Source organism: Bidens hawaiensis, unplaced genomic scaffold (genome assembly GCF_021521415.1).
Source record: "Bidens hawaiensis isolate Kalapana, Puna unplaced genomic scaffold, B.hawaiensis_p1.1 tig00045515_1, whole genome shotgun sequence".
Taxonomy (NCBI): Eukaryota; Viridiplantae; Streptophyta; class Magnoliopsida; order Asterales; family Asteraceae; genus Bidens; species Bidens hawaiensis.
The window spans coordinates 55,613-126,763 of record NW_027498111.1 but is presented as its reverse complement, the minus strand read 5'-3'; the positions used below and the strand labels follow the sequence as shown (position 1 = coordinate 126,763).

The 71,151-nt window shown below is 36.2% G+C and overlaps 7 protein-coding genes across 9 annotated transcripts; 2 read left to right on the top strand and 5 right to left on the bottom strand.

Moving 5' to 3' along the window:
• Nucleotides 1-3,427: 3,427 nt before the first annotated feature.
• LOC143595771 (autophagy-related protein 18f-like) lies at nt 3,428-10,390 on the top strand. Of its 2 annotated transcripts, none has more exons than XM_077074711.1 (8): nt 3,428-4,085; nt 5,083-5,535; nt 6,134-6,562; nt 7,072-7,287; nt 7,371-8,069; nt 8,669-8,835; nt 9,753-10,076; nt 10,236-10,390. In XM_077074711.1, exons 1-7 carry the CDS (start codon nt 3,897-3,899, stop codon nt 10,072-10,074), a joined length of 2,475 nt encoding a protein of 824 aa, XP_076930826.1. In that variant the 5' UTR covers nt 3,428-3,896; the 3' UTR covers nt 10,075-10,076; nt 10,236-10,390. The 2 variants fall into 2 exon arrangements, with proteins under 2 accessions (XP_076930826.1, XP_076930825.1); XM_077074710.1 differs by having other exon boundaries at nt 3,429-4,085; nt 10,215-10,390.
• A 1,240-nt stretch (nt 10,391-11,630) lies between these two features.
• On the bottom strand, nt 11,631-17,561 carry LOC143595770 (transcription factor ILR3-like). Its single transcript, XM_077074709.1, has 5 exons — nt 17,377-17,561; nt 12,744-12,806; nt 12,365-12,442; nt 12,128-12,290; nt 11,631-12,061 (listed from the first exon to the last, which is right to left on the bottom strand). Exons 1-5 carry the CDS (start codon nt 17,508-17,510, stop codon nt 11,798-11,800), a joined length of 702 nt encoding a protein of 233 aa, XP_076930824.1. The 5' UTR covers nt 17,511-17,561; the 3' UTR covers nt 11,631-11,797.
• Nucleotides 17,562-24,300: 6,739 nt separating this feature from the next.
• On the bottom strand, nt 24,301-25,532 carry LOC143595766 (uncharacterized). The gene is made up of 4 exons (XM_077074704.1): nt 25,452-25,532; nt 25,196-25,362; nt 24,921-25,032; nt 24,301-24,839 (listed from the first exon to the last, which is right to left on the bottom strand). The coding sequence occupies exons 2-4, from the start codon at nt 25,273-25,275 to the stop codon at nt 24,621-24,623; spliced, it is 411 nt and encodes a 136-aa protein (XP_076930819.1). The 5' UTR covers nt 25,276-25,362; nt 25,452-25,532; the 3' UTR covers nt 24,301-24,620.
• Nucleotides 25,533-29,458: 3,926 nt separating this feature from the next.
• LOC143595764 (uncharacterized) lies at nt 29,459-33,965 on the top strand. Its single transcript, XM_077074702.1, has 5 exons — nt 29,459-29,983; nt 30,499-30,889; nt 30,991-31,573; nt 32,233-32,449; nt 33,280-33,965. The coding sequence occupies exons 1-5, from the start codon at nt 29,813-29,815 to the stop codon at nt 33,952-33,954; spliced, it is 2,037 nt and encodes a 678-aa protein (XP_076930817.1). The 5' UTR covers nt 29,459-29,812; the 3' UTR covers nt 33,955-33,965.
• A 1,337-nt stretch (nt 33,966-35,302) lies between these two features.
• Nucleotides 35,303-35,899, bottom strand: LOC143595765 (putative histone H2A.3). The gene is made up of 2 exons (XM_077074703.1): nt 35,702-35,899; nt 35,303-35,588 (listed from the first exon to the last, which is right to left on the bottom strand). Exons 1-2 carry the CDS (start codon nt 35,891-35,893, stop codon nt 35,373-35,375), a joined length of 408 nt encoding a protein of 135 aa, XP_076930818.1. The 5' UTR covers nt 35,894-35,899; the 3' UTR covers nt 35,303-35,372.
• Nucleotides 35,900-45,492: 9,593 nt separating this feature from the next.
• On the bottom strand, nt 45,493-50,092 carry LOC143595769 (calcium/calmodulin-regulated receptor-like kinase 1). 2 transcript variants are annotated; one of them, XM_077074708.1, is made up of 7 exons: nt 49,918-50,092; nt 48,512-48,853; nt 48,286-48,439; nt 47,619-47,745; nt 47,462-47,547; nt 46,483-46,758; nt 45,493-46,381 (listed from the first exon to the last, which is right to left on the bottom strand). In XM_077074708.1, the coding sequence occupies exons 2-7, from the start codon at nt 48,826-48,828 to the stop codon at nt 46,055-46,057; spliced, it is 1,287 nt and encodes a 428-aa protein (XP_076930823.1). In that variant the 5' UTR covers nt 48,829-48,853; nt 49,918-50,092; the 3' UTR covers nt 45,493-46,054. The 2 variants fall into 2 exon arrangements, with proteins under 2 accessions (XP_076930823.1, XP_076930822.1); XM_077074707.1 differs by having other exon boundaries at nt 45,494-46,381; nt 48,512-48,882.
• Nucleotides 50,093-57,777: 7,685 nt separating this feature from the next.
• On the bottom strand, nt 57,778-61,296 carry LOC143595768 (large ribosomal subunit protein uL2-like). The gene is made up of 2 exons (XM_077074706.1): nt 60,847-61,296; nt 57,778-58,277 (listed from the first exon to the last, which is right to left on the bottom strand). Exons 1-2 carry the CDS (start codon nt 61,284-61,286, stop codon nt 57,938-57,940), a joined length of 780 nt encoding a protein of 259 aa, XP_076930821.1. The 5' UTR covers nt 61,287-61,296; the 3' UTR covers nt 57,778-57,937.
• Nucleotides 61,297-71,151: the final 9,855 nt, after the last annotated feature.

The following is a 71,151-nucleotide window of genomic DNA, read 5'->3' as shown; positions in this document are numbered from 1 at the left end:
CTATTCTAATGGTCTTGTTTTAGAATACAATTTACTTATAATATTTTACCCTTAAACACTAATGGAATACAATGTATTCCTTTCTTTCTTTAATGTATACAAGTATTTCAATGTATTCTAATATGCATATTGTATTCGGGCACACATTGCATTCAAATCCATATTGTAATCAAGACACTCGTTGTACTCGAGTCCTATGATGTAATTGAGTCTCATGATGTATTCGAGTTTCATATTGTAATCGAGTATCTTGATGTATTCGAGTTCCATATTGTAATCGAGTCTCATGATGTATTCAAGTTCTATATTATAATTGAGTCTCATGATGTATGTGACCATACCGATGTATTCGAATATGCCAATGTATTCAAATGGGCACTTTGTATTCGAATCATATAGTGTATTCGGACCATATAGTGTATTCGAATCATATAGTGTGTTCGAATCCTATGTATGTATTCGAATGTGGCATTTGTATGCGAGTTCTATATATGTATTCGGATTAATGTATTGTATGCGAATGTATATTGTATTCGAATTGTATATATGTAATCGAATTGTATATTGTAATCGAATATATATGTATTCGAATGAGGACCATGTAATGGAATTCTCCATTGTATTCGACGTTTTGTTGTAATCGAACGAGCTGTACGGTTTGGTCCTTTTTATCACTATTTATCATTACATTTTACAACCTTAACACCCTATTATGGTTAGGTATTATCCCATAAACATTTATCTAACCGTTTTCGGCCAAAACTTGACCCGTGCAACCATAAAGCTTGAACCTTTATGGCTAAAAAACGTACATAGGCTAGATTTAGGGTTCCTTTAAACGAACCGTATGTGTCTAGGAGTTCATTAAGTCCGTTTTAAACATCAAGTTTATAACTTTATGATTTATCTAGACCCGATCTACTCTAGGGTTGAGTTTTAGGGCACAAGGTTCATAAAAAAGTAACCTTTAAAAGTAAGAACATACCTTTAAGTGTTCGTTAGGTCACATCTAGCTTGGTATGCAATATTAATCTTGTATCTTGTTCGTTTATCCAAAATTTATCAAGAATCAAAGCTCGTTTGGTCTCTGACTCCCTTTTCTTCTTGCGGGCGGTGAAGATGTTAGTGTATGTGTGTGTTTTGAGTGTGTAGAGAACAAGATGGATAAGAATGAGGGTTTTAGGGTTTTAGGGAGGTTTAAATGAGTCCATACTCTCTTAAGCCCATGGAGCTAAGACCCATCTCATCCCTTATTCCATTTTTCCCCACCCGAGTCCATACTCCTTATTATATTTAATCTAAATTAAATATTAACACACGTTTAACAACATAACTTTCCTTTATTTATTATTATAAAACTTAGGATGTTACAACATGCCCCCTGTCATGTGGTATGTTATCTTTGCTGGCATAGGTCCATCACCAACTATTTCATTTAGGGGGTGTTTGGTACAGAGAAAAAGAATGGGAAGAAATGGAAATAGAAATGGGAGAGAAATGGAATTGGAGAGAAATAGAAATGGGTGGAGAATTGACAATCATTTCCTTTGTTTGGTACAATAGAGAAATGGGTGGAGAAACGGGAGCAGAGACGTGATTAGGGTTCCGCCTCGGCATCATCATGGTGGAGAAATGGTGGCTCAGAGACGCGTCGCAACACCGCGAACGGAGGTAGAGCGTCATCATCATCGCCGCGCAACATCAACACCGCGATTTAGGGTTCCGCATCGCAACACCGCCTCGCGATTTAGGGTTTCGTTTTGGCTCAGAGACGCGAACGGACGTGGCTGCGGCATCGGCCGCCGTGCCGGACGTCGGCATCATCATCACCATTGCCGGTCGGAGCATCATCATCATCATCATACGCGAACGGAGTAGAGCAGAGACGCGATTTAGAAGCAGAGAGAATTCCATTTCTCTTCCAAATGGAGAGAATTGGATTTCTCTACTTTTTGCCTACACCCAATTCTCAGAGAAAACCAATTCTCCGCCCAATTCTCCGCCTAATTCTCCCAAACAAGAGAAACCTAATTCTCCACCCTCAAATCTCTCTACCAAACACCCCCTTATAGAAAAATGTTGCCACGTGTCTGTATGTTGTTTATTAAATATAGTCTTTACATTCGGTCATTGACGTTCAAACTGCATGGGTAATATATACTATATATAATTATATTTTTTGTACTTTATTTTTCATAGAGAGATGATAGTTTGTTACTTGTTAGGAAACTTGTATATTTATACCCTTTTGTATTTTATGTGAAAATCATGAATAAAAAGTGATAGGAATAAAAGTTAATACATAGGTCACCAATGAAAGTTCAATACTCTATCCTTTAGACGAGCATGATTTAGTATGGTTATTCATTTAAACCAAACCTCTTCCATGAATCGATCGGTTTCACTTATAAAACACACTTAGCTCGGTTATTAGAAAAGATCATTCATGTAAACATTACTTAGCCCAACCTTTGACGTTTATGAATTCAAGCAAAATTCAATCAAATAATCTAAACGGTGAAATCAGTCATAAACATGGTATCTCGTGAAGTAATCGAATCATCCAGTGGAGCGTTCAAACTCTCATTAAAGCTTAACATTTTTATGTGGAGAGCGGTAGCAGAAAGACTCCCACCAAGAAGGCACTAAAAACACGCATTAATATCAGGGCGACAACCTGCTCCTTTTGTGGGAAGTCAACCGACACAATCGAGCATTTATTCACTTCATGTCACATTGCGTGTGTTGTTTGGTAGGAATGAGATCATTAGTGTGGAATTCCACCAATATTCAAGTTCTCACTAAAGTATCTACTAATGGGTCTTAATCATACACATTTCACACTTGAAGGAAAATACAAAGAAACCAGTACAAGCGATCATACTCCCTACGTGTTGCTATATATCTAGGGCAAGAAGCAAAAATCCAAGAACGTGGTTTCGGTGACAAGAATCTTGAGTGAAACAAAAATAATTGTCTTCTCTTAGATAAAAAAAAACCGTTCTCAAAAGATTTATGTTGTATTCAGTGGCTTAAATGTGTAACTTTAGTTTAGAAAATCTTGCTTTTAATATCGGTAGTAGAGTTAATCTTGCTTTTAAATTTTAATTAATACCGATACAGTACATTAAATTCGGTTAATTAAATACACAATAATTATCACCACCAAATCATAAAATCAAATCCAACACCTCTTTCATCAATTCTTGTGTCTCGAATAAATCTATTATGATTCGTATACTCGAAACCAAACAAACAAAGTAGAAGGAAGATAATAATATCAAAAGAAACCAATAACACAAGGGCCGAAAGTGTAATAGCCAGCTGACGAAAAACGATACGTGTGGGACGGTCTTTACTTTATTTCTTTCTTTCTTTCTTTCTTTGTTTCTTTTGTTTCCATAAATTTCTTCGATTCAGTTCGTTATCCATTTCACAACTTGTTCACTCAATTCGATTCTTTCTTCATCTTATTATTATTAATCATATTATTATTATTATTATCTATCCAGTTAGATTTAGATGTATATACATGTACACTTGTTTCAATTTCATCTTTATTAATTTACTTACATAAAAAACAAACCCTAACTATTTCTATTTCAATTCATTTCATAATCTATCATCACTTTCTGCTATTACTTTTAGTTTATCAGATTCTTTGCTTTGTAAATACATCAATCAATCAAATCCTTCCTTGTTTTTTTTACTGAAGGATTCGATTTTGTTTCTTTTCGTTTTGATCGGTTTTAACTGTTGATAGTACCGATCGGTTTATAATGTGTGGAGGTTTTGTGAATTAGGTTTTAGGTTTAGGTTATGATCAGTGCAGAAAGGAGGAGGCTAGGGTTTGTGGTATTGGTGTTGAATTTGTTGTGTTGTTTTGAGGTTTGGTGATGAGGAGGATTGATCAGAAGCAGAGGTATGGAGGTGGCGGTACCGGTGGATTTATTCCGAGTTCGTTTCGCTCGCTTTCGAGCTACTTGAGGATTGTGTCCTCTGGTGCGTCCACCGTTGCGTCGACTGTTAGGTCTGCAGCTTCGGCTGCGATTGTTGATCGTGATAGTGATGCAGTTCCTGATCAGGTGAGGGTAGTCTGTCATAAATAGAAGGTTGTTTGCGCATTTGGAAGTGGATCTTTGTTAATGCATAGTTTAAATGCATATCTTGTGTCTTCAATGTGCAAATAGTGAATCTGAGATATTTTTATGTTGATTGTGATCTTTGATTTGCAATGTGAAGTTACGAGTCCAAACGTGAAGTTACTTTATTCTTTAATAAATAAAGCGGGCCGGTGGAATGAGACATTCATTGCTATTTAAGTACTGTGATATACTACTTTTTAGCCTCTTTGAGATCTAAAAGTGTAAAGTTTTTGTTGTTAACTGAAACAAAATGAGAATCTGAACGTAGAGGAAAGATCCTGTCTAATTATATATGGGATTGAATTATGGTTGTTTTGATATTTGGAACTTAATGTATAGATTTTTCTTACAAGTTACGTCATTTCATTTTTATTACCTGCGCATAGTATTTTGCCATTGTTTACTGTTCACTTAAGGTTATTAGTTCTCATGCATTCGTTCAACTATCCTGACGTTAGAGTTGCTTCCTATAATAGGAGTTAATTATAGGTTTGTATGTAGTAGCTAGCTCACTTATTAGTGGTTCATCTTGGTATATATTTTACCATGTTACATGCCATAGCAGGTAAAACAATGGCGTGGCACCGGCTTTTTTTATCAACATCACGGCATGCCATGTCATTATTTTATATGCTATAGAAGGTAACTTACATAAGTGGTAAAAAAGTTGCAAGTATGTCAGATCAATTTATCAAATGTAAAAAAATATATATATTTTTCTTGCATACAACATTACAACGGAAAAAGTTGAAAGTAAGTTACATTTTGGTGTAGCAAACCTTAGCATACAATCATGACTTTCAAATAATAAATAGCTTTATTGGTTGTGTGGTATACAGATTGTTGCATATCTTTTCTACACACATGTAATAGATAGATTTATCGGTTTTTAATACTCGGGAACGAACCGTGACTTATCTAAATTTTTCAACAAAAGGTGCTATGGGCCGGGTTTGACAAGCTGGAATGTGAGGGTGGTATCTCACGCCGACTACTATTACTCGGGTATCAATACGGTTTCCAAGTGTGGGATGTTGAAGATGCAAACAATGTGCGCAACATAGTCTCTAGATATGATGGTGCTGTTTCCTTTATGCAAATACTGCCAAAACCAACTGTATCAAACCATTCTCAAGTTGAATATTCAGATGATCGCCCTCTGTTGGTTATATGCGCGGATGGGTCGTTTAATACTCAGGGTGGGCCCTCCGTTTCTATCAATGGTAATATAAAAAGTAATCATGATCAGATAAATGGTGGGTATGTGCCTACTGTCGTATGGTTCTATTCATTAAAATCTCAATCTTACATAAAAGAATTGAAGTTCAGATCGGTTGTTTACTCTGTAAGATGCAGTTCCCGCATTGTCGCTGTTTTACAAGCAGCACAGGTATAATTCTTAATCTGCAACATTTTCGTTAGGGTTGTAAATCGTGTCGAATCGTTATATGTTCATTTACAAATATGAGTAATATCTAGCGACTTAGTAACGATTTGAACAATTAATTACTCTGATTCGTATGAAACCTATATAGTAATTTGTGTTATATTAATTATTTTTATGTATTTATCTTTCATTTCAGTTAACACATTTGGGTTTATATATAACATATTTAGCTTGAGATTAGAATAAGCGAATGGGAATCGGAGAATGGGCGGTTAAAACTAATATAATAATTGTTGGATGTAAAGATTAGATAAAAAGTTTCAAAATGGAAATTAATTTCACTTTTAAAAGTCAATAGTTATATGAAAATAAAAAACCAAAGTATGTGACAAAAAATAATAACACTTTTATTTCTGAAATCAAAATATTAACATCTAAAATGCTCTTAAAATGGGTTTACAGGTCAACCCACTCTTTAACTGTTTGTGTTCGGGTTGACCCATTTTTAAAACGGGTCATGTCAGGATTTGCCGTCCTTAGTTTTGTGATACACGAACATACCAACTCATATGTATAATTCTTTACACGTTACAATCTACAGGTACATTGTTTTGATGTTGCAACGTTAGAAAGGGAGTACACGATTCTCACAAATCCTATTTTAGCAACCTCTTCACGGTTTGAAAACATAGGGTTGGGACCCCTTGCTGTGGGTCCCAGATGGATTGCTTACAGTGGTAGTATTGTGGCATTGCCAAATGCACGTGTTAGCCCACAACATCTTACTCACTCTAAAACTTTTACTTCCAATGGTTCAAACGGTAGCATTGTTGCACACTATGCAAAACAATCAAGCAAACAGCTTGCTGTAGGAATTGCTACACTTGGGGATATTGGTTACAAGAAGCTTTCTAGGTATTACTTTGAGATTTTACCGGATGACAACGTTTCTCAGCCGTTAGGTGACCCTGCACGGAAAGATCGTGGAAACCCTAATGGTTGGTTACCAGATTCCGAGAATGTTGGAATGGTATGGGTTTAAATGATGGAAAATTACCTTTTTAACCTTCTGTGTAATTTGATATTGAACTAGTTATGACTGATTTTACTTTTGATGGTGGTTTATTTTGGTGTATATAACTTTTCTTGATCTGTTTTAGTAACTATAAGCCTTTTTGAACTGCCTACTTGGGTAATGGAAGTCCTTTTTTGGTTCTTATTTGATAATTTAATAAGATTTTTGTTGTTATATATAAAAGGATCAAACTATTAAAAAATAAAAAAAATTATTAAACTTAATAAACAATTGTTATTTTGTAATTAGATAAGTTTTTTCGTCTTTAAGCTATAATCACCAAAGTGGGTGAGCGGGTTTTATAAAAAGCTTGTAATTTCCTAAAGAGATCAGTAGTTATATTACCATAAAGGACCACGTTCAAAAGCATATTGCAATTTATGAAATTTGCTCTTTATCAGTATCAATGCAGACATTTTAATTATGGATAATTGAATACTGAATGCACCTTTTATTTTGATCAGGTTATTGTTAGAGATGTTGTGAGCAAATCAGTGATTGCTCAGTTTAAGGCACACGATAGTCCAATCGCCTCATTATGTTTTGATCCCAGCGGTACATTATTGGTGACAGCTTCTGTTCATGGTCATAGTTTTAATGTATTTCGTATAATACCGGGAGCCACAAACGGTGCATCGTACATACATCTTTACAAGCTTCAACGTGGTTTTACAAACGCCGTATGATACTTTACTTTTTAATTTTTGTTTTATCTTTGGTTTTCCTATAATTCAAAACTAATACTTTACCCGAAAAAACTCAGGTTATACAGGACATAAGTTTCAGTATAGACAGCCGTTGGATCACCATAAGTTCATCAAGAGGCACCAGCCATCTATTTGCTATTTCTTCATCAGAAATCACAGTTAATAATAATAATATACAATCTCCTTATGATGCTGCCAATAAGCCGCTGGTTACATTATCTGCTGTCAGCAGAATAAGAAGTGGAAATAACGGGTGGAGAAACGTGGTGACCGGGGCGGCAGCAGTGGCGGCATCCAGTAAAATAAATTCATATTCAGGGGTTATTGCATCTACTTTCCATAAATGTGCAGTTTCCAGTCCCACATTGTCAAAGTACGACATGCTTGTGTTTTCTTCTGGTTGTGTGATACAATATGCATTAAGATTATCATCTGAAGTGGATAATGCTTATGAATCATTGTCACCTGATAATGATTCAAAGTTAAATGTTGAGCCTATTCAAAAGTGGAACATTTGTAGTAAACAAAACAGAAGGGATCGAGAAGAAAACGTTGATATTTATGGTGAAAATGGGCATACAGATAATAGAAAAGTATTTCCTGAAAGAACTGAAAATGGAAATAGTGATTATTTTGAAGTTATGAGTAAAATCAAGAAAGATAATGTCGGTCATGAGTTAAAAAACCATGGGTATATTTCTGAAGTTGAATTGCATACGCACCAATTGCAGACCCCATTATGGGCAAGAGTGCAGGTAAACACTTTCATTCATCTAACTTTAACCTAACAAACGATTGAACAAGAACAATCAAACGAACGGTGTTTTCTTATTCGTGTTCGTTTGTTAAGAAAATGAATGTGTTCGCGTTCGTATGTTCATTCATTAACGGTATAAATGAACGGTTCATGAGCGTAAACAACATACATGAATGAACATAATTGAGCTAAAACCATTTAAAAGCAATGCGAAGAACAGTGTGTTGAGCCTAAAAAATTATTAAAACTAAACTAAGTTTAATCGGCCAAAAAAATTTAAATAAATATATGTTGATGAACGTAAATGAATGAACATGAACAAACGTAAACTAGCGAGCAGAAACGAATTTAAATGAAGGAACGTTCACGAACACAGATTAACAAGTGAGGCACGTGTTCCTGTTCGTCTGTTTTACTAAATGCACTAAATGAACAAAGTTTTATGTTCATGTTCGGTCGTTTATTAAATAAACGAACTTCCCGCCGAACAGTTTACGGACTGTTCATTGGACGCTTGGTTCATTTACAGTCCTAGTTTTTTACTTGTTTTGGAAGCTACCAAGTGATTCTTTTTTCTGGTTTTGTTAATTCTTGCAGGTGAAGTTTCAATCTTTGATTGTGGATGATATTAGTGTGGACCGGGTAAACGATTCGCAGGGTGAATTTGAGATAGAGAAGATTCAAGCGCACACTGTTGAAGCAAGGTCTAGATATTTGGTTCCTGCTGTTGGTCATATTTGGGAACCCAAGGTGCAAACAACCAGGTATGGATATGTAGAAGCAATTCACCAAATTTTGATTCATGTGGTGAATTTATGGAGTTGGAAGCCATGGTGAATTTATGGAGTTGGAAGCCATGACAAAATGGGCGGGTTGGGCAGGTTTGGTAATTGATCAAAATGTACTTTTCTGTGTCGAGTCAAAACATGCTGGGATGACTACTTTTGAATATGTAGTCAAATATTTTTATATGTGTCAAATTATTTTTAATAAACTTTTGAATAAAATGATTTAGGAGGTTTATGCATTATATAAGTACAATTAGGCCTGTAAATGAACCGAATGTTCAGTGAACTGTTTGGCGAGAAGTTCATTTATTTAATAAAGAGCGAACATGAACAATTTTTTTTGTTTATTTAGTTAAATGAACAAACATGAATGAACACGAACATTCTCATGTTCTTAATGAACGAAAACGAACAAGAAAACCTTGTTTGTCTAATTGTTTGTGTCCGTTTGGTTTTAGTGAAACGAACGAAAGCGAACATGGCTTGTTCATGCTCGTTTGGTTCGTTTACAAGCTTAAGTAGAATTTATAAGACTTTTGATTACACCTGTTTTTGTTAAGCTAATTTTTATATATGCTTGTTAGAGATGCATAACCTGAATGACCTGTAAGCAAATGGGTTGAAATTACCACGTATAAACATTTGGGCTAAATATATATAATACACACACACGCATGCAAATCTGCGTATTTTGCAAACAAGTATATAAATTGACACCAATATGAAGTATTCTTTATCATCATGGATGATTGTCACACACTCCCATTGCTGGTAGGTAGGTGCTCTTAGTGAGTAAATGGTCGCTTATCATATCATCATATATGTTTTTTCCCAATTAGTGTTTATGTTTTATTTAATCGTCATCATATAATTTCAAAAGTTTTGTTATCCAGATTTCCTGATTTAGACTACAACAATAACGGGTGGTATGAACACGAAAAGCTTTTTAAAAATGGGAGCGGCTTTGATCATATAACAGATGGTGGAGTTGATAATAACAATGCAGAAACTGGGTCAGATGCTGCTGGTCAGATGCCAATAGATGATTCAAGTGGCTTTGTAAATAGTGACAGGTGTCCAATATCTCACACTCGACCTGAGACTGTAGATAATAGAGAGCACTCAGTGAGTGGGACCCAGTCCGAGCTTGTAAATAGTTACATAGATCAGAAACTCGAGAACCAATTTGAAGATCAAGGCAATGAGTTTGATTAAAGGTAAGAGTTTTTTTTAAAGCTTTAGCCCATCAAGGTTATAGGCTTATATGGGTGGTAAAAAAACGGGCTGGATGTGTCGGTTGGGGAGTTGAGTACATTATTTGTGTTTCTTTTTAATGGATTAGAATTGGCTTGTAGATTAAGGTTTTCATATTGCAGGCCTATATGGTGGTGAAGAATAATGAGAGCAGTGGAAGTTGAGGGCTCTTATCTTGTGAGGTGTGGGTTTGTTGTTTTCGCTACTGTCTTTTGTAAAATACACCTCAATAATTAGTTGTAAAATGATGTGGATAGTCATGTGCAACTTTTCATTCTGCTTCTCCTTTATGTTTTATGTGTATTGAGTTGTTTTTTGTTTCAAAAGTTTATGCTGCGATGGCAGAGCATCGAGTGCTCGCCTTGGAAGTTCGAATGGAACTAAATCTTACATGGGCCTATGTATCTAATTTATTGGCTTACTGTTGAGTTCGAAAAAATATTTCCATATATAAAACGAGCTTACAGTTTAGGTTTTCTACTCTATTTTGAATTCGGTCAGTAACTAATTATATTTTTAAGTTATAATTAGATGTAATTTGGATTTTTGATCATACGCCCTGCTTGCGGTGCGCGCATATAATGTATATATGTGTGAACCCTCGGTGGGCAAAAGTAAAATTGCACTAGTTTTGACGTTATTTTACTAATCTCGTGAAAATAACGTTAAAAGTGGCGGAAGGTTAATCAGGCATCATGTGGTGGCGTTGATAGCCGAAAGACAAGGGCACATGCACCAATCAGCCGGTGTCCCGATGATTGAGTGCTATGTGCCTTATGTCCAAGGCTTGATGCAAAACTACTATCGAGCCGGGGGTCTCACCGGAAGCAGCCTCTCTATCCCTATGGGATAGAGGTAAGGCTGTCTACATCTTACCCTCCTCAGACCCTACCATAGCATTGCTATTGGTGGGATATACTGAGTACGATGATGATGATGATGATTGGATTTTTGATCATTATGTTTTATTAGTTCTATAGATCTGTTCTTTAATGTCTAAAGAATTACAGTTCTTGAGATTTTAAAGATGAAAAGAATGACTTTTTTCCTAATTGTTCAAATCAGATTTAATTCAAATAGTTCAAGTTCTAACTGGTTTTTCCAAATCTGTTTTGATCAAGTTTCAAAAGCTCAAATAACACAAAATTCAGTTAACTTGAAAAACATGGAATTTCATTTGATGAGCACTCAAGTTCAATCATAATCAATCCACGCTCAACCTTTAGAGATCCAGATGATGAACCAAATGTTGCGCACAAAACCCAATGAAGAAACTCATCCAGCTTTCAAAACCATGTGTAACAAGTCTCCATTTTGCTAGTTTAAAATGTTAAAAACCAAACAGTTGGAAATGAGTACAGGTTTTTATATTGACCCGGGTTTCTAGAAGATACTAGTTTCAGTCATTAAAACTCGATTCATACTAAATCACTATCATCAAGATTTATTCTTTTAGCTGAACCAAGTAAGACTAATTTGCTAATGGAAACAACATTCCCACAACAGAAACCTTAAAGACCACACATAAACGGTAAACCTTAAATATTACTTGCCAAAGATGTCACAAGTATAATAACTTAGGAAGTATGATTATACCATATTTTGAACCATAAATTACATAGTGATACCTAACAGTCATCAAACAAACAACAAACGGGCCATGAACGTTTATACTGAAGCCAAATTAAGCAACTGGAGGGTGGAGCTCATGATCTTGTGAGGTGTCAACGGCAGCAGGCGGCATGAATGGCCACATGGCCATTCCAGGGTAACTTATGATAGGAACCAACTTATGTCCCGTTGCTTGGCCTGCAGGATATGGAGCAGGCATTACAGGTGGCGGGCCCATGAAACTAGGTTGAGTGTTCATTGTGTTAACTTGTTGTTCAAGTTTCTCTTTCTCAGCCTTTAGCCTCTGCTTCTCATCCCGGAGCTCGTTTTTCTCAGACTACAAAAGTTAAGTGAATTAGCATGGTTGAAAATAAAATAAGTACATGTGGGAGGATGGGATTACCTTGAGCTCTTTTATTTTCTCCTGGAGATCTGAATTTGATTCTTTTAGCTTTTGTGCTTCGTTTTTTAATCGAGTCACCATTCGCACAGCATCAACCAAAATAGCAGCTTTATCTGTTTTAGTGGGACCCTCGGGTTTAAGAATCGTAGCCAATTCAACAAACCTAATTGTTATGTCATATTGAACACTAAGATTAACAAAAAAGCATAAAGTATAAAAGTAAAGAATGTGGCATACTTGTCGTTTAGTTTATCCCTCCTCAATTTCTCTCTACATGCTTTGGAACTTGTACCATTGGACGGTTCAGCTCTTCCCCTGTTGTACATTAGGTGGTCACTTTTTTCACAACAAATGAAAATATAGTTTTCTAATATGTGAATCAAGTATTAAAGCTTTTTAGGTGACAAATTCATTTTATTTGTTTCTTTTGCTACTAGCATTGTCCCATGAAATGACGTCCAAAACTATAAGGGTAAGCATAACAAAAAGAATCCATATATAAAGAAATAAACAATGTAGTTGTTTCAGTAAAAAGAAACCCAAACTGTAGATACACAAGACTATAAAAAAAGTTTACTTAGCTTAAAAATCTTGTAAAGATGAGAGCAATAATTACCGTTTTTTTGAACCAGTTTCCTTATGGCCAGCTGAACTTGCAAGCGAGCCATCACATTCCACACTAAAAGCAAGATTAAGCAAGCAAGGTGAAGAGGTAAGTAAACGTACAAATGAACGAAGAAACGAACATAGATATGAACATAAAAACAATAACTGAAACTACGAGGAAGAAAGAACGCATAGTAAACCTTGAACGTTAATATAAGCTAAAATGATTCTCAGAAACAAAGGCATAGGGGCCCATGTTGATGGAATTCAGCTTTCATTTGCAAAAGATTAGAGCTACACACCTACGGAGTATTTTGGGATGGCTTATTTAAACAGTTTATTTGTTTATTGCATATATTAAATGCCGAAAAGCACCTACAAGTGTTGGGTGAAGAGAGGGGTCTATGCATATCTACTTATTTTGGGTGAAGTAAGTTTTTTCAGTAAATAGTTTGAAATTGCCCATTTCAAACCTATTATTATTGGTGGATTAAAAATTACAAGTTTATGTAAAAGCTGTTCAGATAAGCAATATTAATCACCCCTATAATCAATACATTTCACATACAAATCTACTCTTTTTGGTTTCCCGAGATATTTCTCTAATTTACACCAAGAGAATTAAACTGGGGAAGTGATTTGTACTTCTCTAATTTTAGGAATCGTGACTTACATCTAGTTTTACAGTACCAACTACCAAATAAAAGATAAAGCGCATGCCAACTACCCTTTAATAAAAACTAATAAACTGCAGACTAACTTAATAACGTGAAAAATCTATGACGAGTATATATCGAGATCACAGGGCTCTGTCGCCTCGTTTGTGTGCCAGCAGCTTGGCTGGTGGCTACTTTTCCTCTGTACCATCAAAAACAACAGCAGCCTTGATGCCTTCTTTCCTTCTGGATTTCATATAAGAAATGAGTGTGAAATTGATAGAACCCCAAAACTTAAACAAGAAATTAAAGGATAGCTGACCCGATTCGAGATGGGCTAGTCTCCGGTTAGCCGATTCGAGATGGCAATTCTCCAAACACAAGGTTATTAAACCCTAATATTTTTATATCATAAACATGGATGATCCATTAAGTAAAACACAAACATATAAATAGACTTAATTGTAGTAATTATCGAAGCGGTTACTTAGACCATTCAACTTCCTTTAGCTCTTCATTGTCCTTGGACCCGTCAACTCTCTTGGATCCGAACGGGTTCGTATCAATACTTCCGACCCGGAAAATCGACTTGTCCTCAAGTCGGAAATTTGATAATAGTTTTGCCAAGCGATCATCCATTCAATTGTAGCCGCATACGTTTCATTGACCCGCTTCATAGAACGTGGCATATTATTGTCACTCTCATTTCGATTTGATAGCCAAGCGATTAGCCATTCAGTTGTAGGTTTACCGGCTTTCTGGACTCCGCGACTGTTTAGAACTGAATGAAGTTGAAGATTGGTTTCCCAATCTTGAATAATCGGTGGGGAGGAACTTATAAATGTTGTTGGGACTCGAATCCATGCGTATTTCAACATGGCTACACGGTAAACCTGATGAATCCGAGACTGATCCGTCTTTGGAATGATGTGATTAGGACCGAAAAACCTGGATGACAGTTTTTCAAGACATCTATGGGGCTGAAGTGGAAAGTCCACATCCCCAACCTCAAAAGTGATCAGTTCATGATGTCTTCGGTAGGCCTGAATTTTTATCTGATTTTTTTTTTGTTTCCAAATCTTCTCTGACCTGCAATGGAATGCCACCTCCGATCTTCAATTTAACACCCAAAGACTGATATTCAATCTTCGATTGAACATCTGAAACATGTTTAGACAGATCTTCGGTCTTCGATTGAAGATCTAAAACTTGCTCAAATCGATCTTCGTCAATGCTAGGGTTGTTGTCTGGGATTTTTTCGTTGACCAGATCTTGATTGTTGCACGGGAGGCGTGTTCCAAACATCACGGATTTGATTTCTGCAACATCACCCCTCATTTGGGAGACTATGGCGTCGAGCTTGGTAGCGATGGCTGCCAATTGGGTGGCGATTTGATCGGATGTAATACTGCTACCATCATTACCTTCCTTCTGGTAATTCCGGGCATGCACCTTCGTGATTCCCGGCAATGGAACCAAATGATAGAACCCCAAAACTTAAACAAGAAATTAAAGGATAGCTGACCCGATTCGAGATGGGCTAGTCTCCGGTTAGCCGATTCGAGATGGCAGTTCTCCAAACACAAGGTTATTAAACCCTAATATTTTTATATCATAAACATGGATGATCCATTAACTAAAACACAAACATATAAATAGACTTAATTGTAGTAATTATCGAAGCGGTTACTTAGACCATTCAACTTCCTTTAGCTCTTCATTGTCCTTGGACCCGTCAACTCTCTTGGATCCGAACGGGTTCGTATCAGAAATGGGCTGGTGAGTGAATTGGCGTAAAAGGCTGTGAAGAGCTGAACTGGGTTAAGTGGGTTAATCCGATTTGGGTTAAAGTGTCTATGCATTCCTCAAGAGATGCATTATCCCCTTGGTTATGTGGATTGAACCGTTTACTATCTCACTCTCTCAGTGAGTCCGATTTGGGTTAAAAGTGTCTTAGGGGCTGCTTAGTAACTGCTAGTAAGAGTTGTAACTGGGTTATTCAATTGGTTTATTTCTAGACTTTTATTTATGGAGTCTTATTTTAGGTTAGATTGTTAGAATATGGAGTAGTCACTTTGTTCCTACCTGAGTTGGTTTAGGGTTTCATCTCTTTCAAATTTGGGTCTATATTGGTTATTTGTTTATCAATTTTAACAAAACAAAAGGGCCGATCAAGTTTGATCAACAGGGCAACAGGCCGTGTTTCTTCATCTTTTCTTGTGTTCCTTGTTCTTTGATCTGATCCAAGGCCATCACAACTTAAACACTTGCTACATCAGCAATCTCCTTATGCAACCACATATTCTTTGCAAATATTGGCTGTGCTTTTTGTTCCGGATTTTAAAATTAGGGTTGGTGCCTAACTTACAAACTTGTAACTACCAAGTAATACAAACTAATTGATTGCCTACTGACTGACAGATAAAACCTCTAATCATAGTTGTCAGTAAATAGTGACAAGCTACCTATATGCTACGTAGCGAACAGCGATCGCTATTTCGTGTTTAGCGATAAAAGAAACACCAAAACATGCCTAACAAAATGCATATACGTATCAGCAATTTTAGCATTATGCTAATATCCTAATACTCATGTATTCAACAGCAGATTGTAGTGTATGAATGTTTACAACAAATTAGTATTTTGGCATTCACATCAAACAACATATTAGCATCAGGTTGTAATTTATAAAACAACATAATAGCCTAATTTTCAAGTATTCAACATTATGCTAACAGAGTAACAAAAACTATAAAAGTAATATCATTTAACATCATCTACTTAGTACCAAAAATAAATATTATGAGAAATTACAAAAGAATTAATAATAGGCACAAACAATCACAAACACAAATAAGAACTAACAAAAAACAAACCCTTTTTTTCTCAATATTAAACTTACGAATATTTGGAATTGGAATTTCCTATTATTTAGGGTGCGCGCAGTTAAGATTAAATTGCAAAGAAAATACCCCCTTTAATAGGAATGACAACAGTTAATATCAAATTAAAAACAAAATTACTGCTTAATCAGATGCAAAGCTCGCCTGAGATTACAGCATTACAGCCTCTTAATAGCTAATCTGATTCTGGAATATTCAAAGTACTGAAATCGATATTCTTGATAGCATTCTCTGTTCTAGTGTTTTACACATTTAATAATCCCCAGGTCAGACCCAAAACTCAAAATTGGGAAAAAAAAACAAAACAAAACTGACCGCTATGTTCACGCTTTTTCACCGCTAAACATCATATAGCGGAGAACTACCGCTTCTTTACATAGCGCGCTATAGCGACCGCTACAGCCGCTATTGACAACTATGCCTCTAATACTCTTATCGGTTTCACTAGGTAAACGATATCTAAGCATAAAGTAGTTTACAGCGTTGTAGAACTCACTAAGCGCTAGTCGGCCAGTGGGGTTGAGACTAGCTATTAATTGTATTAGAATTTGTATTTGTAACTTTCAGTTACACACACACACACACATTTTCATATGTAGTTTTCAGTTTTATATATACATGTACACATTTTTATATGTAATTAACAAAGGTTAGCCGAAATTCACAGAGTTTGTCCCAAATTGTCCGGAAATTGTCCGATGATTTGATCTGACTAGGAGCGATTTAGCCGATTTGCTACTAATTTTGCCAATTAGCTAAAATTAATCAGTCACGGGCGGCTAGTCCAGATTTTTCCAACACCGGGCAGATAATGAAAAAGTTGTTTACGAAACTTGAATAGGAGCATTGTGCATAAAAGTCAGTTGTTCAAGCACTCTAATCTAATCTACAATCCCAAATGTATCCAATTTCACAAAATTAAACAAGAAAAACCCTAAATTTAAAGTATTACACCTACACAAGAATGGATACAACGATCGATCAATTAATCCGATTAGGTTGAACTGTGAACACCGTAATTAGGTCAATTGCAGAAATAATTAATAAATAAAATAGTTAAATAAGGAATAGAAAGGATACCTACCTAGGGTTAGATGAAGAAGCATTGAAGATGGGCCAGGTGGATCCAGAAGCTGCCGCCGGAGCAAGGAAGGTGCCACCAACATTATCGATCAAGCCGTAGTTAAAGATCCAGTCACTGTTCTCCGGTGAAACCATCGTTATCCACCGCTCGGTTTCAAGTTGTGGAGTCTAATTTTTCACCTTCTCAGTAATAATATTATTTGCTTGCTGATGTAAGTTTTGTTGTAACGCCGTCATCTATTCCGTTAGTTAACGTTCTCGTCGTTTTCGGCTCAACTGGCCCAAACGTCATTAATAACCCAAATAAATAGTAAGCTTCTTTTGTTTAGACGACTTAGCATCTGCAAAACCGGGTATTTTCAGGACCCGGAACTGGTTTTGATATGTCGGGTATTTTGTGCACCTTTAGGTAAGACTAGTCAACTCAGGTATGTTAAGCTTGGACACAAGTTTGTTTATTAAAGGAACTCTAATTTTGGCTTGAGTTCGAGATCAAACTCATTTATTAAATGAGCTTCATTTCAAGCACGGGCCCAAATAAACTCGGCTGAATTCAAAGTTTTTGTATGACAATTAGACATGTATAAAAAACCCGTTCTGGAACTAGTTAATCGGAAACCAAACCTGACTGGTTCATATCTAAAATCGGTTTCAACTAAACCGGTTCCCAAACCGAATACCGCCAGTTCATATGGCGGTTCGCTCATTTCACAATCAAACCTTATTTTGTTTTTGCCTCAAACCGGTTTTAAATCGAACCGAACCGGTTTTGATTAACTTGACGAGTTCTATGCTTAAACCAGTTTCTAACCCAAACCGGTTCGGGTCAACCCGGTTTTGACCATGCAAACCCAAACCGGTTCGGTTTGGGAAAAAACCCGTTTTTTACACCTCTGATGACAATCTTGAGTAACTCACGAGAGGCTCGACTCGTCTCGCTTATACCGATAGATTACACTAAAAATTTATATTTTTTTTCCTGTGTATTGTGTATTGTAAAAAGATATTAAAGATCACCAACTCTAGGCTTATATTCAAGAATACTCTATAGTTAAAGTCTCCAGAAACCCCTGCCTGCATTCAAACCCGATCCGCTTACTCATTGGTAGACGTGCACAAATCGGGTACCGGTAAAAACCCGAACCGGTTTGGAACCGGTTTTTTTTTAAGCCGGGTAGAAAATAGGACCGGTTCCAGTCAGGAACCGGGTCGGTTCTGGACCCGAACCGATGCCCAGAAATGCCAACTTTTAGGAATCGGGTAGGGTAGTAACCGGGACCGGGTATTACGTATAAACCGGTTCCACCGGTTTTTTTGAATTTAAATAAACTAGCCGTTAGAAACCGGTTCCAACGACTATATAGCCGTTTTTGACCGTTGGAACCGGTTTTTTTTACTATATAAAGCTTCAAAACATACTATAAATGGCATGTGTTGTGTGTTGTTAGTTAAACCACTTTCAAAACTATATAAGACACTCTAAATCACAATTAAGGTTAAACCGACAAAGAAATGGCAACTAATGATGACGTTGTTATGGTGATTGAAACAACATGATGCCCCGATGTTTGGGTTCATTACGATTTGTGTGTCATGACCGACGCACAAGAGATGGCTCGTTACAAATATTGCTCGAAGTTTCTTAAAGCAGGGTCCAACTCGACATTACGAAAACATACGAATAAGTATTGTCGTGAGAAAAGAAGTTTGGATGCCAAAAAAGCGGAAGTGGGAGAGTCTTCCGGCTCAACAACCCAAGCATCTACCGCCGGAAACAATGCTTAATCGTTGTAGAACGCCAGATTAAAACGACGGACGTTGTTTTTTAGTTGTAGTTGTTACTTTTTATGTTTAGTATCGTTATGTTTTAATAATGTTTGTAATAGTTCTTGTTTAAATAAATAAAATGTTCGTCGTTGTTTAAATGAATAAAATGTACTAGTTATAAACAAAACAAAAGTAGTTATTAAACAAATCAAAACTAAATATTAGTTGAACTTGATCGTGTTACAAAAGATTATACTAAAACAAATAAAAATTACAACTCTTCTAGTTCTTCGTCTTCACCCTCATCTTCTTCACCACCCGAATTATCGGAAGAAAGTCCGTCCTCCGCCTCCTCTTCATGAATAGGACGCTCTATTGCTATTTCGTCTTCAAAGTTTGCCTTGTGTTGTACACGATCCACCGCATCCAAATGGTCCTTTAGACAAATGCAAACCTCTAGAGACTCGGGAGTTAATTTTGTTCTTCGCATTGATAATACCTTCCCACTAAGAGAAAAAACCGACTCGGAAGCAACCGTTGAGGCTTGTACGGCAAGCAAATCACGAGCCATTGCGGATAGAATAGGAAATTCGTTTTGTTTTCCTTTCCACCAAGCCAACAAATCAATATTACGAACCTCGTCGACCGTTGCACCCTCAACATAGTTTGCTCCACTATATTGACCAAGTTCGCTAGTTGGTGTGTTTCCTCTTTGCCTCTTAGATGCCGATTCACGAATCCCATTCATCAAGTTTATAAGTAGGTCCTTGCTCGGCCTACTAGTCGTTTTTTAATAAAAAACGATCTCGTGCTTGGACCATAAAGTTGAAAATAATGGTCATAAAGGTCTTGAAGGTTTTTGTTAAACTTTTCACACGCTTCCGTCGACCACTTCGGGTCGATCTCGTGCATACCCATGTTGTCGAATATTTCTTCGATCGTTCTCTCAACCACATGAACATTCCAATATGGGTTTAAAGCGGCGACACAAGTGAAGACCGGCGGTATGTTTTCAAAATATTTTAAGAACTTTTCCTTCATAACCGCAACAATATTCTTGAATAGTTTGTTCTTCTCCTCAAACTCTTTAAAAGTACAAGACATGAAGTACAATTCTTGCAAAACCCAACAACTAGTAGGATAATAGACTCTCGATAACTTTGTTGTTGAGGTTTTGAATAAGTCAAGATATTTCAACAAAAAACCGACATTGACCCAAACACTTTCGGGAAGCATATCGGCCTCGCGTACGTCAACAAGATTGTTATGAAAACTTTATAGAGTTTGGCGTTGGCAAAAGCACACTTGAGCATATGACAAGTTGAGTTCCAACGGGTTGGAACGTCCCAATTCGGCCCCAAATACTTTCTTTCAACCGACTTGCAATAGTTCTTATATTCAAGATGTCTTTTTTTACCACTTTTGAAAACATCTTTTAACATAAGTCTAAAGAATTTTAAATCGTCACAAATGTTTTCCTTGTCGAGACCTTTTTGAACGACCAATTTGATGATATGTGCAACACATCGAACATGAAAAAAATCCCCGAAACAAAGTGTAACATCACGTAAAATTCGGGCAAAAAAAAACGTCAAGTTTCCAAAGTCAAGGGACCAATTCTGCCAATTTCTAAACTCAAAGGGCAAAAATAAAAATTTTGTTTACTTGTCCTTTCGCGGTACGCGACAGGACAAAAGACAATCCCATCGCGTACCGCGATGGAACTTGGTCAAAGCTTCTAGACAAAGTCAATAGCGGTACGCGACCGCCGTTGAGCCAACGTCATCGCGATACGCGATGACGTGGCCTGACACGTTGTGACACGTGTGCCACGTGGCAAGCGGTGGCACAACGTGTGCCACGTGCCGCCACATGGTGCCACGCGTCACAACGCCTGCCACGTGTTGACACGTGGCAGGTCTATACACTGCGTCATCAAGCCTATATCGCGGTACGTGATAGGCTTCTAAGTGACCCATCGCGTACCGCGATGAGATCCAAAAATTGCTATAAATAGGGCAGTCACGAACTCAGCCCTCTCACACCTCAAAACACACATTTACTCTCTCTCTCTCTTTCTCTCTCTACCTCGTAATACGTGCCAACGATCCGTCTCGATAAACGTGCCTCGAAACCTCGTTTTCCGTGCCCGTTACCTCGATTTACGTGCCACTCCCCGACATCCCGAACAAGAAGGAAGTACTGCCCGACGACCCGGTGAATTTCTCGAAGTGCGTGCCAAAGGTGTGGACATCTCGAAAGGCGTGCCAAGTGTGGAAGGAAGTATTGATCAAGTAAAAGTTGATAAGCGAGCGGCGTCGAAGTGCTGCCCAAGTATCTAGGGCACTTCTAAGCCTAAACAAGGTAGGCATAATGCCCGACCAAAATAATATTAAAATATTATAAAGGCTTAATGCCTAAGTCGGAATTATACTCGATGAATATAAAAGAGAAACGAAAATAACAAAGAAAAGAAAGAAAAGAATATATATATATATATGAGTATATATATAAATATATAACTATTCTTTGTTATAGACTATATTATTTAAGTATTATGAATATACTTAAATAAAAGAAATACGTTTCTTAAAGAAGAAGAAACGTCGGGTTTTGAAATATAAACTAAAGGTTTATAAAGATTACTTTTTAACTAAAGGTTTTAAAGTAAAAAGAAATAATGAACTAAAGGTTCATCGAGATGATAAGTCTAAAGGTCTTAAGCCGGATCGTGTATCCGACTAATGAATGTTATACTCGTACTATAGGTGCGAGATAGCGAAGAAAGACTAACGGACGGTGTTGGAAGCCGATCCCATTGAAAAGGTGAATACGCCCCACTTTACAAACATGTTTTCAAAAGAGTCAAACGTGTTATATGAAAAAGGGTTTACATGAGACTATGTGTCTCTAAAAACATTATAAATAAGAGTATAAGCCAGCCCTCAGGCTATGGTATACGTTTGTCTGGATCCTTACATATGTGGAACGCGGTGGGCACATCGCACCACGCATGGTCACGACCTCCAGCCACGATGGGCCGAACCTAAGTTACGTCCGAGTGGGGAATGACCATGTGTATATTTATGGTACCTAAGTTATGTCATAAACACTGCGGTGTTTCGCTGAGGTGATCTCAAGCAGAGACTCGAGTTTATAATGATTGTTTTAACTTGATTATTCCTAAGCTAAGATGGGCCGAGACTTATGTGGTCTCGAGGGATGATTAAGTAAAGAAAATATTTTTAGCGTCAGCATATTCACCAGCATTCGTTGTTGACGTATTTTATTAACATTTTGCAGGTAATCAGGAATAGAGCTTGAAAGACGAAGAAGCTCAAGAATCCGATGGCTCGGATAATTTTGTGTAAATATAAAATATGGTGGTTTTGTAAAAACATATAAACAAGTAAACTTAAAACGAGACTTTCGTCTCGTCTTTTGTATTTAAATATTTTAATAAACGATCATTTGCTTTTATAAAGTCTTCCGCTTAAACCCGCAACTCTAATTTATTTACAAACATGGTACCAACTATGGTTCACACTCCTAGGCCTAGAATGGGGGTGTGACACAAGGTGGTGAATATTTAATGATAAATTTTTCGGCCGCCTTAGTATTGTTTGATGCGTTGTCAAAAGAAATCGAAAATATTTTATTTTTCAAGTTGTAAGTCGTTATAACTTCATCAAGCAATTCAAACAATTTTCGGCGGTATGTGGGAACGGGAAGTTTTCAAAAGCGATGGTGCGTTTCATCAATTGCCATGTCACCGGATCAACCCAATGAGCGGTGACACATATGTATGATTTGGGTAACCCGTGTGGTGCCGACCAAACATCGGTAGTTAAACTAACCATCGATTGTAAAGAATTAAAAAACTCGATTAACTCTTTTTTAGCACACTCCCACAACTTGATACAATGACGTCTTAAGGTAATACGACTTACGTGTGTGTATCGCGGTTGTAGAGTTTCTCGAATCAACGACGTCAAATCCGGGTCGTCAAAGTGGTTAAACGGCAAACCTCGTTGAATAAAGAACTTTGTCATTCTATCTTGAACTTTATTCGTGTTGTAACGAAATAGTGTACCATCTTTACCCAAGTCGACTTGATCGGTTGCGCCAATGCCTTTCAAGGCCTTGCAATATGGCTTCTCAATGTGCTTTCTCAAAGTCGAGTTGGAATCGTGCTTTAATAGTGTTCCACATAGTTTGCAACGAGCCTTTTGATCACCATCGACATTGATAACCAAATCCCAATTCTTCCACACATCTTGGTTGCGGTTATGGGTGACGACCGCAATAACTTGTGGGTCCTCTATAGCAACAACCGGTTCAATTAAAACGCTCTTTTTAGCCTTGTTGCTAGTTTTTTTGGTGGGTGCCATAATATTATTGAGTTGGATGGTCGGGTTTGCTAAACGAGAAGTATTTTAGTGTGTTTTTGAGTTTGGTGTTGAAACAAGAAGTGGAAAACAATTTATATAGAGTTTTTGGACATCAAGAACCTGTTCCAACGGCTATATTACCGTTGGAACCGGTTTCAAAGGCTATATTTCTCTTACAAACCGGTTCCAACGGCTATATTACCGTTGGAACCGGTTTCAACGGCTATATTTCGCTTATAAACCGGTTTCAACGGCTATATTACCGTTGGAACCGGTTCCAACGGCTACTTTGACCAGCATTTGACTTTTTTATAAAAAACCCGCAGAACCGGTTATTTCTGGTAGGAACCGTAACCGGGTACATTTTGGAACCGGGTAGGAACCGATTGGAAATATAAAATGGGGAACCGGGTATGGATATTGGGTATAAAAATACCCAGACCGGGTATAAGGTTAATCAGGTAGGAACTAGAACCGGTTCCGGGTCGGTTCCGCCGGTTCGGTTCCGGAACCGGTTTTTTTTGTGCACGTCTACTCATTGGTAATCTTCCCACTACGTTGGTTTATACTAAGGTAAAATTTCAAAAGACCCAATATTGGTTTATAATTTGCGAATTTGTACTTATAAAGTAAGGCTTATGATGAAATGTTAGCGTTTACAAGCAGCATATTAATGTGCAGCAAAAGGGATGTCTTACCAATTTGTCCTTGACTAGTACATGTTCGCATGTGTTCACACGCTTTTGTAGATACGTTTTCATTTTCAAAAAGAACCCAACGAAGGCCATCTTTGCAAATATAAATCTTTAAACAAGGTACATGACAAAATGACCATGAGTCCATTAGTACACTGTGCATATCATGCGGACACGTGAGCCTGTTTACAAGTTCATCTAGCAACAAATTGTTCATGTTCATTTAAACAATCAACCATATCTAAACAAGAAGAAACGGCCTGTAGAATTCAAATTGCGGTGTCTACATTAAAACTTATAACAATTCAAAAGTACTACAAATCAAAGACAGAAGTTAAACCAACATCAGACTATGGTTCAAGTTTAACTTCCACATAAGCTGGTTAATAAACTCAGGTGGTCAACACTGTTTGTTCCTCTCTTTTCTTGCCTTTGTATGTAGCTTTACCATCTTCTTGTTGCTCAGCTTTCTTTTGAGCCCGAATCATCGCCCGTCTTGCACGTGGACGCAACTCACGAACTTGTCTAGGTGGCATCACATACGGCTCAAGTAACTTATCACCAAACGGGTGCTCATTGCCTGCAAATATCCTCAGTTTTCTATCTCTATCCTGTAACACGCAATAAAACATTATAAATAATAAAATGTTAAAACCATAACCAGAAAATGTTAAAGTTTGATATAAACTCACGTCACGCAGTTTATTTCTCGGAAGCATACGTAAAACAGCTTTCCTGATGACTTCTGTAGGATCCTTAGCCATTTGGTCTTTCAAACTCCTTTCCTTAAGGTGTCCAACATACCTGTAAACTAACAATATGTGGTATTAGTCGTGTTCAAGTAAGATCTTCAGGGTCAACCCTCGAACAAGACCCTTTTTAGTGCCACTGGATTTTAGACAAAGAACTGAAGGCAAAAGCTAAATGTTAAGACTAAGGGAAGAAAACAAAATAGACAGATACTTGCCCGGTATGCCATCGGTAAAACTTATTAGTGAGCTTTCTACCAGTGACACAAATATCTTTAGCATTAAGCACAATGCACATATCGCCATCATCACGATTAGGTGTATATGTAGGCTTATCTTTTCCTTGAACCACTGTGGATATTTGTGATGCTAATCTTCCCAGAACCTGCATAAAAAGTTAAGGAATCTTATAATGGTAAAATAATACGGATATACTCACTTGAAGATTACATATACCAAAAGATCAAAATATACCTGGCCTTTGGCATCAAAAACTCTCCATCTAAGTCCTTCCAAATTGATACGTCTTATACCCGCAACAGCTTTCTGCAACAAGTCATTCAAGGACGAAGCTTAGTTGGGGCCGGGGGTGGCCCCGGCCCCCTCCGTTTTTTCGCTCGATAGTGTAAATTTATCCTTTTACTGTTAAAATTTTTTATACATAGTGTAAATTGACCCGTTTATGACTGAAAATTTGAGTCCGGCCCCCTCCGTTTTTCGCTCGGTAGTGTAAATTTATCTTTTTTTTTCGAAAATTTGTATACATAGTGTAAATTTACCCGTTTTTCACAGAAATTTTGAGCCCGGCCCCTCCGTTTTTTCGCTCGGTAGTGTAAATGTTTCCTTTTCGGCCAAAAATTTTTACACATAGTGTAAATTTACCCGTTTCCGACCGAAATTTTGAGCCCACGCCCCTCTAGTTTATGAATTTTTTTATACATATTGAGTCCGGCCCCCTCGACATTTATGTCCAAGCTTCGCCACTGAAGTCATTCTCAGGTCAAATGCCATATATCCAACAGACCCAACTCTCGTTACTTTAAAACAAAACACTAATGTTTGTGTTTCTGTTAATTACGGTACGAAACAAACTGTAAAAACACTAATGTTTGTGATTCTGGCAACTTAAAAATCCTTTAAGTTGCTTTAAATTCTAAAAAGTAGGCCAAACAGATGCTACTTTGAAGTTTGATCGTATCTGCAAGTTTGTTTTTACCTACATAACACGCACGTAATTCTCAATGTCCAAATCAGTTAAACGTACAAAACTACAAACTAAAAGATGCAATTAAATTTTAGCTACTTCAGTCAACTCTGGTTCATTTTCTACCATTCATCTGCTAATGTAACCTCTTCTTTTGTGCTTTTAAACTGTAAAAAATAAAGCTAAAGTCTTTTCCCTCAGCACATATGCCCTAGAACAAACTTGTAATTACAGAATAAAAAGCATAATCCCATGGATCTTTTTTCCTATTTCTGCTGCAGTCAAAATCCTTCTAGATGAGTAAGGTGTTGGTTTGAAAGCATTTGACTTGGGTAATATAGTTAATTATATACCAGCTACATGGTATAGATTCATAGGAATGCACTTACGAACCTTCTAAGACTAGTAACTGCTGTGCCTCGATATGTTTATGGTTGAATTAATGTTTTAAATGCCTTAACTGTAGAAGTCTATCTAAACACCAATCACCAACAATATCTTCTACATATGGATCCCAAACAGGTATAAAGTTTCATAAAAAGTTAAAAACCTTGACGCTACAAATAAAAATTTTCCCACAAAATAAAGAAAAGCTGAAGAAGCTCGTGCATTTTCTTTAATTTTGTTAAACTGAAAAAACTGTTATCATTTATAATGCCATGACCATGACTTAAAAAGATTCTCTCCACAGAAACAAGGAAAGTCAAAGTCTCAAATTATGTTAATCAAACAGATACTGGTTTCGGGTTAACTCACTTAATAATGATCTTAATCATTCGTCACATGGCAAAATCCTCTTAGGGATAAGCAATAACCAAACCATTAACAAGAACGAAACCGAAAATCGCTGAACCCCAACCGAAAACCGGTTATCGTTTGTTTTGGTACCCTCGGTTGACCTAAATTTAGCGAACCGACCAATTCATACTTTCATATATTTCTTGCATTTATACCCCCATCTAATGTATTTCACGTTTATACCTCCATTTCCAAATATTTTAGCCCAAGTTTGGTTTTGGTTAGTAACTGAAATTAACCAAACCAAACGGAATGGTTAACAAAACAGATTAACCGATGGCATCCGTTTCCATTGAGGCTAATAACCGAACCGTGCACGAAGATGCCGGATATTAGATATAGTCATCATATGATAGTTGTTATTATATTGTAATCGTCAAATGAGGCGCTGATTACAATACAGACTACACCACAGTGGGCAATATTAATGATTAAAGATTGTGATTAGATTATCCTTAACAAGTCAAGGACCTGAAAAACCCTAATATATAAACAATCGGATAATATATTCAAACTCATCTGCACCTAGCTATAAAGAGTGTGATTATACATTTATACTTATACATCTACTTGAAATGATAATAAACAAACAAATTCAGAGTAAAATCGAGAAGGAACGATACCTTAAGATTGCCGCTGAACGCCGCCTGAGCTGCTCCAGACATCTTCCGTCACCGGATCTCCGATCAATCACCGGCAAACACCAAAAAAGTAGATATCGGAGACACGATGGCTAGTCCTAATCCTCTAAAACCCTGGAAAAGACAGTAAATGGGCTTGTCTGGGCTTTACCTGCATCCAATTGGGATTCCGCTCAGTCCAGCCCAACTAACTATTTGTTTTGTTTTAAAGGAAAATAAAAGAAAAATGGAGATGCGGATACGCTTTATTTCAACAAATAAATAACTATCAACTGAAACATTCAAATTTGGAATTTATATATCCTCTAAAAGGGTATGATGCTTTATGCTTAACAAGTGATTTATACGTGACTTGACAAAAGTACGAATCGCAAGCACTCGTGTTTACACATTTACTTAATAACAAACATGCTATTTCTTAATGTTATCAAGTAAATATTCTTAACAATTTCATTTTTGTTTATTAATAATTCTTATGCAATAATTGTAGCAGAACTAAATGAATTTTTCTATCTTCAAATTTAAATACGCTTACAGTTATATAAATCATGGATATCGGCAAAGGTTTTTTTTTTGTTTCTTTGTACTTCTATGCATTTTCATCTCTTTGAAGTTTGAACCAACAACATCTTCTTGTAACCTAGTGTCAAATAATGGTGTGCACAACATTGATATGAGAGGGTGAAACATCATTACATATTAATCTACCAACTATATCTAACATACGTGGTGTTAAATTGTTAGAGATTAAACACAATAACTGTAATCTTATTGAAATGACAACACTAGCGAATTTCACTTCCATTCTATTATAACATGAAGAACTTTATATTTACACCAACACGAGTTAAGAAAGTAAATCTTGTAATTATATATTTCCTAAATAGATAACAAAATGTTATTAAGACTTATAGATCATATATTATTAACTTAACTTATCAAAGGAATTTCACTTCCATTCTATTATAGCATGAAAGAATGTAACATGGTCAGCTATTGGGATTAGCTCGGTAGCGAATATAAAAAATTTGGAGAAATATCGTTATCATATCGATCCCGAAACTTTAAAACGTAATTCTTATAGTTAATTTATTTTTGTAGAGGTAGGGTATTAAACCCACCACCTAGCCAAGTATAACACTCAAGCCCAGCCTTATTAGAATGTTGGGCGGGTCAGACGGCGGATATAAATTCCTTACGTCAGGCGTAGTACAAGGCGCCAAAGTTATATCTCAATATAATATACATTTAGTGGCACAAAAGTTTCATAAACATGGGACAAAAAGATATTAATTACATAACCAATGGGGATTGGACAGCACATAAAGAACGGTACAAATAATACATTATGTCCTTGTCAAATGGCCATGATGTCCACTAACTTTCACCAACCTCCACGATCTCACGGGTGGAGAATATTATTGGTGGAAAAACCTGACAAGGTAGTGAACCATACTCTCTCTCTCCTCCGGCTATAAATACCAAAGGACCTCCAAATGGTAAAGGATATACATTCTCATACTATCACTATTAATACATTATATTTCGTACTACCAAGTACTGATTCTCATGCCAGATGGTGGTTACGAGAGAATCCCTCTCTTTCCTCGTAACGAGCTCATGGTGTTCTGTTTTGCAGGATATACTCATATGCGCCAAAAAGGTTTTATAACTCATCGTGGGAAATACTTACCCAAATCCCTCGAACTAACGTGTTAAACCTCGAAGGATTTGTGTTTCTTCAATTTCCTAAATGGATAATATAATAAAGTTTTCAAAAGTATATTTTGTTAACTTTAGCTTAACCGATTAATAATTTGTATACCCATGACCCATGTAGGAAGCATAAAGAAATGCACGGCAAAAAGGAAAACGGGAGAAAACGATCGACGGATTCCGACCGTTAATTTATGCTTTCCCCGTCAACGACCACCGTTGCCATAACCACGACCGCCGTGGGGTTTTACTTTTTTTTTTGGTAACATTGCGGACGTGAAGAAGAACGTAAATTGAGCGGGAAAGGCCGTTAATTGATCATTTTTATTGTTAAATTAGACAAATTGAGGTCCAATTTAGGTTTTTTCTTGCTGGACAACAAAGAATTTGAACCCTAGTTTTGGATTATTTCTTAACAAAACCTTAATTGGCGATGATCTGGGGTGATGTTCTTTTGGTTGAGATGATTCGAATTCATGTTTCAGGAAAGAATGCGCGCCAAAGGGCTGGTTTCAATCATGTCAGTAGTTATTATTATTCTATTTTCCCCTTTGGCAGAAGCTACAGCTGTAGTAGTAGTAGATTCAGACACAGATCACCAAAAACCAACTCTTGATTGGGATGATGAACCAATGGATCATGACACGGTATTACTCATACTTTGAGCTTCATTTATATTTTAGCATCTACATCATAATCAAATATTAGTGCCCACCATGTGTTTGTGAAAATGCCCGAATAGACAAACTTATTTGATACTCTACCAAACGACGTTACATGCAAATCAATTCGCATAAGAATTTGGTGCTGGTTTAATGATCTTAGTTTCTTTAGTAGTTTCAAACCAGTCTACTTTTATTCTACATTTGCATGTAACAAATAAAGGTTACGGATTAGAGATCTTTATGCATATGAATTTCAAAAAAATTACTAAACAACAATTATTCTAGAACTTTAATCAATGTCTCCATCTGAGATTCTCTTATGCATCTTATAAACTTTCTTAAATTGCCTTTTAATGATTATATACGGCCTGTATAGCAGGTTAATCATATTACTGTTTGTTTGCGTTTTAATTGCATGTAATGGCTACCATCTTAAACTCAAATCTTGTGCTGAAATTTGCCGGTTGTTAAGATCTGATGAAGTTGGTTACCTGCAGGCAGAACTCTTATGGGTGAACTGTGGAGTGGAAATGGGTTACTCCATGGAAGATTTCCAAGACCCTCATGTCAAGAAAACCATACTAGACTGCTTAAGAGATAAACGTGTCGTGTTAACAAAATCCAGAAAAGATAAACTTACTAGAAAGTGGTATGTAGAGTATTTGGTGTCTTTTATACACAAACCAAATGACCCTTCTGGAAGACGCAGGTTAGGTGAAACCGTTAGCCAAGGAACAGTTATTGTTGTTGTAGTCATTACTGCAGTTGTCACACTTTGTGTTGCTGGCCTTCTTTTTTACTGTTACATTAGGAATTTTGGTGTTGCTGGCACTCAAAATGACGAAAAGACCCTTCTCAGGTCAAGTATGGGCAAGAATTCAACTGGTGGTACATAATAACATAAACCATATGCTATTTAGCCTATATTCATTCATACGTGTTTCTATATTGGTTTCTTTTTCTAAGATGGGTCGGGTTAAAACGTTTAGGTGGTTCAAAGAAGTCGGAAGGTAAAGGTGGAAATATAGAGGAGCAGATGGATGCACAAGTCAATGTTGATACTGGGCCCCACGTGAAGGCGGCTCTGGATCCTAATATGCACCCGCAGGCTGGAAGGGTGCAATCGTCATTAAGACATACTTTGAAGCCGAGAGCTGCAAGGGCAGAATCGTCTTTACGCCCTACTCGAAAGATGGAAATTTCTGTTCGGCCTTCGGGTGGAAAGACCGACTCTCATGTCGAAGGGGCAGAATCGTCTCCACTGCAACCGCCAGTCAATGTCGGTGTTTCTCCCGTTTCTTCTCCCGCTGCCGCTGCTGCCACCACCACAGCGGCTCCTATTTCTCCTGCCATTGTTCCCCAAACTTTATCTCCGGTAGCCGCCGCCCCTTCCACCCCCAACCCACCGCCTCAAGTTGCAACTCCACCACCTCCAGCGCCACAAACAGCAACTCAACCACCTCCTGTGTCACAAACAGCAACTCAACCAACTCCAATGCCACAAACAGCAACTCAACCACCTCCTGTGTCACAAACAGCAGCTCAACCAACTCCAGTGCCACAAACAGCAACGCAACCACCATCAACACCTACTAGAGGAGCACCACCGCCACCGCCACCTACTGGAAGAGGAGCACCGCCTCCGCCACCACCAAAACCTGGAGGAAATATAAGTGGGCCCGGCCCCCCACCGCCACCTCGACAACTGGGTGCAAGCATCAGACCACCACGTCGTTGAGGTGCAGGTCCCGATCCAGCTGAGGCTTCTAAAGCTCGGTTAAAACCGTTCTTCTGGGATAAAGTTATGGCTAAACCCGATCAACAAATGGTTTGGGATAAGATTAAATCAGGATCATTTCAGTAAGTTGTTTTCTTCTCACTGTTTTAAAAATCTAATCATCTTTATGTAAACTTGGTTATATTAAGAAATCTCATAATAATCTCTAGGTTTAATGAAGAAATGATTGAAAGTTTATTTGGTTATCAAGCACCGGGAAAAGACAATCAAGACACAAAAACCGCTCCAGCAAAAGAACAACTAACACATTTTGTTAAAATAATCGATCCAAAGAAAGCACAAAACTTGTCTATACTTTTAAAAGCTTTAAATGTGACCACAGAAGAAGTTACTGCTGCACTTATAGAAGGTAATTATTTCTCTCTTTACAATACTGTTGGATAAAGATTTTAAATTTATTGCTAATTTTGATCAGGAAATGAGCTGCCTATAGAAATAGTTCAAACTTAGCTAAAAATGGCTCCAACCTTGAAGAAGAAATGAAACTAAGGCTGTATGGTGGGGATCTTAGTAGGCTTGGACCGGCGGAAAGATTTTTGAAAGCACTGGTTGAAATACCTTTTGCGTTTAAAAGGCTTGAATCTCTGTTGTTCATGTGCACACTTCAAGATGAGGAAGAAAATATTAAAGAATCATTTGAAACTTTAGAGGTTAGACTTCGATTATTATAGCTGTCCGAGTGTCGGTTTCAATCTGGTCAAACAGGTTGAGTCACCTGTCAATCATAATGGGTCGTGTAACTAAGTTTGACCAGTTACTTAAGTACTTAACCCAACTGAGCACTCCTTTCCACCTCTGTAGTGTAGGAGTCTTTCGTGTTGGGTTGATGAGTTGGCTGGTTGAATTCTTCAACCTGTGCCGGACCCAACACATATATTTATTTGTGTTGTATCAAACCTACCTAAACTCTTGTCATGTTCCAGGTTGACCGGTTTAATGTTCATATGTTAATTTGAGTAAACACCTAGTGACCTGGTAACAAATTATTAAGCAATCAATTCCTCCATATCAATGACACATTTTTTTCTAACTGGTGTCGTAATAATTGTGTTTTGTTTTTATATCTCTGATGAATAAAGTTTTTGTAAGTTAAGAGTTGATAAAGATTTCAAAATAGAAAAGTAAATTAAGTTTTGAAAATTAATAGTTGAACGGAAAAACTGAATTAAAAAATTAGATTTTAAATTTTAACTCTTTTAAATAATTCCATCTTAAATTCAACTATAATTCTGTCAAGAACACTTCAACGAGTTGACTCGCTTATGAAACCTGACGGGGGTGGTTGACCTATCTTATGGATTCCGAAGTCCAAATATAATTCTTTTTAGAAACCTTAAACAGGTTAAATCATTTATTAAACGTGTCGTGTGTGGGTTGACCCTTATGGGTTCTAAAATCCAGATATAATTCTTTTTAGAACCCTTAAACGGGTTAACTCAATTATTAAACGTGTTATGTGTGGGCTTATTTATCTTAAAAGTTGGTTGGCCCTACGCCCCTACTTTTAAGAGGCGAAGGCATACGCGCAGTCCAAGCCGCCAAAGAGGGAAACAAAACCATCCCCAACATAGAAACCAAAGATCTAGATCCTTCCAATCCAGAAACAGAAGAACATTATTGCAGACTCGGGCTTGAGGTGGTCTCAGGTTTAAGTGATGAGCTTGAGAATGTAACAAAAGCAGCCATTATCGATGCAGACTCGTTAACAAGTTCTGTTTCTAAACTTGGAAGCGGGCTCATTAAGGCCCGTGAATCATTAAACACGGATATGAAGAACCTTGAACTGCAATCAGATGATGCAGAAGGCGATGAGTTTTGGATGATTTTAACTGCTTTTGTGGAGACTGCTGAGAAGGATGTTACATGGATGCAAGAAGAAGAAAAGAGGATAATGGCTCTGATTAAAAGTACAGCAGATTACTTTCATGGAAACTGTGGGAAAGATGAAGGGTTGAGATTGTTTACAGTTGTAAGAGATTTTTTGATTATTTTAGAAAAGGTTGTTAAAGAGGTTCAAGCTGCCCCAATCAAGCCACCAAAGAAGAAAGATTTAAGCGGAATCGATCAGAAAGATGTTGATTTGCAACTGGATCAAGCAGCAAGTGGCGATACAATGCCGCCATTGCCGCCCATCCCAACACGGACAGCAGAGTAGGTTTGACTGAATCAAATTATGTAAACATCTATCTTGGATTCAACAGCGAGTTTTCATTGAATTTAATAGTTATAGACATATAATTTAGTTGAAACCCTGGACATAATTAACTACTAAAAACACAGATTCAATACCAAAAACTAAGATCAAAACAAACCCTAATTCAAAACATACGCCTTCCTCCAAATCTAATTTCAAATGAGCTCTCCGTGTCGTCGAACTTGAAATATATGTATACAGAACTGGCATAATAATCACTAGGTTTAATGAGAAGATGATTGAGAGTTTATTAGGCTATCAAGCACCTGGAAAAGACGAAGATCAAGACATAAAAACCGCTGCAGCAAGATAACAGCAAACACATTTTGTTAAAATAACTATGCAATGAAAGCATAAAACTTGACTTCTTTCAAAAGCTTTAAATGTTACCACATGAGAAGTTTCTGCTGCACTTATAGAAGGTAATTATTTCCCTCTTTACAATATTGTTGGATAAAGATATAAAATTTATTGCTGATTTTGAACAGGAATTGAGCTGCCAATAGAAATAGTTCAAGCTTTGCTGAAAATGGCGCCAATTAGTGAAGAACTGAAACTAAGGTTGTATGGTGGGAATCTTTGACCTTTTGTAGGCTTATGAAAGCTTTTGCAGAAATACCTCATGCGTTTAAAAGGCCTGAGTCGTCATTGTTCATGTGTAAAACTTCAAGATGAGGAAGGTATTAGCTACTTAAAGAATCATTTGAAACTCTAGGTTAGACTTCACAGTTACTATTGTTCTGTTTCAACCCGGTTAAACAAGTCGATTCACAGCTCAGTTGGGACGAGTCTTTTATAATACTTACATGTTACTTAATCCAACTGGCCCGACCTTCACGCCTTTGCAGTCTAGATGTGTCAAGTATTACAGGTCTGCGGGTTACCAACAAATATTTATCCGTGTCATGTGTAGTTCATGTCCTGTTTTGGAACTGCAATCAGATGATGCAGAAGGTGAAGAAAACAGGTTAACAGTTCTGATAAAAGCTCAGCGGAATATTTTCATGGGAAAGATTAAGGATTGAGAATACTTTGGTTGTGAGAGATTATCTTAGAAAAAATTCAGGCTGCTCCAATTAAGCCACCAAAGCAAAAATTACAAGAGGCGGTACAGATAAAAAAAGATGATAACTTGCAACTGGATCAAGTAGCAAACAACCGTTCAACAACATAAGTGGAGTAGGTTTGATTAAATAACATTATGTAAACTTCAATCTTGAATTCAACACAAAGATGATTTTCATAGAATTTAATAGTTATAGACATAATCTAGCCGAAACCCTAACTACAATAACTACTAAAAAACACAGACTCAGTGCCCAAAAACAAGATCACAACCACCCCTAAATTTCCAAACACAAGCCTTCTTCCAAATCCCTCTATTCATCATCAGCAGCAGCCGACTTCGAAGACCCAGCCGCCTTCTTCGGCAACAACAGGTTATGAATGTTCGGCATCACACCGCCATTAGCAATGGTGACATCACCAAGCAGCTTACTGAGCTCTTCATCATTTCTAACCGCCAATTGAATATGTCTCGGCACAATTCTAGTCTTCTTGTTATCCCTCGCAGCATTTCCAGCCAATTCAAGCACCTGAAAGAAATCAATTTCACAATTAATAAAAAAAACCTAATTTAACCAAACCCTAGAAACCCTAATTGAAAATTTTCAATTAACGAGATGTGGAGAGTGAAAATGAAGCTTACTTCGGCGGCAAGGTATTCAAGCACGGCGGCGAGGTAGACCGGCGCGCCGGCGCCGACACGCTCGGCGTACTTGCCGGCTTTCAAGAACCGAGCGATACGGCCGACGGGAAACTGAAGACCGGCTTTGCTACTCCGTGAAGTGGCCTTCTTGGCGACTCCTGAGGATGCTAGGGTTTTGCCTCTTCCAGCCATTGGTTGATTCCGAAACGGAGAAAATATGGTAATAATAAGAGATGGGTAAAAGGTGGATGTGGAGAATTAATAAAGGGTTTGGTTTGTATATATAGTAGTTTGAGGGAGGTGTTTTGGCCAATAGGAATGAAGTGGGCGGATCGTGGATTATGGCCGTTGGATGGAGTTAGATCTGCGTTGGAGATTGGTTTGCTTTTGTTGTCTTCTTTCTCCGTGAATATATAATATATAATTATTATTAAATTAAATATTAATTTCTTTGTCTGACAGTTAATTTAAATTATTTATTTATTAGTTGAAAATTCCATGATGAAATTTATCATAGACGAGAAAAGGTTGATCCAGAAGAAACTAAAATCAACTTAAGCTCGCAATTAAAATTAGTTCATCGAAAAAAAACCCTAATGTAGAGGAAAGTTGATTTAGAAGAAGCTCAAATGTTGATTCAAGAGTTTGTTAGATTTAAGGATTTGTTTATAACTAACTAGGTTATACGGGCCGAATATTTAAGACTTTTAATTTGGTTTCCAAGCATCCTTTAACCGCAATGCAAGTTTTTGATAAAAGTCAAATTTGGTTACTGAAATGGTTCATTTCTAGATGTGGGTCAAACGTGTTTTGTTGACCTACCAAGTGCAAACTCAAAGTTTTCTTGAACATCTACAATATAAGTTTTCTAAGACCTTTTTACAAAAAGAATATACGCAAACTGATCAAGAGCAACACCTGATCAAAATATAAAGTCTTATAATAAAATAAAGGCGGTGTCACCACCTCTTGGACCAAAACGCCCACGCTAACAGGCACATGAAGGGCACCTCCTTTCACTAGCTGCAGTTTTCAAAAACTTGTTGATGCTTAGGGACTGCAAACATGGAAACAAAATTAACATATGCACCAAAGGTGAGTACACAGGTTGAGCCATTTTAATTATATATGTCATAAGTTTTTAAAAGTATCGTGCATCACATAAACGAGGACAAAAAATAGCCTATAAATATTCAATAAAAACATAGTTTTTACATTAAAGTTTAATGCGCTATTTACATTAAAGTCAGTTTCAGCAATTAAGTAACATCATTAAAATTCAATCGTCACATGAAACAACACATCTGACATGATATTTGTAACATACCCAAAATTTCGATCCAAATTTTTACAACTTAGAAAAGTTGAGGGATCAAAAATAATCTCAAGATAAGTAATGAGAAAATATTAAATAAGGAATTATGAGAAAAATAAGGAAATAAAAATATTTCATAAGTTAAGTTTACTTACATGAAAAAAAATTCCATCCCACATTGGAAGATGTAAGAAAGTGGAAGCATTCCGCTGATGTATAAATATGAAATCCATCCCACATGGAAAATGGTAAAGAAATGGAAACTCTTTATAAGGAAGAGATTTTTCATTGTAATATTCTTTTATGAATACCATGCACTAAGTGGTCCTAGCGGAGGGTGTGTAGCACCCAACGCGCTCGGGCTTGGGCGACGGCGAGGGGCGTTGGGCGCAATGTGGCGATTTGATGGCGCACTTCGCACGCACGCATCGCCGCGAGCCGCTTTAAGAGCCGCCTTAGTATTTTTGGACAACGAGAATTAGACCAGAAGTGACAAGCTACAAAAGATAAAGGACTGAAAACGAAAATGTTTTGGACAAAAATCTACTAAGGATCAAGTATCCAAATCTGTTATGTGAGGTAAGGTGCTGACTTGATAATGACAATTGTATAAGCATGAGATTAATGAACACAAAGGTTTGATCACGAGGGAAAAAGCCCTTAACCAAGATAGTCTTACTTCGGTCAAAACTTATCGAGATAATCTTTGAAGAAATGACGTCGGTCAAGGATTAATAAGCTAATCTTTGGTCAAGTCACTTCACTCAAGGATCAACAAGGTAACCTTTGGTCGATGAGTATATGATTATCGTGGTCTCCGGCACAAAAAACCCCCGGACGGTGAAAACTATCACCGTTGACTATATTAATAAACAAAAGGTGGTTACAAATGCGGTGGAGTTGTTGATCAACGATTACAAACGAGCTAAGTGTGTGTGAGATTACAGAGAATTTGTGAGCTAAAATCTGCAGTAGTAAAGCTAGTGAACCGTGTGTGTCCTAGGGTTGATCACAACTCAAATATTTATAAAGGAAAAATAAAATAACTAACTAACAATAACTCCTAAAAATCCGCAAGTCCTCCACTAGCCACTCCCATCACTTTGACCACGTGCCATAGAAGTCCAGTAGCGAAATAAGTGGAAGAATAAGTCTAGGAGCCGTTAATGTTGATAAATATCAACATTCATATGAGAACCAACCGTTAACAGCACCAAATACCGAGGATCCATAATCCTGACATAGCTCTGAAACTCTTTAGAAGGATAATTGATCCAGACACGTCTTCAAGAATAACATATCCTCAGTACTCAGTTATTTGTGACACAACAAGAAGTCCTATAAATCCACCACTTCTCCCACTAAACGTGTTACAACCATTTGACCACGTGTTTGACAAGTTCAATAGCGAGATATCCGGTGGAATAAGTTTTGGAGCCGTTATACTTATTAAATAACAACCTACACACAAGAAACAATTGTTATTAATACCAAGTACTGAGGACCACTGATCCTGACAGGATCTGTCTAAGGATAACTGATCCAAGAACATATGTCAGGATAAGTATTCACAGTGTCAAATTTCCGTGTCCTAAAAACGAGGGTGTTATGTACGTAGTAATATTCATGTTTCAAATGATTAAACCGTTACACTTGAGTCGTACATAAAAGCATACCACTTACCATCAACTTCTTTCTATCAAAAGCAAATTTAAACTTGACATTTGGCACTAGTGCTTTAACTTTACTATATAACAAATCAAGAAAAATAATTGATAAATGACAATATAAACATTTATTATCTATATACCAAAAAAAACATATTGATGGAAATACTAAGAAAAACTTTATGAACAATAATGACAACCAAACCACATGGATGATTTGGTAAACTTTCTCTAAAAATTATAGTATTATGATCTTCTATTTAGGATATTTTAGTAATTTTATGTTACTCTAACAGAAATAATTAACGAAGTTAATGAATATGACTGAAATAACAAGAAAAATAAACCATGATAATGATAGTGCTAAAAGAAAACACTTTTTGAATGAAAATGATAAAAGAGACCAAACCCCAAAGACAATTAGTACAATTTACTTTATAAATTTATAGTGTAATTAGTTTTTATTTAGGGTATTTTAGGAACTTTACTTTAACTTAACATAATTAATTAGCGAAGTTTAGTGAATTGGACTAAAATAACAAGAAATAAAACCATGATGATGTAAGTAATAAAAAAACTTTTCAGACGTGTTAGAAATAGTTACCAAACCACATGAATGATTTTGAGAGCTTAATCACATATACAAGACAATGTGAAATTTGTTAATAATTTTTAAACTATCAAGGTAAGAACTTACATGAGATTATGGATGAGCAAGTGGTACCGTATATTGGTATCAAAATGAGCATTTTGTTACTGATACCAAAGTTTTAAATAAATCAGTATCGAGAAGTCAGTATTAGTGGCGATATTTATCGCATTTTTGTCTACGATACCAAAACCAAATTTTCAAAATATTTTACCAAGCTCATCCTTACTCATTGATACACCTAATAAATAAACATATTTGTAATTCTCATGTAAATATTCTTATAAAATAATTATCTTAGGATAACCCTATAATCTATATTATATGTATATTAAAACAAGATTTATTTCTATAAATAACATGGATTCACATAATTTTTTGTTTATAAAATAATTTAAAATTAAACTAAATAATTTTTTTCATAAATAACATGAATTATCATAATATATTTCCAACAAAATAATTCAAAGTTAAATTAAATAACACTCAACTTCTAGAATTTCTCTTTAATATAATAAATCAAAATTAAATTAAAATAACAACTTTCATCGGTTAAGTCGATTCCAAATACACTTCACACCAATTTTAGGCCAAACCTTAATTTTCACAACACACTATCTCCGCCTTCTTTACTTTTTGTTCTCTCCATCAAAAAACATTTAGCCCGGTTGTTAAGCCAACTACCATTCACACGACATTAGCTCTTGCTTTAGCACAATCATGGTCGATACATCAACTTGATGTCACTAATGCATTCTTACACGACACACTTAACGAGACTGTTTATATGTATCAACCTATGTGTTTTCGACATCAACATTATCCAGTTCATATATGTCTTCTTAAAAAGTCACCATATGGCCTCAAGCAAGCACCACATGTGTGGTAATGATTAACCGATTTTGTTTTTACAATGGGATTCGTACAAAGTAGACGTGACAACTCTTTATTTGCTTATTTATGTGGACGATATCATTCTTACCACGTCATCGGATCACTTACAAGTTACTTTAATGACAATAGTTGTTAATTTGCGTTTTTAACATCTACATTTCTCCTATAAAAGAAAAGTAGTTATTATTATTTATGTTGCAGCATATAAATTTGTGTACTTTATATTACTCAACTATTTGAAAAGATGTTTAAAACTTTTATCTCAATAGTAGGGCTATTCACGAACCGAACAAATTCTAGCTCATACTTGGTTTGGTTTGAAAGCGAGCTGAACCGAGCGGATTGAATTTAAAGAAGCGAGCGATATTTTGATGCTTAAACATGGTTTGGTTTGAAACCAAGCGGCTTGGTTCGGCTTGGTTCGGCTTGATTTCGTTCAAAGTTTTCAATTCTAAATTTCTAAAACTTCAAATATTATTAATTCAAGACTTTTAACTCTAAAATGTCAAAAATTCCAACTTTAAAATGTCTAAAACTCAAAGTTAACAACAAAACATATATAAAACGAGTAGCTAGGGTTTAAATTTAAACTCTAAAGTCAACAAAAAAAGATAAATTTTAAAAACCTACAAAAAAATAATATATTTAAACTCTAAAGTCAACACAAAAAAGATAAATTTTAAAAACCTACAAAAAAATAATATATTTTCATATATATATACATAAAATTTATATATAACACTAATAAATAATAAATAATTCGAGCAAAACAAATCGAAATAAACCGAGTGAGGCTTTGTTCGTGTTTGAGTTGTTTTTGAACCAAACCGAGCCGACATCAAACGAGCCATTTTCGAGCCAGCGACAAACACGCGGCGAGCAATTTAAAAAGCCCTACTCAATAGGAATAGGTTACTAAATTCAAGATCGTGGAAAATTATGTATTTGACATCTTATGCAAATCTTATAACAAGCATAAATACTTCTTAATATAAATTTCAAGATGGATTAGCTCTTGTAAATTTGCTTTGGCTTTTAGTTTAGATCTTAAAACTTTCTAAACTTCTTAACAATACATCTTATTAGTTTAAAATAAAGTAAATTGCTTGTAACTGAACCGAATGTTTGATGAACTGTTCGTAAACCGTTCGTCAGGAAGTTCGTTTATGTTTGTTTATTTAATAAACGAACGAACACGAACAAAAAAATTGTGGTCGTTTAATTAAATGAACGAATATGAACACATGCAGGGCCGGCCTTGGGGTGAGGCAAGGTGGTCGATGGCCACAGGCAGGGGCGGACCCACATAATTCTCATCGGGGTCCCGGGACACCAATGTTTTTTAAAAATTACTTAGATACGATATATTAAATTTTGTAAGGACCCCATAAAAATTAATACTTAGAACCCATACTATTAAGGTTAAACTAGTCTAGTGGAAAGTCCCTTGTTTTTTCTTTGAGAGGTTGCAGGTTCAAGCCTCACCATACCCAGTTTTTGTTGTTTTTTTAATATTCTAGTCAATATTAGTTATTTAGTTAGGGTATTTGTGTTTTTTCTTTAGTTTATCCCATATAACCATTATCACTTTAATTTATCCCATATAACCATTATCACCATGCAACATATATAATAACAACATGAGTTTTACATATACTTAAATTATTTATCTTGTGTATGTATATTATAATTAATCATTTATTTGTGTAAGAGTTAGTTTTTCATGTCCTGGTTATTCATGTAAGACCATATATATATAGCTTACGCTTATGTTTTTCGGGTATGAATAAAAATGAATTAAAAGTGTATGTTCTATCTAGTTTCTAATCTATATTCTTTCTACTTACCCGTTTCCAATGACACCATATTTTCGTGTTTTATTATGTTCCTCGTCTCGACCCGACCCGAATAACGACCGACCCAAAAATTTTGTAAACCGAAAAAATTGGGACCCCATTGGCAAAAAATCCTGGGTCCGCCACTGGCCACAGGCCAAACACCCGTTAGGCCCGGAATTTTTTTTTATAAATTATATTGTATTTTTATGAAATACGATATGCATATCTAATGTTTAAACCTAATTACATACCCAACAGTTTGGTCTAGTGGCAAAGGTTATAACCAAAAGGTTATGGGTTCAAGTCTCAGTTGACACATGTTTGATCCTTTTTTTATACAAAAGTTTTTTACACAACCCAAATTATAATCAAGTAAACCCATATAAAATTTAAATTGTTTAAACCCAACAAAATACTTCTTTTACTTAAGGCCCAAAAATATTTTCGCCTTCGGCTCAAATTTTAATGCTTTCTCAGAGCTGGCCCTGAACACATGTTTTGTTCGCTAATTTATGTTTGTGAACGTTCGTTTATTTATGTTCGTTTATGTATTAATAAAAAATAATTAAATAATATATGGATGAGTCATCTACTTAATGATTTTATATTTGTTAATTTGTGTCCATTTAAATGTTTTCATTTATGTGCGTTTATGTTTGTTTGTGTTCATTTACACTTGTCCATATATGTTCGTTTAACTCTGTTCAATTATGTTTGTTTAGATTTAAACAACCGAACTTAAACGAACACAAAATGTTCATAAGTAAACGAATATGAACATAAATATTTGTTCGATTAAGTATTTGTGTTCATTTAAAGTTTAATGAACGAATATGAGCATGCCCTTGTTCATGTTCGTTCGATTCGTTTACAGACTTTCATTATTCACACTGATGAATACATCGTTCTCAATCTCTATGCTCTGCCAAATTTATTTGTGTTCGTGAAAACATTCATTTCCTTAATGCATGTAACATCCAGCCCATCGTATCACCAATATTATCCGCCCACGAATAGCTCACGGGTTTATTTTTGGTTGCTCAGGTGAAGACTTCAGAGGAGGTCACCCATCCTACTAGTACTTCGCCTGAGCATAGGGGTGTGCATGAGTCGGTTTGGGCGGATTTAGGCCAAACCCATAACCATAACCATAACCAATATTTCGGTTAATAAATAATCATAACCATAAACGATCCGTTGTGGCGGTTTCGGTTAATCGGTTTTGAAAGTTATAACGATTCGGTTAACCATGACCAAAACAATATAATTTAGCCTAAAACTTTGGTACTAAATATTACCTAAAAAAATAAAAATAAAAATGACATGACTTCAACCAAATATATAATACATAATATTAATAATATATATTCAAACAAACGATAAATGGGTGAACTTTTTAGTAAAATTAAATCTTATAGTAAAAAATGAGAGCATTATTAGTTTATTACATTCTTTAATTTTCTTCAAATTATCAACGGGTTTATTTTTGGTTGCTCAGGTGAAGACTTCCGAGGAGGTCACACATCCTGCTAGTACTTTCGCCTGAGCATAGGGGTGTGCATGAGTCGGTTTGGGCGGGTTTAGGCCAAACCCATAACCATAACCAATATTTCGGTTAATAAATAACCACAACCATAAACGATCCGTTATGGCGGTTTCGGTTAATCGGTTTTGAAAGTTATAACGATTCGGTTAACCATGACCAAAACAATATAACTTAGCCTAAAACTTTGGTACTAAATGTTACCTAAAAAAATAAAAATAAAAATGATATGACTTCAACCAAATATATAATACATAATATTAATAATATATATTCAAACAAATGATAAATGGGTGAACTTTTTAGTAAAATTAAATATTATAGTAAAAAATGAGAGCATTATTAGTTTATTACATTCTTTAATTTTCTTCAAATTATCAACGGGTTTATTTTTGGTTGCTCAGGTGAAGACTTCAGAGGAGGTCACCCATCTTGCTAGTACTTTCGCCTGAGCATAGGGGTGTGCATGAGTCGGTTTGGGCGGGTTTAGGCCAAACCCATAACCATAACCAATATTTCGGTTAATAAATAACCATAACCATAAACGATCCGTTATGGCGGTTTCGGTTAATCGGTTTTGAAAGTTATAACGATTCGGTTAACCATGACCAAAACAATATAATTTAACCTAAAACTTTGGTACTAAATGTTACCTAAAAAAATAAAAATAAAAATGACATGACTTCAACCAAATATATAATACATAATATTAATAATATATATTCAAACAAACGATAAATGGGTGAACTTTTTAGTAAAATTAAATCTTATAGTAAAAAATGAGAGCATTATTAGTTTATTACATTCTTTAATTTTCTTCAAATTATCAACAATGTCTTCTAATTATACTCCATAAATTTGAAAATCTTGTAAATGTGGCGGTTTGGTTATGGCGGGTTTGAAACTATCTTTAACTAAAACCGACCCGTATTTGGCGATTTTAAAAAATTCATTAAACCGACCCACTGGTTATGCCGGTATCGGTTAAAATCGGTTCGGTTATGTCGGTTAATTTGCACACCCTACTTGAGCACGCTTAATTGTGGAGTTATCCTCTCGTCTACTACCATTAAAGCACAAAACGCGTTGGTGATTTAAGAAGCGGGACATTTACTATGAACCAATTATCTCTCTTGTCCACGACCGATGTGGGATTTGCTTATGATGTTACAAACACCCCCTTTGGATTCATCGTCCTCGATGAGGTTTGCACACCCTACTTGAGCACGCTTAATTGTGGAGTTATCCTCTCGTCTACTACCATTAAAGCACAAAACGCGTTGGTGATTTAAGAAGCGGGGCATTTACTATGAACCAATGATCTCTCTTGTCCACGACCGATGTGGGATTTGCTTATGATGTTACAAACACCCCCTTTGGATTCATCGTCCTCGATGAGGTTTGCCCCACCATCCAATTCAGGATGTGGGATGTGCCTAAGTGTATCACGATACCCCCGGGGACTCACCGTCTCTGATGAGGTTTGCCCCACCATCCTGAACGACACAAGAGTGGATCTGATACCACTTGTAACATCCGGCCCCTCATATCACCAATATTGTCCGCTTTGCCCACGAATAGCTCACGAGTTTGTTTTGGTTGCTGAGGTGAAGACTGGGAGAGGTCACCCATCCTGCTACTACTCCCACCTGAGCACGCTTAACTGTGAAGCTCTCCTCTCGTCCGCTACCATTAAGCCCAAAACGAGTTGGTGATTCAAGATGCTGGACATTTACTATGAACCAAGGATCTCTCTTGTCCACGGCCGATGTGGGATTTGCCTGAGATGTTACAATGCACAAACACAAACATAAAATCTCATTTGGTAAGTGTTCGTGAACACATTTTCTTAACAAGCAAACATGAATAATGCCTTATTCGTATTCGTTCGATTCGTTTACAGGCCTACTTACTTTTATTATATGCCACTAGTGACGTACTTTATACCCAAAAACATGCAGAAGAATTTTATCTATCTGGAGCCAAACAATGCAACATGTTATTCAAAATAGACTCACATGGAGCCACATTTTATTCATCAGTTTTCGTATGTTATGAAACAGAATACTATGTTATCAATGCCGTTTTTCATTCATATTATTTTTTTATAAAATGGAAAAAATGGGCAAATAGTTGATGGATCAAGTTCTACCAACCAGAGTACCCGACTCATTTTCATCTATACATATACCGTAAGACAACATCTGATTTTACAAAATGTAAAACTAAAGAGACCACTCCAAAACCTGAGTTATGTGCCTTGGATACTCGGTTTTTGGTAAGCCGAATATATTACACAAAACAAATCAAAGAAACAAAACAAATAAACAAATTCAAATGAAATGAGGAAAAAAGATTCAAGTCATTTAGTCGGTTTTCGTTTTATAGTCAGTAATCACTACGATGGAAGTTCAAATTTTAAACCCATACCCACAATCCAAACACCCCTAAACGTCAAAAGACTCAGCTGTGCTGTCCATAGATTCAACACGACGGTGTTCACTATTCATTGAATTTTGGCGGTCAGACTGGCCTATATTAATCACAACATCCGATGCAGAACGTTTGTGTTGTTTTCTATTGTGTCGGGATTTTAATATATGAGACAACACTTGTACCGTGTCCCTCATTGCTGGTCTTTTTCTTGGTGATCGGTTCACACATTTGTATGCGAGTGCTGCCATGTCATTTAGTTCTTGCTCGTTAAAGTTCCCATCAAGTCGGGAATCGGCTATTTCTTCCCATCCAACCTGCCCTCCGGTATTTAATGATGCCTGTTTATATCCATGCAATACAATATGTTTATAGTTGAAAGAAAACATGTTGCATTTTAATAATTTCAATAATTAAAGATAGAGAAAGAGAGAGATCTTACAAGGTCAACCAACTCCAAAAGGCCTTGTTGAGGGGTTTTTCCGGCAATAAGCTCGAATAATAAGACTCCAAAGCTATAAACATCACTTTTCTTAGTGAAAGCTCTTGTTGAAATATATTCAGGATCTAAATATCCAAAAGTCCCCTGAATATTTGAGGCGTTTCTGTTAATCATATCCTCCCTCGAAAGCCCAAAATCAGCTACCCGAGCACCCACTGACTCATCCAACAAGATGTTGGAGGATTTTATGTCTCTGTGTATAACCGGAGGAACCGCCTGAAGTTATATAAAAATATCTATAAGCATTATATTAAACAGCCAATTTTGACTAATTTATCTTTCAACATATCCATTTGTTTGTGTTATTTTTATACATAATTGGTAAAATTAAAAGATTAACATACAAGGAGACGGGTCATATGGGTCGAAAGTCACGACACAAAATTAGGCCTGTAACAATAAACCGTTCGTTTATTTAATAAACGAACGGACATGAACGCATGTTTTGTTCGTTTGATTATGTTCGTGAATGACCGCTTATGCTACTTCACTTGAATTCATTTATGTTCTTTCACTTATGTTTTTTTGTTCATTAGTTTACTTTTGCTTAACTTTGTTTGTTTTATATATTCATTTGATTTTTTCAAACCCATTACATTTTGGTCTACTTTTATTTATTTTTAGCTCCAACGGATTGATATTTATGTTTATTTTATGGTGCTTGCTTAGTTATGTTCGTTTATATTCGCTCGTCTATGTTCAGTTATGTTCGTTCACGTTTGTAAACTGTTCATTTATAGTAGTAATGATCAAACATGAACACATAACGAGAAAACCCATTCATTTAATTGTTCATGTTCGATTGTTTGTTCGGTTAAAGTTACACGAATGCACACAAACATGTCCGGTTCATGTTTGCTCGGTTCATTTACCGACCCGTTTTGACACCTCAAAGGATAGAAGAAAGAACAAGGCTTACTCCATCATGGAGATATTCTAATCCCCTTGCAACATCCAAAGCTATTTGAACTCTCAAATTCCAGCTCAATAATTCATATTTTTCACCTGAATTCCAAAAGGTAATTCAATTGAATTATATGATTAAGTTATTGGAGTAATGTTATATGACCACTTACTGTACAGATGAGAAGATAGACTGCCTTTACTCATATAAACATATATAAGAATATGCTGGCTCTTCTCTGCACAATATCCTACCAAATTCACAAGGTTCCTGTGATGCAACCTTCCTAATAACATAACCTGAAAATAAATATATATAAATAAGAGAAAATTTAAATGAAGCAACAAAAGAACTATTTTGACTCCTAAAAGTCAAAGTATGGTTTAGAAAAAGACTTCTTTTTAACCAGCTGTTGTAAAAACTAAAAAGCTCAACTTTGACCAAATAATATTATTTAAAAAAGATACTTCTCAAGGGTTTGTTAGTATCTGTTGAGCTGTATCTACAAAAAAAAATCTAAATTCTTGATCCACTTGTTTTGTAAATAAATTGCAGACCTACCACAATATGTTAAGAATTTATGTGCATAGTGATGGGAAAATGGGTGGGTAGGGGTCAAATGGGTAATTTGCCACGCGGCGAATTGGGTCGGCCAGAGACACATTTTGTTAAACGGGTGGGTAGGGGTCAAAACCAAGTTATTTCAGTAATAATATAATTTCACTAAAGTTATGAAGTATGGTAAGTAATCACACACAATAATGCAAATCATCACCTACTGTTATTAAAACATCATGCTTAAAAATGTTTTGAAAATAAGATGATGACTTGACCAGTACCTCAGTATGAAACTCTTTCTCGCCTTGTTTTGAATCAGTTGCTAAAACTTTAACAGCAACCGTCTCACCCGTGCTCATCTGAGCTTTATAGACAGAACCAAACGCACCTTTGCCAATTGTAGAAGTAAAATTACTTGTTGCTTTCTGTAAATCTCTGTATGATCAACATAATCCATATAAGTAAAGCGTAAGAATATAGAACTTACAGAAATAACATTTGACATACTTGTATGAATACGCAAGAATACCAGAAGCTGCAACCACATGAGACTTCCTGGGCCCACCAAACCAAGATGTCATGCTACTATTATGAATAGATGTTCTTGATGACTCCGTACCCATTGATGAATCCGATAAAACCGTACAAGAATCCGCACCATTTGCTCGAATCGGGACAGTTGATGCTCTCCTAGAACTGCTGTTACCAATATGAGATCTTTTCCTGTGAAACCTAAAGCACAGTAGTCCAACTATGGCCAAAAGTGCTCCAATTACCACCCCGATCGATATCCCGACAATTAAACCCGATGATTTCGCTTTCATCTCTTTACAAACACTTTAATGTTTTCTACACAACCAATTCATCCATCAACACACCTGTGAAATACAACTAGTAAGTAATTCATGCAAGTTTATTTGGATTGTACATAACAGGTAAGACACGACATGATAAGACACAATTACTTGTGGTACTAGACACGAACACGACCCGATAACTAATCGTGTCATTTTTCCAAACACGAACCTGTTTAGGGACACAATAAAAATCAAATATGCAGTGAAACAAAAGTTACCTAAAGTTCATAAAAATTTTAATGAATATATAACCCTTAACATATTTGAAACAAAAGTCCATAAAAGTCTAAAATCAAATCATAACATCCACTAAGTAGGGAATATTTCCAGAAAAAAATTAAGAAAATATAAACAGGTTCAAACAGGTCATTAAATGGTTTACTTGTGTTTAACCTGTTAAGCCTAAACCCAAACCTGTTTAACTCCATGGTGTTAAACATGTTTGTGTCAGAAATTGCATACAAAAATCAAAACCTAAGAATATTTGTTGCAGGCTTACAAATAATCCAGAAACAATGAAGGCATGTAACACACCATGTTCTTTACACCAGAGCACAATTAGAGCAAAAAGTCAAAAGAGGAATAAACAAAAAATAAATAATAATAATAATAATAATAATAATAATAATAAAATCAGTGAATCCAGATCTCTGGTCCAAGAATAAGAACAAACACACAAATTCGATATCGAATGGAGCTAAACCGGAGCCAAAGAATCAGACCAAGATGTTTGATAATAGTAATACTAATAATAATAATTTGGCACCAAAAATATCTTAAAGTTGACGAAATTGATGCATTCGTTGGTTTACTTTTATTCACCAGAAAACACACGCAACTACTAATAAATAAAAATGAACAGTTGGTTTATTATCATCTAATAAGTAATAAACACTGTTAGATGATTATTCAAACAACGAATGAATAATAGGTTGTCAACATCATTAGTCTAATCTCACCATACCTTCCAGATCAAGCATGACCAACAGTTAACAACACACAAATTACAAAGGCTGAATTGATTCATATATACATATATATATATGTGTGTGTTACCTGTTGAGACGATGGATTAATGAAGTGAAAAAGAGACGTTGTTACATTGGTGAAGAAGAGAGAAAGTGATGGAATGAGAAGCATTGTTGTTCAATATGATGAGTAAGTATTATTCCATGTTATACTACTGCAAATGGTTTTATATAAATATATTTTTAATGTTTTTTTGGTATGGAATTAAATACAAGTAAAATGGTTCTTTGGTGAAAGGTGATGGTCCAGCGTGTGAAGGTGATACCGTGTTTCAGGGTTTTATTGCGAATGATTTCTACTTACGTCATCCCTTTTATTAATTCATTAATTGTTTCAGATTATTATTATCTTCTCATTAGGATAATTCTTAATATTAATATTTGTTAATAATCTTGCTTTATCTGACCTTTTTACTGCCTTAAACAACAATTAACCGGTTTTGGTTTTTATAAGTCGGTCTTCTGGTCCAATGATATATGCGTGATGGTTAAGTTTTGAGATTCTTAAGATCTCATATTCAAAATCTGACTCAATCAAGTGGGTTTTCTCATAGTGATGAGGTTTCTCATTGATGGTGTTCCTAGAAGTCAGAACTGTAGCGTTAAAATCGGTAAGGACAATTGACATCTCGTCTAAAAAAGGTTCACTCATATATTACGGGTAGTTCTAAACGCTGTTAAAAAACTGATTTTCATTAGGGTTGACAATTTATACACGACACGTACCTACACGACTTTAACAGGTAACAAGTAAGGCTTTAACAGGTTTCATGTACTAAACAGGTAGACACGAATTTACCAGTTAATTTTCGTGTCTAAACAGGTAAAATACATGTTTACTAGTTAAGCACATGTTAAGTACCTGGTTAGATTTTTATAATTTAAATATATATATAATTATAAGTTATCCTAAACCCTAAATTCCTAAAACATTCTCACTCTCTGTTTCTAAGCCGTCACCACTCACCACTCACGAACATTCCCTCTCCGGCGTTTGTTTCACTATACATGTTGTCAAATATGTGTTTCTAAACAGCTCTTATCGTGTATACCATGTAGTAAAAGGTTCGTGTTCGTGTTTGGGATACAGGTACACGATAAGTTTTCGTATCGTGTACAGGTATATACATTTCGTGTTCGTGTCTTATCGTGTTCAGGTATACACAATATGTCAGCCCTAATTTTCATCAAGGTAAAAATATTGTAAGTTGTTTTGTCATGAAAGTAAGATGTAACAAAAGTAAAAGTTACAAGTATCATCGGTTATGTTAACAGTTTCGATAATCATCCATCAATTAATAATAGTTTGGATTATTAATTTTAATCTATTTTCGTTTTTAATGTTTTAAGAACCAAACGACAAATGAAGGGTTTAATTGATAGTTTGGTTTTGAAAATCGGTTGGCTGACAAAGAAAGGCGACATGCATTAACAATTGTTCATCGGGTTTTTGATCTAGCTTTCACATATTTTGTCCGGTTTACTAAAGAACGATTAGTTCTTTGTGTCTTGTCCGGTATAATCAACAATTGTTACTTTTCATTGTTACAAATGTTTTGACATTTTAAAATTTATTTGGATATGGTATTAAATAGTTAAAACCTTTTCTTTTTTCTTTCTAACGGCGACGAGTTATTAAAAATTTAAAACTATATAACAAGTGGAATATTAATAAAAACAATATTGTGGCGTTAAAATCTATACTCTCTAATAAAAGCCTATTGCCACTTATCACTCTCACATTAATCCTCACAATTTAAAACCAACTAAATCTAAATTATCCTTTCTTACCATTTATTATTTGGTAGTAAATATTTAAATTGTTTTAATCACTACTATACAACCAACATTCATCTCTTAATATGCATAAGTTTTTTTTTTTGTGTTTCACTTAATTATTAAGCATTACTTTTTTATATACCCGTGTATTACACGGGTCTCAAACTAGTAATTTTAAATCATCGAGTTTGCAGCTTAAAAGTGTGTAACTTTAAACACAAACATACCCCACCATCAACTATCCCCCATCGAGTTTGCAGCTTAAAAGTGTGTAACTTTAAACACAAACATACCCCACCATCAACTATCCCCCAAAACCCGCTTTCGATTTGTAAATTTAGTAATTATTTTAATATTAGGGTTGAATTTAAACAAATAACTTTATAGGGTTTTGTAATTGTGTATATTTGTTCTTAATCGGTTTATGTGTCATAGGATAACTAGTCAGTTGTTGGCGTGATGCAGCGGTGTATGCGCAAACACAACCGGTGTTAGTACGTTTGTAACCTCGCAACGGTATGTGCGTAACCCGAAGGTGATATGCATTTAACGTGGCTTCAGACGTGTAACCAGTTCCAGTAAGCACGCCACATAATGCCTATACGCGAGCAACCTGGTATGTATAAACAATGTCATCCAGGTAACTGATGCTTGAACGTGCGTAACTGGTAGCGACAATCAAGAAGCAAAGATTAAATGTACAATAATTTCAAAACCCAGTCCATTTTGACGGACCTGTTCAACCCGAAAACGTTTTGACATGAACCCTTTCGATCTAAACTCATCTCGACATGAACTAAATTAACCCTTTTTGTATTAATCTGTTCCAACACCATTGGCCGAACCTGCTCGACCCGTTGTCGGTAATAACTGATCACGTAACATGTTAGTTCTTTAAAAATTAATAAACTATAGCAATACTATACTCAAATTAAAGAGAACAAAATGCTCGTTCTTATGGTGTAATTTTTTACAAAGTATATTAACGTGTGAAAAAGTTACGGCCGTTAAAAAGTCGTGGAATAGGTGGTTTATAATTAGGAGGGAAATGTGTAACTATTTAATATATTAACAAAACTTGATTGAAGTTGAAGGATCATTATTGTATATTATTTTTGAATAAGCAAAAAATATTTTACCCCTATATTCTTAAAATTTTATGCATTGTTACTTGCATTTCATGCAACAAGAGTGGTACCTCTTAAAATTTAAGATGTCTTTCACTCCTATATTATATATAGTATAGATTAGCAAGAGTTGGTTATCACGCCACTACCACGTAGGTTAACTAGTCATCCATTCATTTAAGCGTTATGGGTTAACTAGATTCAATTTTCTTTCTTTTTTCTTTTAAAAAAAATAGGAATAGCATGACGTCGAGGGTGTTATGGTTTGGCGCACTGAGGTGGCCAATGGTGCTCCCCACCCTCCACAACGAGCAACCTTATTATTTTGGAACATGCTACTAATTAGCTAATGTGTTTATCAAAAGGTTAATGCATTATTCTAAAAAGGTTATAAATATTACTTATAACATACTAAAATCTTTCCATGTTAACATACCAAACATTCAAAATGATCATGTGATGTAATATGACCTATACAATACCAACCTTATTAAGTACATCATATGAAGTGCTTTAAGTGCATATGAGCACTAAATACACGAGTGTGTCAAATGAATCAAATGGTGGCAAATTAGGTGAACCAAATAAATCGGCAAGATATATAGGTTTATGCCTGTTTTATATATACACATTTTTAGTAATTCATTTAATGACAAAATGTGTCTTCTAGAAAAGAAAAAAAAACAACATAATACACTTATACATAACATGTTCTTGACATAATAGGATAAACGGTTATTATTCTGTCTTTTTCATCATAGTTAAAGCAGAATATATATGATTTTCATAGTTATCATAAGTAACTTTTTTTTACCTTGTTGTGTAGTAAATAACTGCAAACTTATGATATTACGCGAGTTTAGAAATAGAACCCTTTTAAATAAATAAAAGTTGTTGATTGAAAAAGAGAGTATTTAATGGAAAAAAGGGTGTTGGGATATGTTTAATCTAGAAGTAGAATATGGAAAAAAGAGAGTATTTAGAGTTGGATTGTGGAGAATGGTGACCCACCACTCAACTAGCTTGTGGTTTGACAAGGTTAGTATGGTAATGCCTCATCGGCAATATTTATATGTATTTAAAGGATGATTTTAAGTAATTTCTTCATATTTACAAGTTTATAAAATATTATTTTTATTATTTTTAGACAAGCTAGCTAGCCAACTCACACATTTCTAAAATTAATTTTAAATCTACAATTTATTCATCAATTACGATTAAAATCTTCAACCACTTAACAAACAATTTTTCACACACCTTGGTATTGGTTGACGACATCTGGACATGTCTCTTTGCATGCTTTGTCATTTCTAAACCAATTTGTGATTTACTCTTTGTGTTCAGGGCAGGTTAAAGCGGCATTGCTAGGCTACAAAGTACAAACCCCTTGGCATGTTAAAATATTTATAACACATCCTGTAAATAAGTTTGTAATCCTAATTCTATATATATTTATGCGTTACTTTTGTCCTGTTTATTTTTGAAAATAGGAAGAATAAAAAAAGGAAGAAAGTAGAGTAATGGCGTTTATGAGATGTCCACGTGATCCTTTATGGCTATCCTACCTTAATCGCCACATCATGTGCAAATACAGTCAAACCAAACCAAACCAAAGACCACCGCATCACCACAAAATCCTTTTGGTTTAATCTATTCTAGTAAATAACTAAATTTTCCCTTCAAAAGAATAAAAATCAGTACCGTTTGATCGGTTTGAATAGTTGGCCTAATGATAGAAGCTTATGTCTTTCAATTAGAGGTTCCCGAATTTGTAATCTAGATCTCTTGATCCTCACGGGTAAATAATTAAATTTTTACGAACCTAATTAAAAAGGCTCAGAGTTTTTTTTACTAATGTAACTATTGACTTGTTATAATAAATTTGTAAATTCTATAATTTTAAAATCCCAATACCGGACTTGTTAATTGATAGCAAATTTGTGAATTCTATATTGAAAAAATTACAAATTTTGTCATTTTGAATTACATAAATTATGGAATAGGTCCTTTTTTAAAAATAGTTTCACTCTTTGTCCTTTATTTGGATGTTTGTCATGGTTTTTTGTCCTTTAAGCTAACCTCCGTTAAGTTATCCCGTTAAACAGACCCATTTGAATAAAAGGTGATGGGTATAATTGTCTTTTCCCTCTGTCCCTTATCGTTCATCATCCTTTAAGCTACCTGTTGAACTTCACACGCACACACACACACACACACACACACAAACATATTTTCGGCTATTGATTAAGAACCCTAATCCCCTGCCTGTTGAACTTCACACACACACAAATATATTTCCCTAATCCTCAATGTTTCACGGCGATTGATTAAGAACCCTAATCCCCAATATTTCTCAGCGATTGATCTGAAGCAATGGACGATTACGACGAAAACGGTGTCTGGCCGGCCACGCCCATCTTGTTTCTTCATCCCAAACGCCAACCAACACCAGCCACCATGACCGATATCTTTGAAACACACAAACCCAGATTTGAAACAAGACGATGGTGATTCAGATCAGATTTGAAACCCAGATCTGAAATAAAGCAGTGGTCGTTCTGACCCGATTCGAAATCCGAATTTACAACAACGTTTGGTGCTGCCAACAATGGGATGATTCTACTGTAGCAGGACGAAGTTTGGGTTTGAGATAATGGGTAACAAAGACGACAACCAATCGACGGCATAATCGTTGGCGGCCATAGTGTTTTAGGCGAGAATGGTGATGGCCACAACCTTCTTGTTTATTCTCAGGTGAGAAACTTGAAGATAGAGATGAAGACGATGATGATGGTGGTGGTGGTGAGGCGGCGGCTAGATCTAGGTATTATGTATGAAGATGATGGTGGGAAAGAAGTAAAGAGACAGAAATAATTGAATAATTGATGAAAAAATTTAAATATAAAGTTTTTATTATATTTATTTAATAAATTATTTTTAGTTAGATAGATAAAATGACCAAAATGCCCTCCCATGTTTCGCATATGTCATGATTTAACTGGGTTTTTGGATGATCGTTAGTGTAAATGATTAATACTGAGGTGAAAATCCAAATAAAGGATAAAAAATGAAACTCATTTTCGAAAAGGACCCAAACAATAATAACATATATTCGAAAGGACAAAATTTATAATTTTTTCTTCTATATTCTAAAAAATCTAAGTTACAAAACTTTAATTTTTAATTAAAGTCAAAACGATTACAATAAAATAAGAGAGAAATGTTAAATGTTGGAAGGAATTATGAGTAGCACAATGCATGCATGCTTGTGTAAGAAGGTATGGTATATAGGAATGCAAGATATATTAACCTGTGAGGCTGTTGGCATGTGTGCCAGCACGTCGTTCCATGTGATTTATTCTCAACACACTCCTTTTTTTTTTCTCTCTTTGGGTGTATTTATATTCTTTTAAAAAAGAAATTATAGTAAGATGTCTATAAATAAATACCCTCGTATGAAAAAGGAACCATTCAAATTCAATCAAAGAATCATTTTTGTTTATTAAAAGTCCAATTAGGAAAGATACTAGTGTGACAATGGAATAGGTAAAAATGTGCTTGTATCAAAATAATTAAGACATTGCCTTCTAAAGAAAAGAATTTTTATCATGATTATACATAAGAAAATAAAAAAATAATATTTTTTTCTTTATAGATGTTTTAGACCATGTGTTGTGGTTGGTGGTTAGCTAATGAAAAGTGATGTAATGTAATGTCACTATCATGCACGTGGTAGTGAGACGTTAACTAGCAACCCAAAAAAAAATGTTTTGGATATGAGTTAGTTAACCAAGTTACTAATATTAACCAAGTGTTACGGATACGGCTATATTGAGTCAATGAACAATCGGATTTTTTTTTGGAAATGATGGAATGGCAGGCACCATTGCTTTGGCGAGGAGGGCTAGCTGCCCAATCAACATGTAGTCGTAACATTGGTTGGCCCTTTCTTGCTAATACAGGCTAGGAGTGTCCTTTTTAACCATACCCGAATACTGAACCCGAACCAAAGCGACCCGAGACCCAAATAACCCGACCCAAATTTACCTGACCCGATTAACGCCTTAACCCAAACCCAAGATCAAATAATCGGGTTGACCCGAACAATCCGAATAACTCAATGCTTGACTAAACGTCCAATGTTTTATTAATCAAACATCTCAGCTTCCGCATCATATTTCATTTAATTAAAAAATTAGTGAAACACATAAAGTAACACTTAAAATTCACATATAATGCAAGAAATAATTATCAGTTATGGATGTTATTATGCTTGATATATCCATCAGAAAAAGTGGAATTGTGTACTGGCAAGACTAGTTTACTATGAAGTTTGACCTCAAAAGAACCATCATACAAGCTAGATGGCATATAAAGCAAACACATTCGAGTAAAAGATAATACATGGAAAAAGTTGCCCCTTTTGGGTTTGAAGCGGATGAATAACTCGAACAAGAATTAATATTACAAGATACTCACGAATAATAACTCAACCACTTTAGATAAATAAGAATGCTTTAGAGTTTAGATAATAAAACCAATTTCAATAATGAAAACCAATTTATAATTTTATGGATGGAGTTCAACAAATAGATAAGAATATATTTTTTTAACTTGTTAAACCCGAATTTCCTCGACCCATGTAACCGAAACCCGAATAACCTGACTTTATTTGGGTCGGTTCTTGGGTCAATTTGCTTTGAGCTCAAACTCAAACAACCCGACCCAAATAACCCCAAACCCGAATAAATTACCCAAAGAACACATCTAATGCGGCAGCACCCCTCCTATAACCACGGTCTTAACCTTACTATCACAATGAGAGCATATAGCTAATGAGTCCTAACGTTTTGCATTCATATTTTTGGTTCATCAATAGTACAAGGCCAGAATCCAGATATCTGACGTTAAGGCCTAACAAGTTTTACACACAGCCCATTGAGAAAAATAAATGCAACTAGTCCTACAAAGATACCCAAAAATTGTTTATTTTTGTGATTTTCTATTAGTAAAATTTGCATCAAAATCCAGTTATTAGCAAAACAAAAAACAACAATAATAACATAGTTATCAGTAATATAATCAACTAAACATCAAAACCTTAAAAACATAAAAACCGTTCACAAACACCATTCAAAGGCTCTACTTATCAGCCTTGGCCGCAGTTGCGGCAGCTTGACCCCTGAGCCGCCCAGTCCTTCTAGCAGCAATAAGACCAACCTTTTGACCAGGTGGTGCATCACGACGAACCGTACTAGCATGACCAATATGTTGATGGTTACCACCACCATGAGGATGCTCAACCGGGTTCATAGCAACACCACGAACCTTAGGCCAGCAATTTCTCTTCACACGGAACTTGTGATAAGCATTACCAGCTTTCAACATTGGCTTCTCAGTTCGACCACCTCCTGCTACCTGACCAATCATGGCTCTACACCCACTCGGCACAATTTTCTTCGCCCCAGATGGAAGCTTGACCCTACAAATTAAACATTCAGTTAAGATGAATTGTGGTTTTCTGTTGAAAAAAACTGTGTTGTCAAAGGTGCAAGTCACGAAAATAGCGCTAGCCCGAACAAGAAATTCCCAATAATATATTAATATATAAATTAAACTTTCTATTCTTTAGGTGTAACCTTAATTTTAGGTTTCATCCTAGAGCTAACAAAATAACAAATCGCTCTGATGCTTTTAAAAGATTGCATGTTTCATCCTTTCCACTAACAGGTATAAAATCTCAATAGCAAAGAAATAGCCCAACAAACAAAAATCTCAAAACAATAAGTAAAAACAAAAAGCATCAAGTCCAACATAACAAAAATCTAAGGAAAAGCCCAGCAAGTAAAAATCTAAAAAAAACAACAAACAGAAAAACCCAAAGAATAAAACCCTATTAAGGTATCGATCAAAAAGAAAAGGGCCCCGCAGTTAGAAAATAGACGAAAAGAACGTATAGAGAATCATATGAAATAATCAGCGATGATTTTTGCATGCTTAACAGTCCTGTTACTCTCTTGACCTTCATTGAGCTTGATTTGTTTAAAACCCTCATCACTTTGCAACCGCGTCTACCTCAAAGCGCTCGCTTGAGGTCCACTTTTACATAAAAGTAGCAAATCGTCATCTTAGAAACAACCATCCGGTTTACCAGGCCCGCCTTTGACAAAATAGTTAAACACTTGATGGCAAGGACTCCGCTCACAAGCTACCGAATCAAGATAATTCTAAACAAAGTAGCTGAGAGACGGAAGAACCATAGAATGAAGTGACGAAACATGAGAATCTAAATAATATGATTGTAAGAAAATGTAAAACCTGCCAGTTATAAAAAAATAAACACGTCATGCTATGGTGACTTTTCCAGACAAAATAGTTAATTAAACATCTACACAACTACAACTGCAGTAGAAACTTTATAAAATAATACACTTGGGACCACCAAAATTTATTAATTAAAAGAGTTATTAATTAATCGATAAATTAATAATTATTAATTTATATATTAATTAATATTTTATTAATTTATAGTAGAATACTTAGTTTACAAACACCTTTCAAGCTTCCACTTAATTATTGTATACAATGCATGTATATCAAATGAACGGCTCAATTTGAAAGAAACCTTCAATCTCCCACCTTATTATGCTTCTTGTGTTCAATGTATCACTTTATGGACATTAAAAATATTTTCTATACAAATACAAAATCAAAATAGGTTAACAAATCATATAATTTCTTGTTGAGCTATGAGAAAACAACACCAGAAGTTCTTACCATGCTAAGGAAAATTATAGACGAGATTCAAGGGGAAATTGATTTCAACAAAAAACAAAAGACAATTGAGTCATTTTTCAAGAAACCTTCATAAATCATTTATGTAATATGCTATATATAAGGAATTATTAATTTATATTTTATATGGGGTCAAAAGAAATTATAAAAAATGTATTATCTTATAATTTTAGCGAATTATTAATTTAGCACCCTATCCTCAAGTCGGGACTGGCAAAAAATATTATCTTAGAGAGTTTATTAAATAATCGAGTATTAATTTATCGAGTTTTTATTGTACAGTACTTTCATTAATTACCCGCATTAAATGCTAATTGACTGCAACACTTGACTCACCTCACCTAGTCACGCATAAACACCTCATCAACGAATGATAGAATCATAAATACTTGTAAACAATTGCAATTCTACCATTATTACGGCTGTATCCATCATAGATGCTTTTCGTAAATGCAACAAAAAAAATAAACAATGTTTATGGCTCCATGAGAGAACTACAAATGTTTACAACTACACTCTTCGTCAAGAATGTGTTTATAGGTCAATAAACTATAGCAATTATTTAACATTTAATCCTGGTATTTAATGAAAGTAATGTTCTCCAGTTAAGAGAAGTTCAATTCACCATTCTATCTAGTAAAGAACATTATTCTGCATGAAGTATTCATATCTTTATATTGTGTAGCTCGTACATGTTCTAAAAATCATATAAAAAGATTCTGGAGTTTATGCTTATTCAGTTGACACCCCTAGTTAAATATCAGAATAGCTTTATACAAAAAATCTAAGACTGAGCCAAACCATTAACCAAATCAAAAACTGACAAAACCGAACCGAAAACCGACAAAACTGAACCAAACAAAACTGGTGAAACCGAACCGAACCAAAATTAACCGATAACTGAATTAACCAAAAAACGGTCATTGGTTACTTTTTGTACCCCTCGGTTAACCAAAATTAACCAAACCAAACCATTCATATTTTCAAATGCTTCTAGTTTTTATATCTACATTTCATGTATTTATACCTTTTAATTCATATATTTATGCATAATCTCATCTATTTTTAAATTTTAAGTAAAATTTTCATCCCATGTTCGATTTTGGTTACCAACCGAAATTACCCGAAACCAAAAAACTAACAAAATAAACCAAACCTATTGGTTAATTCGGTTAAGTCTAACAACACAAGTGAAAAAAACATCACTAAAAAAATAAACTATATAATAATCCTAAATAATCAACCTATACATATACCTGGATGTACCATTATCCGGATTATGACTAATAACAATCGCATAATCACCGGAAGCCCTAGCAAACGAACCACGATCACCAACATGATGCTCCACGTTACAAACAACAGCTCCTTCAGGTATAGATCTAAGCGGCAGCACATTTCCGACCATCAGATTGGCCTTCTTACCGCAAAACACAAACTGGCCGGTGTACATGCCTTCAGCGGCAACAAAGAGCTCCTTCTGGTGCTTGTAGCGGAACGGATGTCGGAAAGTGACGCGAGCAAGCGGTGCGCCGCGGCCCGGGTCGTGGATGATGTCGGTGATGACGCCTTTGAGGTAACCATTGCGTTCGCCGAAGTCTAGGGTTCGGAATTTGGCTGGGCCTTTGCGGTGGTGGGTGTGGGACTTGAAGATGGAGCCTGCACCCTTACGCTGTGCTCTGATTACTCGTCCCATTGGTGGTGATTGATTGTGAATTGTCAAGTGGTGTGTTGGATTAGGGTTTATTGGGCTGGGTTTAGAAGGTGTGTTTGGTTAGGCTGTGGATTGGGCTTTTTGTATCAAGGTTTTGGGTCCAGTGGTCGTTTGTAGTTTCATGTAGAGTTGAAAAAAGAAAAACGAACCCGGAACCGGACCCAAAAGAAAACCAAAAACCCGAGTTGTTAATACTTGTAAGTTGTACCCGACCCTACCGATAGGTACGAATAGGGTATGCATTTCAATATCAAAACCCGTACTCGAACCGGACCTGGTTTGTACCCGGTAATACCCGAAACCGGGTTTTTCAAATACCCGATTTATACCCGAAAAGCATCTGAAAAATACCCCTAAAAAGTGCAAGCCCTTAAAAAATCAAATCTATACTCGAAAAATACCCCGAAAAAACCCCAAAAAATAGGTTTTTTTCAATACCCGGCTATATACCCGAACCCGATACATATGATATGGTTTTTAGAGGCAACACCCGGACCCAAACCCGACCTGGGTCCGGTTCCATACCCGAAACTTAGTATTTGAAAAACCCGACCTGGGTATTAGGTTTCGGGTCGGGTAAAGGTAGAGCCGGAACCGGTTCCGGGGGGTCTGGGCCGGGTCCAGTTATGGGTACGATTTTTCGAGGAACCAAAACTTGGCTCATACCAATAGGTCAGGCAGGAACCGGTTCTAGGTCAAATTTAGAACCGAGTGCTTTTTTGCCCCTAAGTGGTGGACAAAAACATGTTTCAAGAACCAAAACCGGTTCCGAGTTGTACCTGATAAAAAATCTGGTGTCTACACGATTTTAAGATGGTTATAGCCATTAGAAAGTTGTATGAAAAAGGAATATCTAGCCATTTTTCAACAGCTACATAGTTATTAGGTGTAGTGGTAAATCGATCAACCGTCCTAACCAGTCTACACAAACCGACAACCTACAAATATTATTTGAGATTATTTAAAATATCCTGCCCTGCCTATATAAACTGGTAACATATTGTCTTAAACAAAGCATAGAGTTCATCGGTCAACATAAAGACCATTCATCAAATCAAAACATGAGATTGTCTTTTGGGCCATCTTAACCCCCTTACTAATATAAATAGTTATTGGGTATGTTGGGTTGATTACAGGCTTACAAGACTTTTACACCACTCAAAGTCCATCGTTCTGATTTATATTTTGATTACACATGCATTAGCGACCCAATGAATATAAACTTAGTCCATAAGCGTGAATGTGTGATTAGTGCAATCATGATATTTTCCTTTTACTTGTTTTCTTAAATGCAAAATGGGCCTTACGTGAGTAACACATACTGCATGCCCAATTTGGATCCCTATAGTTTATTGGAAAACCGGTCATGTGTGTCGGTATGTATGTACATTGTTCAGGTCCACACCCCTAACTTTATATTTCATATTAATAGACTGGCTGGCCCCCTTTTTTTATAGTCTCTACTTTCTACCATCCTCTTAAAATGTTACTTTCTGTTACCCATGGGACATAAACTCTCACTATCTAAAAAAAAGAAAAGTTTTATCTAACACATTAATATCGCTAGGCTAAATGCTCTTTGGTGGCCGGCCCTAGTTGGGTAAAGAATAAGTGCATACTTAAGTATGTCATAATTGAGATAATTCGATGATGGATGATCTCCTACGAGTACCTATGTAATAATAATAAAAAAGTCGAGTTGAATTGTTGATGAGAAAAAAAATATACAGTCAGTACTACTTAAATGAGGTCATTTCAAAATGAAAAACAAGATGATTCATGTTGTCATCTCATAACTATTTGGTGTATTTGACAGTCACGAAATGAGTGAGGTTTTAGCGCAAACCTATTTGTCAATACAAAATTTTGGAGACAATCTTTGAGATTCTTATGTGTCACACCCCGATCAAGGCGGCGGAACATGTCAAGGTGTAACGATTGCCCATAAACGCATGACACTATTTAAATCGACAATATTTAACAAACTCATTTCATTTCACAACATCGAAAATGCACATAACCAAATATTCATAAGTCAAGTACAACAAAATATAGCAAAATATAGCAAATCAAATATTGTTCATTTTTGCTAATATCCTAACGGTATTTGTGACGTTTTCTTCACCGAACTCCATCATCAACCTAGATGCAAACATGTAACATTTCATAAAATAAAGTTTATTAACACAAAGGTTGGTGAGCAATTCATAAGTTTGAACAATATGTATAATGTATGAAACGCCACAATCTTGTATATAAAACCACAAATAAATAACAATAATTTGGATAACATGAGGTTGCTAATAAGAATACATTAGCGACACCGTCTATAAGAGAATATCAAATAGATTCGGATTTCATGAAGTCGTTAATAAGAATACATTAACGGCACCGTGCTATAAGAGAATACCAAATAGTTCACGAATTTATGAATCAACCTTCCAAAAGCAGTAACACATAAGCATATAATCATGTAAGCATAGAACACCAAATCGAGCATTTATTTAAGTAAAGTATACAATAACGTTTGTGGTTTAAGACTCAAATATAAAGCATTTGATTTGAATAAGTATGAAATGTCACCCCAAAACAAAAGATAGAAAACGAGGTATGAAGTTACTCACGTTCCAGAAATAAACTTGAAAGATTGATTATTTGAATATTTGCCGGAACGACGAGTTAACGTATGAAGCCTAAAATAAAAGAAGTCTTGAATTTAGCAAGGTTGCCTTGAAGATCTTTAAATAAAATAATTGTTGCCAAAAGTAAACAATTAAAAGTTCAAGGTTTAAAATGTAACTATTTAAGAATTTATAATAATAACCCTTTAAAAATGTGAGTTTGCTCAAAACCGGGTTAAAGTATCTAACCTTAATATTTACTTAACCAATGTTAAGTAATAAGGTGGGAAAAATGCTAAAATGCAAGTTCCATTGGGACAAAGATACTAAAACGGGTTTTTAACGAGTGTTCGGGTTGTCGGTTCGGGTCTGGATAAGTCGTCAAACCCAAAGTCAACTTTCCAAAATATTAATTATTATGAGATAACTCATTAAAACATAATAACACTTAACCAAGTATGTAGATCTATTGTTTTAGAACTAACAACGTACGTTAAGCGAGTGTTCGGTTTTGTTGGTCCAACTATGTTATGATACCAAGTTGGATCCAACATTTCCAGGTACTTAAGAAAATGATTAAAATCAGTTTGTAAACTATTTTTAAAGAAATATACAAATCTTGATAGCTAAAAACACACTTGTGTGTCTTAAGCGAATAAAATCGGATCGGTTCGGTTTCCATCTCACAACAAGTTCATAGATGGATTCTACATACCCATATATCATAGATCTTGTATAAAAATGTACAAATGAAAATATTTAAGTTCTACAACTAAAAAGGCCAACAACAAGTCTGTTTAACAAAAGTTCGGTTTGATTCGGTTTCCATCTCACAATGAGTTCATAGATGGTCTCCACATACCCAAGACTTGTAAATGTGACTAACAAACTAAAATGAGCAGAAGTTAGACATAAATAATATGTATAAATAAGTTATGTGTGTGTATATATATATCAAGAATACGAAGTCCTCCATGAAGCATTGCCTTATGAGGTTCGAAACTTAACCAAACGGAGTCGGTGAAGTAACTAACAAAGGAAACAAGGGGTGTGTATTATATATATGTTGCACCACCATATTCAAGAGTTAGTAATGTTCGATGAACAAGTTAGAATTAAAGATAAAACTCAGTTTGACTTTTAGAAGTCAAACCTTCAAGAACACAACGAAAATAACCTTAAGATCTTTGAATTTGAGAGAGAATTTGGAGTTGTAGCAGAGATTAATGGATGGAAAGGTTGGTGTATATATAGGGTAAGTTGAAATGGTCAAGCATAAAGGGTCTTGCATGAAAATGGGGTGGTTTGGTCACATGTTTACATAAAAATAAGCCAAAAACGTGCAGTTGTGCAGGTGTGCCTTCGCGCTACGCCACCGGATAGGGTATCTCCCGTCGCGGTATATTTCCTGATTTTCCAACTTTTCAAAAATGGCAGTTTTGGCCCCCGAAGTTCGTTTTAAGTGATTTTTTAAGCGTTTTAAAGACCGAATTGAATGTTTTCAAGACCCAACAATTGAAAACAATATTGTAACATAAAATCCATCATTTTTATTATACCCAAGGTTTCGGTTTACATAACGGGTCAGTTTACATCAATAAAGTTTACAAAACGAATACGAATCGAGACCCGAAATTGACGAATGTCACAGTATCCCCTGCTTTAGAAAATTTCTTCCAGAAATTAAGATGAAGACGACGATGCAAACAAATGTGGATACTTCTCTTTCATTGCGTCTTCTCTTTCCCTAGTAAACTCCACGCCACGCCGTGATTCCCAACGAACTTTTACTAACCGAATTCGACTACGCTTGGTTTTCTTCTCGTTGCGATCCATAATCTCAACGGGTCGTTCAACCATAATCATAGAATCATCAACATGAACTTCATCGAGAGGTATATGGAAATTACCCTCGGCTAGGCACATTTTGAGATTCGAAACATGAAATGTCAGATGAACACCGGCAAGTTCTTGCGGTAGTTCGGGTCGATACGCTACTTTCCCAACACGTTCAAGAATTTTGAAAGGTCCAACGAAACGAGGAGCTAGTTTATCCTTCTTTTCAAAACGGACTACCCCCTTCCAAGGAGTTACTTTTAGAAGGACAAGATCGTCAACACTAAATTCGATCGGTTTTCGCCGTTTGTCGGCGTAACTCTTTTGACGGTTTCTAGCGGCTAGGAGATTCTTACGGATTTGATTAATGGCAACGGTGGCTTCTTGGACCATTTTGGGTCCCGTGATTTGAGCTTCACCGATTTCGTTCCAACAAATCGGGTAACGACATTTACGACCATAAAGAGCTTGAAAAGGAGCCACATCAATGCTAGAGTGGTAGCTATTGTTGTAGGAGAACTCGATGAACGGAAGATGAGAATCCCAATTCCCACCGAAATCAAGAACACATGCTCGTAGCATGTCCTCGAGTGTTTGGATTGGGATTGACAGTCCGTTTGAGGATGATAAGCGGTGCTAAGATCGAGACGTGTTCCCAAAGCTTCTTGAAGTGATCGCCAAAAATGATAGGTAAAGCGGGCATCGCGATCGGAGATGATAGACAATGGCAAACCGTGTTGGCACACGATTTGCCGAACATAGATTTGAGCAAGCTGCTCGACAGAATACTTCTCGCGGATCGGAATGAAATGAGCAGATTTGGTTAATCGATCGATGATCACCCAAATACTATCGTTGCCTTTTTGGGTGTTGGGTAATTTGGTGATAAAGTCCATAGCAATGTCTTCCCGTTTCCAAACGGGAATCGGTGGTTGCTCGAGTAGACCAAAAGGTCTTTGATGTTCGGCTTTGACTTTCGAGCAAGTAAGACATTTAGATACAAACATCGCTATGTCCTTTTTCATATTTGGCCACCAAAAGGTAGCACGTAGATTGAAATACATCTTATCCGCACCGGGATGAACGGAATAATGCGAATTATGAGCTTCGTCGAGAATACAAGTACGAAGGTCATCGCGATCGGGAACCCACAAACGATTGAGAAAGTACAAAAGACCATCGGGTTTGGTTTCAAGTTGAAGTTCGGCTCCACATGACATTTCGTCGCACATGTTACCTTCTTCAACGGAGGTACGCTGAGCTTGAAGGATACGAATTTGAAGATCGATTTGAACAACAACGCTTAGAAGCAGAAAGGATTTAACATTAACCTTTCGACTTAGGGCGTCGGCGACCACATTCGCTTTACCGGGATGGTAGCGAATTTCGCAATCGTAATCACTAAGTAATTCGGCCCATCGTCGTTGTCTCATGTTGAGATCATTTTGGTCAAAAATGTATTGAAGGCTTTTATGATCGGTAAAAACCACACATTTTGTACCATAAAGGTAATGTCTCCAGATTTTGAGAGCGAAAACGACGGCACCAAGTTCTAGATCATGAGTCGTATAGTTCTTCTCGTTGACCTTAAGCTGTCTTGATGCGTATGCGATGACTTGACCTTGTTGCATGAGGACACAACCAAGGCCTTGATGGGAGGCATCGCAAAATACAACAAAATCGTCGTTTCCATCGGGAAAGGTTATAACGGAGCATTGCAAAGCATGTCCTTGAGAGTACAAAAGGCTTCCTCTTGCTTTGAACCCCAATCGAAGGGTTGTCCCTTATGGGTGAGAGAGGTAAGAGGCAAAGAGATCTTGGAAAAATTCCGAATGAAACGCCGATAATATTCGGCAAAACCGAGGAAGGATCGAATTTCCGTGGGAGTCGTTGGAGTTTTCCAATCCTTAACGGCCTCAATTTTAGTGGGATCAACATGAATACCTTTGTCGTTTACGATATGTCCCAAAAATTGAACTTCCTCGAGCCAAAATTCACATTTGGAGAATTTGGCATAGAGTTGTTCGTTTCTAAGGAGCTCGAGAATGGAACGCAAATGATGTTCATGTTCGGCTTTGGATTTAGAAAAGATAAGGATGTCATCAACAAATACAATAACGAATTTATCAAGGAATGGTTTGCAAATGCGGTTCATGAGGTCCATAAACACCGCGGGTGCATTTGTTAACCCGAAGGGCATAACCAAAAATTCGAAATGTCCATATCGAGTACGGAAGGCGGTTTTAGGAATGTTTTCTTCGCGAACACCCAATTGATGATAACCCGAACGAAGATCATTTTTGGAGAAACAAGTTGCGCCTTGAAGTTGGTCGAATAAGTCGTCGATACGTGGCAATGGATAACGATTTTTAATAGTAAGCTTGTTAAGTTCATGATAATCAATGCACATACGAAACGAACCATCCTTCTTTTTCACGAAGAGAACGGGAGCGCCCCAAGGAGAAGAGCATGGACGAATGAAGCCTTTATCGGAAAGTTCTTCGAGTTGGTTTGATAGTTCTTGCATTTCCGACGGGGCTAGACGATAAGGAGCCTTGGCCACGGGCATCGCGCCGGACACAAGATCGGTTTGGAATTCAATCGGACGAACGGGAGGAAGACCGGTAACATCATCGGGAATGACATCAAGGAAATCACGAACAATAGGAATATCTTGGATCTTCCTTTCCTTTTTATCTTTTGTCACCGATAGAGCTAAAAACGGAACGTACTTTTGGCGTAAGTACTCTTGTGATTGAGCACACGACATGAGATTTAGCCTTCGAGACGTTGTGTTTCCAAAGACCTTAAGGATTTTACCATTGACGATCGGGATGCGAATGAATTTATCTAAACAAACGACTTCGGCACGGTGCAAAGATAACCAATCCATGCCTACTATGACATCGAAGCTACCCATTTGCATCGGGATGAGATCGATGAAGAATTTATGCTTAGAAAGAATAAGAGAACAATCGCGGACGAAGGAATCGATGGTAATAGAATTGCCATTGGCGACTTCAACAGAGAACGGTCGGGAAAGCTTAGTTCGAGGCATATCAAGTTTCGACTCAAATTTCAAAGAAATAAAACTTGTATCGGCATCGGTATCAAATAAAATAGAAGCCAACTGATAGTTCACCAAAAACATACCGTTCACAACGTCGTTTTCCACTTGAGCTTGATTTGCATTCATCATAAACGCTCGCCCTTGATTACCATGGTTGACTTGAGGTGCTTGTTATGGAGGTGGAGGTGGTGCTTGGATTGCTTGGATGGGTTGGATGAGTGGTGCATTGAGTTGGGGAATTTGAGGTTGGTAAATTTGAACTTGGTAGGCTTGGGTTTGGTAATAAGGTATGCTTACGGTTTGAGCTTGGTTGGCAAAAGCTAAACGTGGGCAATTGTGGCGGAAATGGTTGGGATCACCATAATTAAAGCAAGCTCGGGGTTGTTGGGGTTGGTTTGGTGGGTAGGGTGCATATCAGTTTTGGGGGGTTTTGAGGAGTGGTTCTCGGTTGGTTTGGTGGGTTAGGTTGGGTTTGTTGTGCGGATCGACATGAAGTGTTGAGATGACCATAACGGTTACATATAGTGCATTTGCGACACGGTAAATGTGAGGGGTGGTGGTGTTGACAATTGTTACATAATGGGAAAGTACCGGTATAGGGCCTTCGGTTTTGTTGAGAAGTTTGGGTTTGTTGTTGAGGTTGAGGTGGGGTGACGGAAAAGTTTCGGTAATTAGTCTTGGGTTTCTTCTTGTTGTTGTTCTTGTTTCGGGAAGAGTTTGAGTAGTTAATGGCTTGTAGTGCGGGTTCAACCTTGGCTTGGGGAGCGGGCTCGGCTTTGGCTTTCTCGGTTGTTTTCTTGAGGGTTAGGGTACCCTCCTTCACATGATTTTCCGATAGCGCACCAGCAAAAGTGATGGCCTCCTCAAGGTTCGCGGGTTTGCTACTCATGACTGAGTCCCGGATTTTCATTGGTAGACCCCCAATGTATTTGTCAAGTTGACGTTCGGCTGGGGTAACCAAGTGAGGTACAAGAACGCTTAGCTCATGGAAACGGAGCGAGTAAGCGGCGTTATCACCACTTTCTTGTTTTAGGTTCCAAAATTCTTCCTCAAGCTTTTGGAGCTCGTGTTTAGGACATGATTTCTTCTTCATAAGCGCCTTGAGCTCGGCCCATGGAAGAGCCATGGCCACATCCGTACCTTGGAAGTGCATAACACTACCCCACCATGTTAGGGCGGTTCCCCTAAACATGCTTGAAGCAAAGTTTGTCTTTTTGGCTTCGGAGCATTCGCTGTGTAAAAACACATTCTCCACAGATTCGAATCATTGCAACAAGGTAGTCGCACAGTTGGTTCCAAAGAATTCGGACGAGTTGGCACTAGTAAATTGTTTAAGTAGGTATGATGCGGGTTTGGGTTCAATAGGTGCAACAACGGGTGCGGGTTGTTGCTTGTATTTGGGTGATAAGTTCGGGAATCACAGCGGCCATTTGCTTGGCGATGATGGCGGCCATACGTCGGGTGGAGTTCTTGCGCGGTTGGCGTCTTAGCGGAGGCATGCTAAAATTTATAAAGAAAATGGGATAAGTTTTGGGTAAAAGGAAATGAATATAAAGGTGTATAAAATAAAATGAGATTTCGATTTTTGATTTGTGAATCCTAGAGTTAGTATGGAGAAGATGTTAGTGTTAGATAAAATATAAAGCTTTGTTTATAAATAACAAAACTGTAAACAAAACTTAAATGATTTTGAGATAGTTAAAGTTTGAAAATTTGAGATTTTGAGATTTATAGAGTCGGAAAAATCGTGCATGAAATCACCATGACTTAATATTCTAACACTAAATAAAAAGGTTTTATAAAACACCACGTTGGAGTCTAAACATGTGCACGTAACCACCGCGACTTTTTCATGTTTTAGACTCAAATAACAATGATAACACAATAAATCGAGATACAACGTCATGCCAAATCACTAGTCCTCGAAATCACCGTGGTCCTATTGTTTTAACACCAAAAATTAGGATGGCGAACAGAACGCTCGCATTCGACTACTTAAAGAATTGACATTTATAACACGGTTTATGGCCTAGAAAACGAGCATTATAACTCAACCATCCCACGTAAGTAAATCACCTTCGATCCTTGAAATCTTTTTGTCAAATGGTCATTTTATAGTGTCTCGTTTTCTATGATGGCTATAAACCCGATATAAACGCAACCTTTAAGGGATTTGAAACAACGGGATCCAAGTTAATCTTGTAATCCATAAAACACAATAAAAATCTACTTTTTGCGTTTTAAGGTAAGGATACCTTGGAAATACTATGAAAGTGTGTGTATGTGAACATTTAGGATATTGGTGAATTTTAAACAAGTT

Bases quoted from the DNA above. Each gene is read 5' to 3' on its own strand.
- LOC143595768 (XM_077074706.1), bottom strand. From the start codon at position 61,286: ATGGGACGAGTAATCAGAGCACAGCGTAAGGGTGCAGGCTCCATCTTC. The intron at 58,278-60,846 runs GTATATGTATAG...TTTAATTTGTAG, and splicing joins CCGGATAATGGTACATCCAG to GGTCAAGCTTCCATCTGGGG.
- LOC143595765 (XM_077074703.1), bottom strand. From the start codon at position 35,893: ATGGCTGGAAGAGGCAAAACCCTAGCATCCTCAGGAGTCGCCAAGAAG. The intron at 35,589-35,701 runs GTAAGCTTCATT...GATTTCTTTCAG, and splicing joins TTGAATACCTTGCCGCCGAA to GTGCTTGAATTGGCTGGAAA.
- LOC143595764 (XM_077074702.1), top strand. From the start codon at position 29,813: ATGTTTCAGGAAAGAATGCGCGCCAAAGGGCTGGTTTCAATCATGTCA. The intron at 29,984-30,498 runs GTATTACTCATA...GGTTACCTGCAG, and splicing joins AACCAATGGATCATGACACG to GCAGAACTCTTATGGGTGAA. The intron at 32,450-33,279 runs GTTAGACTTCGA...TTATCTTAAAAG, and splicing joins AATCATTTGAAACTTTAGAG to TTGGTTGGCCCTACGCCCCT.
- LOC143595766 (XM_077074704.1), bottom strand. From the start codon at position 25,275: ATGTGCATTGTGCTTAATGCTAAAGATATTTGTGTCACTGGTAGAAAG. The intron at 25,033-25,195 runs GCAAGTATCTGT...GTTAGTTTACAG, and splicing joins TTTTACCGATGGCATACCGG to GTATGTTGGACACCTTAAGG. The intron at 24,840-24,920 runs GTGAGTTTATAT...TGCGTGTTACAG, and splicing joins CGAGAAATAAACTGCGTGAC to GATAGAGATAGAAAACTGAG.
- LOC143595769 (XM_077074708.1), bottom strand. From the start codon at position 48,828: ATGAAAGCGAAATCATCGGGTTTAATTGTCGGGATATCGATCGGGGTG. The intron at 47,746-48,285 runs GTACTGGTCAAG...ATTTATTTTCAG, and splicing joins AGAAAGAGTTTCATACTGAG to GTTATGTTATTAGGAAGGTT. The intron at 47,548-47,618 runs GTAAGTGGTCAT...TTTGGAATTCAG, and splicing joins TCTATCTTCTCATCTGTACA to GTGAAAAATATGAATTATTG.
- LOC143595770 (XM_077074709.1), bottom strand. From the start codon at position 17,510: ATGGTTTCACCGGAGAACAGTGACTGGATCTTTAACTACGGCTTGATC. The intron at 12,443-12,743 runs GTAATTATTGCT...AATGTACAACAG, and splicing joins GAAACTGGTTCAAAAAAACG to GGGAAGAGCTGAACCGTCCA. The intron at 12,291-12,364 runs GTATGCCACATT...CATAACAATTAG, and splicing joins AGGGATAAACTAAACGACAA to GTTTGTTGAATTGGCTACGA.
- LOC143595771 (XM_077074711.1), top strand. From the start codon at position 3,897: ATGAGGAGGATTGATCAGAAGCAGAGGTATGGAGGTGGCGGTACCGGT. The intron at 4,086-5,082 runs GTGAGGGTAGTC...TTTCAACAAAAG, and splicing joins GTGATGCAGTTCCTGATCAG to GTGCTATGGGCCGGGTTTGA. The intron at 7,288-7,370 runs GTATGATACTTT...GAAAAAACTCAG, and splicing joins AACGTGGTTTTACAAACGCC to GTTATACAGGACATAAGTTT.